This window comes from Accipiter gentilis, chromosome 32 (genome assembly GCF_929443795.1).
Source record: "Accipiter gentilis chromosome 32, bAccGen1.1, whole genome shotgun sequence".
Classification (NCBI taxonomy): domain Eukaryota; kingdom Metazoa; phylum Chordata; class Aves; order Accipitriformes; family Accipitridae; genus Astur; species Astur gentilis.
The window spans coordinates 18,422,288-18,494,181 of NC_064911.1; the positions used below are offsets into that span (position 1 = coordinate 18,422,288).

Below are 71,894 nucleotides of genomic sequence, written 5' to 3' on the forward strand. Positions count from 1 at the left end.
TCACAAATCCTGGGAGATTTGTCGCTGTCGGGGCCAGGAGAGGCTGCCTGCACCGAAACCTCGCGTTCCCAGCCAGGGGAGGTGGGACACCCTCCTGCGGCCACGGGTCCATCTTGGGCTTTTCTAGTGCCATTGCGGAAAAAAATCCTCCTCCCCGCCATCCTCGGATACATGGACCAGCTGCCCCGGTGACATGCAGGGAGTTGGAAATGTCTCCTTAAATACCGTGCCTGTAGTGCTGGGGCACTAACCAGTAAGTAATCGGTATAACAATCTTTCTTCATTTGATGGATTTGACAGATTTGACAAAACTCCGTCTAAAAATACGTGGAGAACGCCCACACGAACCTCCTCCCCTCCTCAAGGCTCTCCGTGATCTCTGTAGCACCCGTGGTATTGGTAACTATCACAGATGGTACCAGGTAGCCTATAGTTGCCCCATACTTCTATATACACCTACATCTGTAGCTGGGCTAACAAGTTATAAGTTGATTATATAAAGAAATAAATAAAATCACTATAGAATTTATTATTATATCATATTACTCTAATGTATTATTTATTAATTGTAAATAGATAAATAAATGCATACATACAAAACATTAGATAAGTAAATAGTATACAGTTGGGCTAACATTATAAAAATAATGCCTGTCAGTCAGCCGTAACCACTTTTAGGTGTGGAAAGCAGGTATGATGTCTGCAGAACAGATGCTGTTTATGTTGACTGAAGCTGTCTGTTAAGTCCTCCCACAGTACAGACGGGCACAACCATCTGATTCAGTTGGGATTAGGTCCGTGTAATTTAGTATTATAGAGGCAGATGAAAAGATTTTGGAGAGGGTCCTGCCTGTTAGTGGAAAGGATAAATTGGAAGTGCTGCTAAAAAGCTTTGGGTTTTGCTTTCAGATACAGAGGAAGGACTCTATAGAGAGAATTTATCTTGCAATCTGGCTAGCAGAGGATTGGCCACCTGAAAGAGAAAATGACACTAAATATTCCGGTCATTTAGTTACTGTTTTGTCAGCTGAGGCTATCTGGTTATCCAGAGCCCACAGGCTTACTTTTTCTGTTTGTAAAAGCTTTCCTTAAATAATGTAGCCAGGTAATCAAGCCCCACTGTAGGATAGATCAATATCCATATAATTGTTCTTCTATGTTTTATAACTTTGCCAAAACTTAAGAGTTTATATTTAAAACTTTCACTGTCAAAATGTGCGTGCGATTTCTATTCTCTGGAACAATTTGGCTGTTTGCAAGAAAGAGATGACTGCCTTGCTCAAGTGAAAAAGCTCTGAACGTTCTAGTACAGGTAGAGCTCTAGAGCAGGGCTGGAGAGCTGGGTGAGGAACTGGGCTGGTGTCAGGATTTGTCCCTTACCTTCCCTGCGAAAATACCCCTGAAAGACTGCAGTTTCTGCCGGTTTATTTCATTCTGCGTGCACGGGGCCGTGCATGCCCACTGTGTTTGTGTCTCTGTGGTGGAGAGGGACGTGGGAGTGGGTAAGGGATGGGTCATGGTAAGGAATGCAAGGGTAAAAATTCACTTTCTGCCATTGCAGAGTGTAGCTGCTTTTACTAAGACACTGGAGCAGCCATTTCCCATTGGCATGCAACCTGGGAACTTCCTAGCCCTTTCCTCACTTGTGGTAAGGGGTTGCTTACAGCACCAGAGGGAGACATGGCACAAGAAAAAAAAATTAAAAAATCAGTTTTCAAGTTGCCTGTGCAAACCTGACTTTACTCTTGTGAATGGTGACAAGTGCTGTCTTGGGTTACCTGCTCACACACAGCATTTTCCACAGGCTTGCAAATAGATGAGGGTTGCCTGGGCCGGGGGATGTATCGCAGCTGTGGGGAGAAAGCGGCTGTCGCCTCCAGGACGTCTGCATTATTTACTGCAAGAACTGGGAAGTGTGCGGTGAATAAGATGGAGCAAGGGGAAGTCTCCCGGGATGGGCTGTTAAACACTGCCTGGGAGAACTTGATTTTCTTCCTGATGCTGCCTGAATTCCACAGGGCTTTAAATCACATCACTTCACTGACATTTTTCACAGGTGATGCCTGTGTGCTCTTCAGTCTCTGGATTTCTTATCTGAGCCCTTCAGTCTGACTTGTTGAAATGAAATGAAGAACATTTGGAGTTTCCAACGGAGACCAAGAGAGCTCTGCTTTGCTCTGGAGAAATGTAGTGCAATAAAGCGCCAGGTTCCCTAAAAAAGTCAAACTGTAAACGTTTCAAATGAGTTAGCCCTGTTGACATTAATATCTCTGTGCCTCAAGCCTCTATTTGTAAAATGGACATAAGGAAGTCTCCTCATCTCCCAGGGCATTTGGGAGAACAAAGTCATTGTTTTTGGGAAAATGGTTATATGCTGAGGAGTAAGTAGGGAGGTGGATAATTCTGTCTGCAACGGAATCTGAGTAACTTGTAATAATGGACGCATCGGTGGAGCACCGAGCAAAGACGGCAGCAATGTAGGGAATTAACTCTAAAGGCGCTGGACGCTTTTTCGCCATTGCCCAGTGAGGAATATCAGGTGAGCAGGTCTGCCCTGTCTATTCTGTGTAAAAAGAGGAAGGAGAGGAGAGTTAGGCAGAGGGTAGCGTATGACCAGGCGGCCAAAGGGTACCGCAACACCCACGGGATGGAGCTAAGCTAGGTTTGGCAAAGGCAGCCTTGCCTCAGGATCCCTGTGCTCGGCACTACCAGCTGCTCCGTGGGTTTTCGGCAGCACTGGGGTAAAGGCACCGCAAGAAAGAGCAAGGAGGGCGACCGGTGAAACGCCGTGCCGCGGTGCTCGCTCGCTTCTGCCAAGCGGTCTCGTCCGTGGGTGCTCTCCGAGCTGCGACGCGTTTGCCCAAAGGTGCTCGTGCACCTTAGAGGGAGAAGCCAGGGAGAGCTCCGGGTACCGGTAGGTAACGCGCGTATGCGGCAGGGCTGAGTTGGAGAATTAATTTGCAATTCAAATGTAGTTACTGAGGTAGATAAATTTAATTATTTAGAGACATTCAAGCCAGATTTCTGAGTGCCACACTCATGTGTATTTGTCAAAAACGATCATTTGCTTCATTTACTCTGCAATGATTTTCATATTTTGAATTGTCACCTCGGCTCTTAAAGTTGTGATGTATGGCTGGCACCAAAATATCTGAGGGACTCCAGACAAAGAGTAAACGCTTGGGAACGTGGCCGAGGCTGTTCCTGCTCCAGTATGACAACAAGCAGACTTTATTGCTTAGTGCTTGCCGTCAGAGCTAATACACACCACCATCTGGCAGGGGTACATGAAGAGAAAGTCGCGCATCAAAAAGTCAGATTATCGTTGTGCCTAGGTGCTTAACCTCACGGAGGAGGCCAGGAACAGAAGCCGTACGTTTCAGGGAACGAAGCCTCAGCAGATGAATTCCCCGCGAGGTGATGGGAAAATCTTGCTCGCCTTATTCACCTGGGTAATTTCATTGAGGTGAATTTGCATGAGAAAGGCAGGTGGGACCCGTGTAGGTCTGGTGGAAGATACTTAAGACAGAGATCACAATCACAACGTTTTGGTAGGGCAGAAATGGAAAGAAATTGGGAGTAGCCGTGCAGCAAATTTCCTGAGAGCATATCACTGATTTTACTCTTTTCACATACATTACGAACAGCACGTAATTTTCAGCCCTAGCAGATCTGGGACTAGCATATTTTAGAGGTTTTTCATGTGGAGTGGCACACTGCAGCTCCAGGCGCTCTGTTCCTCATGATTAATGTATCCTGCTTTCTGTGTACACGAAACCTCGTGCTGCGCAGGTACATGACGGGCACATAAACGGGAAGAATTTAGAAAGGGTTTTTCTCACAACCCCGGTGACCGAAAAATCCAGAGAATTTTGCTTATTCATTTCACCTGACCTCATAGCTTTGGTGAGCGCTATCCCTCTCTAAATAAGAAACCTGCTTGTTCTGCTTTTTGATGGATGGTTCTGCTTTACTACCCGTTATTTTACAACTAATGCAGTATTTCTGGAAAGGCTCATATCGTGCAAATCAAAGATACGCTTTTGCATCATAACCAAAAATATTATGGGACAGTGTCCTTAAAAATAACCTTTATTCAGTATTTTTATTCTATCAGATTTGTTTTCTTGCCCTACCTGCTGTACATCATTGTGACACATTCTTTTGCTAAAAGACTTCTAAAGGGAAATATTGAGTTTTCTTTCCTTCAGTATTATGTGCTTGGGGACCTTGACTTTTAAAAGGGAGACAAATCCGTCTCCTGTTTTATGGCCTAGATATAGATATGTTTGATTGTATAGGCCGCTCAGGAACATATCTGAATTTGTTCCCTTGCTTCGCTGTGGTCAGAATTGAAAACACACAGCACACAAGACTGTCAGTCGCTCCTTCTGGCTAATTAACATGATTGTATATTTTCTGTCTTCCCACCCTAAATGAGACATATAGAGAAGCCTACAAGCCTGACGGCTCCCTGCGGATTGTCGTGCCTCTGGTATCTAGACTAATGTTAAAATGAAGAGTCATTAAGCTTTTGCACTGACGAGATGTCCTCGAAGACGCCAGCCTGTTACATTTTAGGGTGCGCTTTCAAACGTCAGCGTTTCTCACTCGCGCTGATGCCCGGGGTGGGATGTGCTGATCTCCTCGTGTTGCCGGCGGGCAGGCAGGGCGATCGGGCACGTCCCTGAGGGGGCAGGGCTGGGGGGGGCTGGTGCTGTGCTCTGCCCCTATGTCATTGAACCGATGCCACCAGTGAAGCATTTCTCTAACTCTTCTGTGCCGTGACTGCTACCTCGCCTCGCCCGTGTGTGCAGGTTGTCTTATCAGACCCATCGGGTAGATGGATGGAAACACCAACGGTCCAAGAAACGTGGTCTCCATGTGACGATTCAAGCGTTTGAATACTCACTTCGTGTGGCATGTTGCAAGTCTGAAGAAGATGAAACGATTGAGTAAGTTTTGGCCACTCATAAGTTTTTCGGCGCCCTTTGCAAAGCGGGTAGGGGAGGCTAGGCAGGCCTGGGGAGCAGTTAAAAGAAACCGCAAAAGAAGAACTATTGATGGGTATTGGCGAGGTGTCGGCTCATTCGTTTGATTTTACTGTACCACTTCCTGGCTAGTTTGCATTAGGCCCAGTGTGGATTCATGAAATTTGAATGAGTTTACAAAATTTTGCAGATAAGAGCAGTCCTTGTGCAGAAAAAAAAAAAAAAAAAAAGGTAAGATGTAGTATTCAATTATGCAAGAATAGGGAGAAAGTACAGAGCAGCTGACTCAAGGCAAATAGACTAAGTGTTGGAGAATGCTGCGGTGCTGCCAATCTGTCTTTTAATGATTATTTGTTAAGAACAGACAATATGTGAGCTCTCCCTTTCTGGCTTCTCTTCGGGTGGATGCCATCAATAGAGGAAGGCTAACAACAGTGGTTTTGGAATAGATATATATTAGGAGTGCGTTAGAAGCTACAAAGAGATGGAAAAATGGTGCAGGTATGGAAAAAGTACTGTGTTTACATTTTCTGCGATGAATTAACATAGATTTGAATGCTGCTGTTACTATAGATTCCCGTTGACTTCATTGAGAAATACATGCAGTTAGAGATGTGGAGTTTGATTTTATGTGGCTAAACATTTAAGCAAAGCTGTCACTGTCTTTTCAAGGCAAAAATTCAATTACTGGGATTTTGACATCACTTTCTATTTTCTCAGACTTATTTTAAGATCTGGTATCATCCCTGCATTTTCCCAATATCTTTTTTTTTATTCATTGTTTTTTCCTTTCTACTGAGGGTGTCACTAAGGTATATTTTGCCTCCTTTTCCGCTTTTCTTCCCATTCCATTTATTTCTTTGCCTCTCTTTTTCCCTCTTCTGTTAATCTTTCTTTCCTTGCATGCTTTCTGTTCTTTCATTTGCCCCATTTTATCTCCAGCATGCAAGTTCTCCCACTTTTACATTTAATAGGTCAGCCACAAACAGTGAGCAGTTTTAGATGGCCTATCTTTTGCAGTAAAGAAAATGAGCCTTTCCATTTGTGAATAAAAATGTTCTTGATAACTTTGAATGACTTTTTTCTAGCAGTTTGAAATGGTGAAAGAGGAAGTCCGAGGTGGGCTTGTGAGGAAGACAATTCTGCAAAGGCAAATGCTGTGGTGTATATGACATTCTCCATTCTGAAAATGTTAAAGATGACGTGCTTAAAGAAGGCATCTGATGGAGCTGGACGCATTCAACATCTAATACAGTGGGTCTTGCTATCAAGTGCTGTTTGCAACACAAATATTTCATAGTGTTCAGTTACCGATCCCCTTAACTGTCTCCACTGAAGTCACAGGGAAATTTACAGAACTACCTCCGTGTAATGTGATCATCAAAAGATCTGAGTACATCTGGAAAAACAACTGTAGTCCTGTCTAAGCTTCCCTTCCTCTTCAAAATTTGCTTGCTGAAGAATCTCTGCCATCGTTTGGCATCCCCAGTGTGTTACACAACAGAAACAATGCCTGCTGTGTTACCTGGTCTGTCTGGTATCCCTAAATTTCATGACAGAGGTGAATTCAAATCTCTCCACTCAAGGATTTAATTCTTTGCTCCAGGAGCAGAAGGATAGTTCCTCCTGTTGGTCTGTGTACTGTATCCTACCGTCCTCTTTGACCTGAAATGGGGGAGACTTCCAGTACAGTGGTAGTGTCCTTCGGGTAGGGACTATTAAAATGAGATTTGAGACTAAGGTCGTAATCCTTTTTCTACCACTTGTGTGCAAACCAAGTAGCAGCATATAAATAATACACGGTTGGACTCACTGATCTTAAAGGTCTTTTCCAACCTAAATGATTCTATGATAAAGGTGAATGAGAACAGCTCAGCCAAGACTACGGAAGATATGGGGGACATAAGCGGCAGAAATGGGATGCCTGGAGGAGCGTTTCTTCTCTTTCCCTGGTTAATCTTGCTTCTCTTCAGCCAGCTAGTTTGGGAAGTGGGAGCCCAAGAGGGTCCCTAGTTTGGCACTGGCAGTAATTCCCACCGGCCAACATAATCCAGACAGCCGCATCTAATTCAGATGCTCAGGTTAGGAGGTTACCTTCTTCCACTGCATCGGTGGAGAGAGAGATCCTGCAGAGCCTGTGGAAAACAGGACCTTAATTCAGCCTGAAGGAATCTCTGTGTGGAGGATAAAAGGAATCCGGTGGGATACTTGCCTCAGGTAGGTGGTATGAATACTCAACTGTGGAGCAAAGCAACTGCAGCAAAAACGCGCTCACCTAAAGCTGTGCTAACATAATTTTGAATAATGAATGTGTGAGAGGAAACCAATTTGCTTTTAGATATCCCACAAACAGAAAAAAAATCATCAGATAAATTATTCATTGTGAATTATTTGCATAGGCTGATAGGAACTCATTAAATACCGAAAGACTGATTTGCGAGAAAGAAATGGAGAAAGTCTTTAGTCTGGTATTTCTCTCCTCCTAAACTCCCAATAATTGTCTATCCAGCAAATGAACTTGTCTCTTTCTTCTGCTGTTATTCCTGGACCATCCTTACTGAATGTTTTACGGCCGAGTTTTTCTGTGAGCCAAAGAGCTTGAATTTCACAGCTACATATTAAAGTGCATCAGGAAACAGTAGAAGACATCACATTTTCTCCACTTACTTGTGGCTGAATTGCTACAAATTTTTAAATTGCCATACTTAAAAGTATTAGCTACAGATACATAAATCTCCCATTTTTTTAAACACATCCCAGCCTCTACAGTCCAAGAATCCAGCTTTTACATTAAGTAATATGACAAGCAGTTCTAGGTGCCTCTGTTTCTGAATACCCAATCTGAGCCAATTTAAAGGGACATAGCTTGGGGCAACCTAAATCGCTATACCATACTCGAGTTGGAAAATACTGGAGTCTTGTAGAAAAAGGGCTGAATCAGTATCTAGGTTGTTTCAAGCAGGTTTTTTGTGTAACCTGTTCTTTAAAGAGTGCTAAAGATGGTTCCACAGCCAGCCTAGGCAGCATATTCCCAGTGCATGCCTATTCTTGGAATTAGGATACGAAAATTGAATTATATTTGCTGCAAATTAAGCCGATTTTGTCTTGTCCCACCTTCAGGGGACACGAGAAATGTTTGATACCTGTCCTTCTTGCATATCCTTTTCCTACAGAAAAGCGTTACTGTGGTTCTCCTCCAATTCATCTCTCCTAGACTAAGTGGGCTTTCCTGCAGAAGGTGTATTTTCCTGACTCCTTGTTCTCATTCAGTTCTGTGCTCTTTCCAAGTGTCATGCCCACGGTGTTCAGCTGAAGACTCATCAGCTCCAAGGTGAACAGAAAAAAAAATGTCTTCCACGTCTTCCGTGTGTTATTCTTTTAATAAATTGGGTAAGGATTAGTGTGGCGGCTTTGTAGCATTGCCATAGTTTGTACTCATGGTGAAACAGTGACCAAGTGCAACCTCGGATACTCTTCTGCAGAACTGCTGTTTAATCAGCTTTTCCACATCTTTTGTTTGCACCACTGATTTCTCTTCCCCCTGTGGATTTGCCTTTCTGAATTTCTTACTGCTGATTTCACATCATTCTTCCAATGGGTCAAGTGCATTTTGAATTCTGTCCTCAGCCTTTGAAATTCTGCAGTCCTTCCTGACTTAGACAATATTTTATTAATATACTTTCCTTTCCACTGTCCATGCTGGTAGTAGTGAAAATGTTGAATAGAGCTGGCCCTGGACAGCCTGTGTGGGATCTCCCTTTCACATGTCTGCTAAGGGTAACACTGAGTGTGCAAAATGTACGCATACCCACACATACAGTGCAAATGTGTAGCGACAGAGTACAGAGATGGAATTGAAATTTGACATAATAATGCCTATTGTGCCACAATATCTCTGGGATTTGAACACAATCAAATTTTATATTATCTTTTTTTTTTTCCCCAAATAGTGCCTTTGACACTGTAATTGCTTTATATTCAAAGCACATATCAAAACTGCTAGCACAAAAAATACCATGATTTGTAACCATTGAAAAAAAAAGATATGGCCTCTCCACATATGATTTAATCCTGGCACTCCTTGTACTTACACTAGACTCACAGTACATTTTTTTGTAAAAATTAGTAGCACGCTTGCTCTTTGCTCCCTCAGCAGTATTTTGGATATCAGTTGTTAGATCATCTTTCTCTTTTGCTGTGGTTTAGTGAGGAGAGCAGAAAGTTGTTCGTTTTGCCAGAATTACAGATTCCCTTCCTCCGCCAATGGAAGTTGTGTTGGCTTAGGCTGGAAGGACATGGGCTGAGATCACCCTTTCACATCGGAATATCTTATGTGCATGTGTGTGAGATAAATGGAGATGAGAATAAACGAGGAGAGAGGAGGATGGCAAGGCGCCAGGAAGATCTTCCCCTAAAGAAAGACAGACCAGTCTGGAAATATGCATTGTCACTCCAGTCCTGGAGACTTGGTGGGACCATCCGTGGATCCTTGGGCAAACTGGCAGGAGCCTGGCTTTCTGCAGAGCGGCGCGTCACCTCCCGGGCACGCCGGAAAATTCCCTGTTCTCCAACCACCCGTAGGAAACATTTTTCCCCTCTCCTTTTCCCACAGGCTTTGTGGTCGAGGAGAGAGCCCAGACATTAGAAACCCTTCGGTGTTTCACTACTGGCACGATGGGCCATAAACACATTGCTGGAAAAATGCAGTCCTTCAAGCAGTGACCCTAGTTAAGGCTCCTACATCTGCAGGAATTTGGTTTTCCCACCTAGGCAGCTCTTAGGTAACCCCTGGTAAGCTGTCCCTTTCCTCTCCCACTCTGTCTGGAAGGCTGTAGCTCTCTCTTTGCAGGTGTAATTCAATCAAACAGGCATCGCGTATTCCCCGCTAGTCATCGCCTAGTCCCCCAGGCACTGACCGAGTCGTTGCCGACCCATCGCCTCCCTGGGAAATTGCATAATGCTGCAGAGACACAATGGAGAAAGGGATATTTTTAAATGTGTGCTTTATTTTTTTTTTAAACTTGTATAAATAAATACAAAATGACAAAGAGGTTCATGTTTACTAAACATTGCATTTGATTGTATGACATAACACAGTGTGTGTCACAATAGTTCACCTTGTAATTGTGTCCTTTTAGCTGTTGGTGCATAATTCTATAACTCATAGGATACAATTAGTCCTGAAGCTGCATCCAGCCACCCTTTTAGTGGAACCCCTGAGAGCTTACAATTGCAAGAGTGTATTAGGGGAGCGCTTGAGCCAATTGGCCGAAATTGGGGAATTTCCTAAGAGGGGTCTGGCATAGCAAAAGAAGAAGCTAATGGGAGGGGTAGGATAGATTCTCGAGAAAAGAAAAAGTATTAAAGCTTTGGAGTATTTTTATTTCTGATTTTCTTCCCCTTAGCGGTTAACAGAAGTATATCTGAAGTAATCAAAGTCAGCAGAGATCACAGGTTCATTTAGGAATATGATTTTTTTCACGCTCACTGAGAGCAGGCAAAAGGACAAACCTTGCATGATCAGTTTTTACCTGAAGAGCTGGTTCATATTTTGATAAGGGTAAAAATATACTCAACCACTTGATGAAATGCTGATTCTCCAAACCACTTACCATCCTCACCCAGTGAAGGTCAACTGCCAAGGTTTTATAGACATACTCTGGTCATGATTTGCTTGCTTGCTTCTTTAAATTGCACTCCACGTGCTTTTTCCACATTTATCCTCTCTAATTCTCTTCAGAAGGCTTGAATAGAGCTACTTTACCTTCATGTTTAGAGCTTATAGAAGTATTTGCTGGAAACAATTTTTGCATCGTTTGGCCTGTTTAAAGCAAATTGTTGTTTTCAGGTGGATTGGAATTTTGTCTGGATTTTTCCCATTATTCTGTGAAATACATACATTTCATATGTATTTTAGGAATGAGGGTAGCTGTAAAAGATGATCCTTGACTACTTGAGATCTATGATTAGTCACCTAAGTATGGTTTATATTTGCTCACTGGCTGGCTTAATGTATATTAATGGGAACTATGTCTAAAGAAACAATTACGGATTTGAATGGTGTGAGAGCACCAGGGAACTGGTGACATTACACATAAGCCATAACAAGAAGTTACAAACTGTAGAGAGGTTTGGGACTTTGACAATCTTTCCCTGACTTTATTTTTCCTGGACGAGAGGATTTTGGGTAACATTTAGCCGGTTCTGCATTAAAATCTGTGTTTCCATGTGAGTACCATGTTTGCTATCGTTTACATTTGCTGTTGCCTTCCTGTGAAGTGCTGCTCGCTTGCTGTTCATCTGCTCCATCATCCCCGGCCGGTGGAGTTAGACCTCAAATCCTTCCTTCCTTTCGGCAGCATTTTGAAATAAGCTTGGTGGGTATCTGCCTTACCGGGGGAACTATTTCCCACTTTACTGTTCCATAAAACGATTGTATCCAAAGACAGGTACCCCACTGCTTTGATACTGGACATACTGCTGTTACCTGGGTCTGTGACAAGGCTGAGACATTCTAGCAGTAAGTCAGAAAAAATATCTTTTCTCAGCTCACTTTCTGCCTTTTCCCTCCTGCACAGAATTTTTTGTAAATGATATTATATGCTTCGAATTTGTCAGACTCAGTAAGACTTTCCTAGCAGAACAAAGCTAAAAATGTGAACTCTTTTTAAAAAAAAGAAGCCCCAGTATTTTCTGCTGAAAATCTCAAATCCAGCAACTCTATCCTCCTCTCCTCCCCCTTCCAATGTTTTATTTCCACTGGGCAACATGTTTTGAAGCCAGCTTGGAGTATACTGAAATCCCATAGCTCTTCCTGGCTTAGGAGTGGAATATTGAGCACCTTTTGAAAATACAGTAGTGGGAAATGAGGCTCACAAAATCACTGGTAATTGAGCCTCATAAAATCAGCTGCCACTTAGCAAAAATAATGGGACTTTTACTTGCGTTCCAATTCTCTCCTTCCCGCTGTGGCCACCTTCATTTCCAAATGTACCAACAGAGGCTAGAGATGGCAGGTGCAGAAAGCCTTCTGGCATGAATAAACCAGTTCGCATCTAAAAAGATTTGTTTGATCTAAATAAAGTCTCTTTCACCAAACAGTTATCTCAGTAAAACCCGCAATATGAATCTCAGATGGGCTGCGTGGCATGAAGCCAAAGGCTGAGGGCTACCAAGCACTGGAAAAGCGTATGTACGCCTGGATGGCATCCATAGCACATCTATATCTTAGTGCGTCTTCAGAGGCCAATTTTTCTTATAAGCTTTTGAAGAACATTAAAAAAAGGAGTGCCCTCTTTTGCACGGCTCTCCGATGAAGGAGGAATAAAGCTTTGCCCCACGGGGGCTCGGGTATGGGTTGTCTCCCATTCCACCCGTGCTGGTCCGTGCTGGGCTCTGTGTCCCGGGTCCTCGGTCACTCGGGCAGTGTCAGAGGGACCGTCTGCCTTAGAAAAAGGACTGACAAAACTCAGCTCAGCCTTCGGCTTCAAGGGGAAGAGGAAAACAGTCATCTGGAATGTGATGGGCCATGCTTTAAACAAGTGTTATTAGCTACAACTCCTGTGAAGTCTGCAGAGAGGTGCTGATGTACGCAAAGAGTACATCATTAAAGTATTTTTCCCATCATTTTTTCCACTTCTCCTTACCCAGGCTCCACAGTTTAAAGCTCTGTTGGTTGCAGTTGTCAATAATTTAAAACTCTTACCTTATTTTCAGCCTGGTGCTGGAACAGACCACCTGAAGAGCTCTCCAGGGCTGTGAGTACATTTGGGAGTTTTTCTCTGCAGGTTTTTATGGAGTTCTCTACAACAAATTTAGGCATTTCTCATCTGAGTCGACTTTTTGTCTCCCTTGACTTTCCAGTTTCCAATATGTATTTGTCATTTCTACTTGTGAAATGTTCTCCATAAGTTTATTATTTGCTTCTCACTTCAAACATTTTGTATTCCGAGTTCTTGGCTTCTGAAGCACACACTGGGCAAAAAAAGGAACGCACCGATGTTAGCAATCCCTTCCATAATCCTGAAGTCACATATCTCAGATCCAGATTTCCCCTTTCTAAGCCCAATTCTTTTAACCTTTTCCTGTAAATTAGATTCTTCGGGCTTGGTGTCACCACTGACTGTGAGGCAGTAACTCTTCCTTTGATGGAGAGATTTGGAGGGTGCCAAATGAGTCGTTTAAATGGTATTCTCTCTCTCTCTTGGTTTCTGTTTACTCTCCCAATTTCTGCAACTTATATATTATAGATCTGCCACGTCACATCCACAGAGATGCTGATATTAAATATGATATGATGTTCTGACACTGAGCTTTGAATGCTTCTCCTTTCCAGATCTAGTAATATATGTGATGTCGCTCGTATACTTCAGAGGGGTGTCAGAGCAGCAAAATGTTGTCGGCTTTGCAGTGATGGCTGCTGTAGCCACCCTTCCAGGAAGATCCAAGCTCTTGACAGAAATGGCTCCCATCAGAGGGGCTAAAGAGCTGGAATAATACTGAAATTATGATGTGGCCATTGCCTCTGAAGCCAACACCAGGGGAAGCTCGGCAGAATCCCACCTCTGCTGCAGCCAGGGGTATGGTATACTGATTGGTAAAACTGTCAATAGGCAAATCTGGAACAGCTTGCAATAGCATGCTGAGAGGAAAGGAAAGAGAGAAATTCAATTGCAGCTGCTCTTGACTCAGGAATCACCTTAAGAGAGCCGGCATTTCCCACTTCTCGCTGTAGGTAATGTGCCTGAGGGCTCACTTTGTCCAGAAAGAAAATTGATCGCATCTTCAAAAGAAAAGGAAAAAAAAATCCCTCCAACACATGAGTATTTTAGCAGGAAGGTATGGCTATTTCAGAAACATTAAAAGTCAGCTGCCCCTTTCTAATTAAGAGTTGTAGTAAAAAAGAGTGAGGGTCCAGTTGTTATTTTTCAGTAAGGTATGAGCCAGAATCCATCTGACTGATCCCTTTTTCTGTATGATATTGTATATATATATCATGCTAAAGTCTCCAGCTCTGGCCTCCAGCTTAGATTATGAATGATATCCACCTTTTATTCCAAAGCAATGAGGTGCTGAATCTGTATTTGAATTCATATAATTAGGCAACTGTGAATTTTTATTTTCCATACATGGATAGACCCTGTCTTTTATTAGACAGCCTTAATATACATTACAGCTGCAAATCTTACATAAGCTCATATAGCTTTGCTCACTCCTCATTCTACCTTAGACCTTCCTTCCCTTTGCAACTGAGAAGTTTTTATATCATTTCTCTCCCATCTGCCTGACACAATAAAACCCGAGTATTTTCCTTTCTCAACAGCTCTGCATTTCTGCAGTTAGCTTCTTTGTTCCTAAACTTCTTACCAACTTCTCTGGTGCTCCTCCCCTGCTGATTCATTACTAATTTCAGGACAGCTGAACAATTCTTCCTACCAGCTTTCAACTACATTTCTGGGTTGGCTTTTCCTCCTCCTTATATGGAGCCAACTTGAGTTAGGCGTATAAAAAAACAGATAATTGGTATGGGGGTGTATGCACTATATATATATTAGCGGGGCATCTCATTTTTCTGGAAATAGCTGACAAATATAAAATCATTTTTACTTGTAGCATCAGTGAACAGATTGCTTATTATGAAATATAATCAGTATGTGAAGGCATATTTTTTGCAAATTGTGTTTTCTGGCATCAGTTTGTTTGTATACATTTAAAATTTTGTTTCCAGCAAACTTCACCTGCGCAACACAGTGATTTCTAGGAAGATAAGTGTCAGTCTTGCTCAAAAGTATGCCTGCTCACAGAATAGAGCACATTTAAGGGGATTGAATGTGGCTAGAGAGAATCAGAATAGAATATTCTGCATTCATTTATAACATACTCCATTGTATATAGTCTGGATACCCAGCTACTAAGGTCTTTAACGTGCTTCTTGTATTTCCCATATCTATAAATTTTCAGTGGACTTTTTTATTTCTGCTGATGGACTGTTAGATGTCTGATTCCTCAGTCTTTCTAGCTAGGTGCTTGGCATATATTTCAGTTATTCTCTGCCAGTAAACTGAAATCAGCAAAACAAATCCGGTTGTCCTCAGTAAGTTCTATATTGCCATTAACCTTTACATGTTTAAGTGATATTTACAGGATGAATGTAAACATGAGCACACTTCACTGTTTTGAGTCCGTAATCCTGTCTAGTTTCTGTGTGCAAATAAGGAAATGTGGTATTTTGGAATGACAACATTCTGATTTGTATGCAGCAGCGCAAGAATTGCACGTGGAATTCAGACTAGTTGTTCGCGAACGTTTGTTGGGCTCAACTGTATTCCTTGATAACCTAAAAATCAGACTTGACATGCCTCTATTTTGAAGGTATACATACAGATGAATTTTCAGAATAAAACGTACTGATTACACACTTGGAAAGCCTGATTTTTGCAAATTAGATCTATGGAGAATTGCATGAAGGAGCTCTTGCTAACATAGACAAATGAGGCACACCAGCCTCCTACGGGAGTTTTGCTCTTCGAGTTCCTGTGCGATCCTTAGATGTAGCCTCTCTCACATTAGATTAGCAATTAGAAAATGGTTGTAATTTAATTTTCTGTTTCAGCCAGAATTTTTGCCAACAGTGCTTGTGGATCCTGAATTTAAGGCAACATGAGAAAGAACAACTGGAAGGGACAAGACCAGGAGCTGTAACAGGTGACAGGAGTCACCTTTAATTGCAGACCCAAACTCTCCATTAAATTGAAAAGTGGCTGACAGCCCTCGGCAGCCAAAAACCCACCAGCTCTCAGGCCTGCTACCGTTTGCCGTGACTCGGGCTTGGGTCTGGCTCTGCTTTTTATAGTAAACTGATTCTTATCTCATTGACCAGGTGTGACGGAGCAGCCGTAACTATCGCCCTCATCCCTTGGCGCGGTGGTTTACTTCCCCATCGAAGCAGTTGGTCCAGCTGGGCCTACGGGGGTGCTGCTCCTCTTCCCCAAAATATTGGGAGAAGGTGTAAACAGGTGGTCGACCTGGGTGTGGGAAGAGGGTAATGGACCAGAGTCATCGGGTCCTGGGGCAGTGGCCGCGGTTCTACTGGGGAGTGGGAGAGGTGGGTCTCTCAGTGATGATGGGGCTTCCTAAGGTGTTGGTAAGAAAATTTATAATAGTAATAATTCTGTTCAACAGTAATACTTCAGGTCTACCTACCAGATCTTGGTAGGTCTCGTTCTTGTCTGAGCAGATAACCCTAGATTTTTGATCAAATCAGTTTGAGATTTTTACTTTAGCTGTTGGTTTGCCTGCTCAGGCTGGGGTTCTGCTGCTGGATTAGCTAGGAACCCCCCAAAAAAGGACTTGGATCCCAGTAACATGGAAATGAATAGATGTGAAGCGAATGCATTTCCCCTGTGCTTGCTGCTGCGGCAGCCTGGGACAAGATGGGCTTCTGGAGAAGCATCGTGCCCTTCATCTCGGGGACGTCGCTGGCTCCGTGCTGCAGCAGGTGCCCCCGAACTGCTCCACCACCCCTCTCTGATGGGAGTTGGAGAGGACACACGGCCTTGTTACTTGGGTTAGGCCAGGTAAATCGGTTTGCTAGGTTGGTGAGGGCATGGGACTTCTGTAGCAGTTTGGGAGCACAGGAAGCAAAGAGAGAGACAGCCATTTTATTTTAGGCTTATGCTATACATTGAGATTCATTATACAATTTTTTTCCCTAAATTAATACAAAAATAGTAAAAATAGGTTAAAAAAAGCCCAAACGAAAACCCCTGACATCTTGCAAGCCATTTATTTGACGCACAGATTAAGACTTCTTGTAGCTTAAATAACCTAGAATTATTTATGCTGATTTTTTTTTTTTTCCCTTTTCCCAAATTAAAAAAAGGTGATGACTTGCAGAACGCCAACGACATCGGACCAATTCGTGCCTGAGAAGGTGATGCTGAGGTGCCCTCTCTCCAGGTAGGAAGCTGTGCCAGGACCACGATGGGGCAAGTGGTGGCATGTTGAGGCACGCCGCTCTGCCCCAACCTATGCATCACGGGCAGGAATATGTCTTTGAATCCCCTCCTGGGATGCCTTTGCCATGTCTTTCTCAAAAAAAAAAACCCAACCGAAAGTTCTCCCCTGCGCTTTCCTGGCCACAGATGGGTTTCACAAGGGCTTCCTGGGGGCCCAACCCTACCACAATTTAGAGCTAAAGTTCCTCCCTGTTCTCTAATGCAATTGGGAAGGGAGTTGCGGAGGGGAAAAGGTTTCCCCTGCACTGGGCTGGGGTCCCTGGGGGTGTCCTGCGGCGATGGTGCGGTACCTGGCCATGGGTGGAAGACGCTGCCCACTTTTGGGGAAGGGAAGGGGCTCTCTCCCTTCTATGCCCCCCTTCTCATCAGACCTGCGTGCACCCCAGGAAGGCTTGCTTACTTCAAAATATTAATAAGAATATAAATGACAAGTTGTGTTAGTGATAAATGTAGGGGTAAAGCCATGGAAGAAATACTTTGCCCCCATGTAGCTAATTGTAGAATCTGATTTGTAGGGATTGGGGCTTTAACACGCGTGAAGGCAGGGGAGGAAAAGGCTCTGGGTAATCCTTTCTGACCAGGGTCTTCCAAAATGCAGCTTCCCTCAGGGCTCGTGCCTTACCATGAAAGCTCTGGTTCAGAAAAACCTATCAGCGCTGTCATAACCCAAGGCTAACTCCTGTTAACTCTGCTGCCCTTCCCTGCATCTCCTTGAGCACGCTGTCAGCTTCCAAAGTTAACAAATAAGAGAAACACCGGTTTGCTAAGCTTCAAAGCAACAGGTTCTCCTCCCACAAAACCCGCGTGCTAAAGAGCTGTTTCTGGCTTTCTCGCTGTTTTTAAGAGAAGTCATGGTTTTCCTTCTGACTCTCCTGAATTCTGCCCAGTCCTGCCACCACTCTGTTTTGTTTTCTCTTTGAATGCAAATAAAAAAAAGGTGTCGGCTGAGGTGGGATTTGGTGTCTCACGGGACGGGGGGACGGGACAGGGGATGACAGTCAGCCTAGAGAAAAGCATTCGAAAGTACACCTTTCAATTTACAGCACGTTTTACCTGAATTCAGCGCTGGCTCAGAAAGCCTCTGAGAGCAGATGTGAATCCTCACGTGGCTCCGCGTAACCTCAGGCCACTTTGGTACTGTTTTCCCTCCAGGTTCATTCAGTTGACCATGATAAGCGTGTTTGCTTGTTTTTGGAAAAGAAGCTCTTTTTCTTTGCCGGACAGGTTTTTCTCAACCTTCACAGCTCTAATTCTAATCTAACAACTTGAACATTTTCACTTAAAGCTTTGGGCAGAACATTCTGGCTTCATCAATTAATTTTTACAGCGTAGTTATCCCAGCTATACCAACTTTTCTCTCTTCATTTTTTTTCCCTCCAATTAGAATACTTGTAAATTGAAAATGAATTTGTGCTGACAGCATTAGAAATTATGTTACAAGAAAATTGGAGTGATCTTGATGGTCGTATGCACTTAGGTTGGTTCTTTTTCCCCCATGCTTACCCTGTAGTAAAAATATACTGTACACCATACCTTACCGTATGGAAATTTTAATGTTTGTAGAAGATATATGTGCTCAGTGAGCCACAGTCCTATATAGTCTTGTTAGCCTTAGCTAAAATTTTTGCTGTTAGATTTTAGTCAGTGCCTGACAGTGTATAATACTCTGTTCTACTCACTGAATTTGTACAAAAATTGGGTCATCTATATTGCAAACAAAACCACAGTGATACCTGGGCTAAAAAGCCACTTAAGAGTATGACAAAAAACTGCTTAAGCCTAGGTAGTCTTCCAAAACGGAGGTTCACCAGTAAGGGTAAACTCTTACGCACAGTTAGCCACTGGGAGTGCTTTGGACTGAGAACAGAGCACAGCATCTGCACCTATTAACCAATCGGCGCAGTGAGGACCAATTGACTTTGGTGAAGATAATTGCTCCAGAGGAAAAAGTCAAAGAGGAGGAAGGCCAAAGTGGCTTAGCATAGTCTGAAACCTTGAGAACATGCCGTTTCTGGTTCATGTTGAGGTATTCAAGCTACCTGTAGAGAAGGAGTATTTGGTGCATCTCAGACACATCAGGATTCAGGCAGAAATCTCACGGACCTGGGCTGAGTATGCCTTGGACATTTTCATGGCTTTCCCTCGCCAAGCCTGGAGGTGGGGAGCGGAGCGGCGGCTTGAGGTGAAACACGGTGAAAAATGTACGTAAGTTGTTTTTGGCTCTGGTTTGGGTTTCCTCTGTTTTGGGGATGCTTCAGAGACTGTCTCCTACCTGTCCTGTCCCTCCCTGTGTGGAGAGGGGCACGGTTCCTCTTCCCTCTCCCAGTCCTGGTCGGCCATCAGGAGTTACTTGTTACTGGTGGGGTAACACGGCACTGGGGGGAACTGCTAGGGGAGGAATCTGCCCTGAAAAAGATTTTTAGGAACGGGCTGGACAAACACCCTTCAGAAACAATTTAAATGTTGTTGGCTCTGACTTGGGGCAAGGGAGTGGGCTGCATGACTTCTCACCCTGTCTTCTGCGGACACCCGGGCATGTCCTGCGGCACTTTGCCACCGGAGTGCCTCCATGTCCTTTTTTGGACAGGTCTGGAGATGGAGGAGTAATTTTATCACTGGTTTTATTACTTTCCTTGAAGATCTCTGAAGGCCTCATGCTGAGATTTAATGAGAGACCTGTGAAACTACAAGCTTGGCTTTGGACATCTCTTTAAAGACGCTCCTATCTATGCATTTCAATTAGATGTGAAGAGGTTTACGGTAGCCGTCTTCGCGTCTGGTGTTTGCAAGCGATAGCATCAGGGGTAGCAGAGGTGTAAAATCGGTGTTTGCCAGGTATTCCTCTCTGCAGTGTACAAACAACCTCTTTCACACATCTCCCGTTTCCAGGTGCTCCACAAGCCAGTAGACTGCTGCTGCCAAAAGTGGTTTGCAATTCCTCTGTAACTCTGAACTAATTTGCTAATGCCCTCAGAAGTTTAAAAGCCACTGCAGCCGCCTGTTGAACAGCCAGGAGAGAGGGTGACTGTTATTTAAATGACGACCGGCACAGAAAAAATATACAGTGAAGTATATTTAAGGAATGATTTTTGGCTGGAAACATAGCCCCAAGCCTGAGTCTAAAGAAAAGAGGGGGAAAAAAAATCTTTCGCTTAGCCTCACATTCATTTGGCCGTCTTCAAGGTGTCCGCCTGGTTTCTGCCAAGGCTGAAGTTGTTGTTACAGCTTCCCAGCTGCTACCGCAGCAAATGTGGTTTGTTCAAGCAAAGAGCCCGTGCATTCCTGGACACTGCTTCCTTTCCTTCTGGTCGGAGAAGGGACTTATCCAGGGGAAAGCAAACGTTGCCAGCTGCGCTGCCGACTTGTTTTGCTCGTCAGCGCGTAACATTTTGCTTCAGGGCAAAATATCTGGTTATATTATTTTCTGCTAGGGAGGAAGCTTCAGAAGTACCTCTTTGCTTGAAAATTAATATCCACTCGGCAGCATTTGTGGATTTTGCACAGGGCATTGGGGGGGGGTCACTGGGGTTGGATGCTGAAGAGAAGTGTCATGCAAGGAAGCATACCCTGGGTTTGTGACCACAGCTGTGCTGATCGCCGCTCCCAGCGGTCCAAACCCCGTGGCTCCTGCAATCTCCCTTTGCCCTCCAGATACTGTCATTGAGACAAACACCGTGCCAACTGCTGAAAACTTTTCAAGTACTCTTACTTTCCGGACGAGCTGTAAAAAGGAGTCCGGTTGCAATACATTCACTTTGCACCACAAAGCAACAGTCCGTATATTCACGAGACCACCCGACACACCAGCCAGCTTCCCGCAACTGGGTTTTCGCAGGCAACGTATAGTCGGAATACTCTCAGCAAAACCTACAGAATTGGCTTACGTATCCCCACTGGGGTTCAACTGCATGATAAAACCTTACAGTAATGAGCCTGTCGCTCTTAAGGGTGGAGGGGGTGGAGGAGGAAAGAGATGCTGCTTTATCTGTATTACTCCACATCACAGATGCTGACAGAATTATTGATTTAGAACTCACAGCTCCAAAAAGACTCAGTAATGTAATCTTTTTAAGTTGTTTTTTTTTTTTTTTCCTTCCCTCAGATGTGATGTTTTCAATAGACCCCTTAGATACGGGCTCTTTGGGGACATTGTTTAACTTGCCGCTGCTAAACTGCAGCCCCAGCCTTTGGTCTGCTCCATACAACTCTCCCGGTCTACTGTCTCTTGGAAAAGCCCGTAGCTGCAAGGTCTATTGCTTTACAGGTACTCTAGGAAGGTTGAGGGATTAAGTTATACATTATGTAAAACTACCCACTAATCCTCTTAGTGTGCATTACCAGTGAATGGCCTGAAATAGGCTCTCACTAAAAGAGCCCTAACATTCACTTTCTTGATGACATTTTACTATTTGAGGTTTGTGTCATGGATTTTGGTGCTGAAATATTCAGTACACCATCTTCTGTCTGCTGCTAGATCCACTCACACGTGTTAGTAGAGTGCTAACAAAATTACAGTTGGTAAAGCAGATTACATGTTTAACTAGTAGCGAGACATGTATAAAATAGAATTATATATTTTCTAGAGTGACAAGAGTCACTGGGATTTTTCTGTTCTTTTTTTTTTTCTTTTTTTTGTTTTTATAAGAAAAAGAAACAGCTATAAAACCATGATTAAAAATGTTACAAGGGATGATTTACATTTTAAAATAATGATATTTTTAGGAAAAAAAAGTGATTTATAATGTAAAAGCGTTTGGAAAGCATTTGGTTGCTGTGTACTGCCTTCTTTCCCAGTACAGTTTGCTATCTGTTATACAGTCTTGCATAAATGTTTAGATTAGGGGAGAAAAGAAAAATTAAATGTGATGGCTAAGACCTATAAGAGCTGACTCACTGACTTGAGTTATTGCTGTGCAGAAAGTTTGTAAAGCCTTTACATCCAGCGAACATTTAGTGCTACTTCAGCCTTGACAGTTGACCTTTCAATCTGATTGGGTTTAGCCACAATAATTGCAGCATCTGCAGTACAGACGATGCAGACGGCTGCTTAGGAACCCAATTTCTCTCATTAGATCTTACTCCATGCGTCTAAAATTCAACCCCTCTTTGCATGTGTGTGCAAATTCTCTCGTAATACCTGTTACAGGAGCTGAGCACGGTACAATCCCCCGGCTCTTTTTTAAAATTTATTTTTAATTTCTCCCATCATTTTGAATATTCCTGGATTTAGCTTAGAGGGGGGAGGGAAAACCTCCAAACCTCTTCCTCTCCCCAGATATTTAGTCAGTACTGGTTTCTTTTTTTTTTTTTTTTTCCTCAGTAAGACCTAGTGTAAAAAAGCAACAAACAAACAAGTTAGACTGTTGTAATTTGGTCAACCACTCGGGTGCTATCCATATCCACCATTTCAACACATTCTATTTCCTCACGGTTTTCAGGATTCTTCTTCTCTTTCCTCTTCTTCTTGGACGGTGGCAGGAAAGTCAGTATCACAGGTAAAATGGCAAAGCAGTGAAAGAAGGTGACTAATGCTATTAAAAACAAGCACCTGAACAGTGTACGGGTCAGATTTGAAGGCACAGCTGCAAGAGGAATCAGACCAACAATATAGCAGAGGTAGCTCTGCAAAATAGCTACCCCATGCACTTCCAGGGCATTTTTCACCCATTTAGTTCTTGTGAACTCTTTGCCCAGGACAAAGGTTGATAACAGTGGAGCACAGTTATCAATTGTATAATTAATTCCGTAAATTAAGCACAACACAGAAATACAATCTAGTTCCACTTTCCACAAGGTCATAAAACCTATAACTCCGAACTCAACCGAGGCAACAGTTAGAGTGAGCCAGACATTGATCAGAGAGTCTGCCACCAGGAATGCAGAGAAGAAGAGCAGAAATAAAGCACTAATGCAGGAGTTTTGTAAGGGCGCTCCCACTGAAGAGGCATAACGATCCATGTACACAAACGATGGATTGAAAACGATGAATTTCACCTTGGAGGTGAGAGAGAGCTTCCTCAGGGTCTCCAGGAGGTCATAAAGTTCTTCCCTCTTGGTTTCCATTGTCTTGGCCACCAAGAACATCCTGGAGGCCACGACATCGACTTCGTTGTTGTATTTCTTGGAAAAGATGATATCCTCTGAAAAATGGGCAAACTGAGGGGTCTTCAGGAAGGAGTTCCTCAACATATCAGTGAAGTTCTTCTTGGGCAATCCGGTAGATATGTTGAGTTTCCTAAGGTAATTTAAGTAGCTTTCAAACCAAGATATCCTCACAAAGCCCTTGGTATACTCTAGCACGTCCTCCTGGACACTGGTGTTCCAGTACTCGATTGACTCGTAGATGTAGAACCCAATCACCGGGCTGTAGTTACTGAAATACTTCTGCTGGGCAGTCGTATACTCAATGGTCCGTGTCGCGGTCGCTACGATGTTGCTCAGGTCTGACCCTTCACTGACCTGCAGGTAGCCCATTAAGGCAAAGGAAATATAAACAAGGTAAAAGAGAACTACAAAAGGCTTGACGTAAGTGTTTGTTATCCAGTCACAATAATAGCGTTTCAGGAACCACACCAAAAGATGACTCTCGTAAGTGTTCGCCTCCTCCGAATCCGCTGTGTCCTCGCTGAATTTGGCTGTCAGAAGAAACCTATACCATGCAGGCTTCTCTTGCAATACCTCTGGCTTTGGTACCTTTCTGCAGAAGATACTATGCTGGTAGTTGTTTTCTATGTAGCCAGTAAACACCAGGCTGGAACCATAAAAGGAGAGTACATAGAGGTAGTTGAAGAAAATTGCAATACAGGAATTGCAGCAGAAAATCCTGGCTGCTTCAATGTTAGTGAAGGGACTGGCACCTATTCCAAAAGTGACCAGGTACATGGCAGTGGTGAGAGAAAACGAGAGCATGGAGTCTGCAAATACGGCTGCAGTCCTCTCTTTAACGTGTTGGTCTTCTCTAGTTTTTCTCCAGGAGGACAACATTTCAAAAGTCCCATATAACCCATGACCTACAATAGAGAACAAAGCGAGTGTTTAAAGTACTCGAATCAACACCTGGAAAAACGTAACGTGGGCATGCTAAAAGCCTCAAAGGAGACACAGCTGGCCGTTACCAATGCTTGACATAAACGTCCTGCAGAAGAGAGAAATGATTATGGACGTCTAAGTCACAGGAGCGCGTTCGCTACCTGACTAGCAAATCTTACTGCCAGAGCTTGAGGAGAGTTCTGCATCGCTGGCGCAGGGTTGATGGGTTAAAGAAAAAGGATTTTTTTTTTTCCTGGTTGGCTGTTTCGTTTCATTATTTCGGAGTGCCTGTGATGGAAGATGCTTTGAAATTAGTTTTTCCTCGTGATGGGATCTGACCTGTGGTGAAAACAAAGAAATACGACCTTGAAGTGCCTATGTTGGAAGCAGAGCATTAGTTGGCTGCTTTGTAGAAAATCTGTAAAAAATGAAACTTTCATATAAGCTGAAAATTGTCAGTCACTGATTTCTCCACTTCCCGTACAAATTTTCCGTCAGGAAAAAGAAATCCTAGAAGCGGAACAAACAAAAAAAGCACAAATAAATTTTAGAGATGCAGAATGTGAGAACAGATATGGAACTGCTTAAGGCATTAGTCTTCTTACTTTAATATATCTAAGGGCTTGTAAAACCAAATACAGCTCTATTTTTCTTGGCAGTTCCCATGTTTTGTATTTAATTAACTCTTAAAATGGATATAGCATTCATGAAAGGAGATGAAGACCTGAGGACCTAAAATCCTGTGTTTAAACCCCAAGTGCAGGTAAAGCAGGAAAAGTACACGGTTTTATCTTAATCTCCTGCTTGGTCATCTTCCTCTTACGGTTTCTATTTTGTGCTTGATAACCAAGGCACATTTGGAGGACACAGACCTCTGCTCTCTCATAGTGGACCTGAACCGGCACCAGCTATCAGGTGAGAGTGGTTGAGATAAAAGTAGGCTGATGTTTTACACAGAGATGAACGGAAAAACAGTCTTTGCACACACCTAGAACATAAGACTGTAATATTTTCTCACAATAATTCAAATCATGTTCATCTTTACTTAACAGACCCCTTCCATCTAATCCCACCCTCTTTGCTGCCTTTTAATTACTCCTCCTCCTTATTCTTTTGCCGTTATTGCTGTCCCCGGTCTACCTCTCTGGTCTGCCCTTGCATTATCTCCAGAAATTCCCAAAAGCCAGTCCATGGTGTTTTGCTGTTACCCATTCCCTGATAACATTAGATAAAACGATCAGTGCTGAATTAGTTGCTGACGACACTGAAGTGCAATCACTCGACTTTTGAAGCTGATGCTCCAGTCAGGCAGGTCAAGGTAATTCACAGATCTCTGTTAGAATTTCGGGCTGTCTGCAGAGTACCAAAATTGCTGCATCGGCTCTGACCTCTCCGCCCATAGATGATTATCGCTTTTGCCACAAGGGCTATGAATATCAGCCAAGAAACCCCCAAACAAATGAGGTATTCTGAACGACCAGAAAAATATATTGGGGGGCTGGAACTAGGTGATCTCTAAGGTCCCTTCCAACCCAAACCATTCTATGATTCTATGATCCTGTTTATTCTTAAATGCTGCCTGTGGGCTAAAAATTCATTAACTTGACAAAATAACCCTGTTGTGGTCAGTGCCTTTTACCGTAGGGGCAGCCGTAGCTGATTCACTCCACCCTTCCTGCAAGGAATAGCCTGTCTGTTTTAACAGATGTCACAGCTGGTCACTCTTAATGCTGAAAAGAATAAGTATGGGGTATTTTATAAAGAATTCAAAATACAGAGCTCATAAGATGAGATAATAGGACAGCTGGTGTATCTCCTGGTGTATTTAGAGTAACCAAGACCACGCTCTCACGTATATCAGGCATCTTACCTATGTTGTTATTTGGAGTCACAGCATGGACCACGAATGTCCAATTTGTAGCAATATTACAGTCCTGGTTTTGGTATGGCATTTGGCATTCATCTTAATTTTCCCAAACAATGTTTTACAGCTGCTTTCAGAGGCCAGGTCAAGACTGTCAATTTGATAACTAGCACCATGCCCCCTCTTAAAGCTAATGGGGAATACTGGAACTCCCCAGACGTAAAATCAAGCAAAAAGCACAATCAGTGACTGGCACCCCGTTGCTAATTATCCTTCAAATAGTTATGTTCTAGGCTCAGTAGGGAAAGCTATTAAGCTTGCTTTCAGTGTGTTCTTTGTAAAGACAGACTGACCTTTATTTAAATGTAACTGATCACTTGCCAAAGCAGGGAGTGAGAGGTTTAATCCATTTATGGCTCCCATAAGTCCTGCGGACAGGCTCGTCTGAGAATTTCACATGGCATCATATGCATTAGCTTCGAGTGAGCAAAACAGAATAAAATGAGGTCATTGAATATTACAAATTACTTCCATCGTGAGCTTTAGCTATAGCATGTTTTTGTAAAAAAACATTTCAGCGGTAATAGGCTCTTGCCTAAAAATACTCAAATAGCTGCATTAATTTGGAAAGCCTTTGACTTTGCAATGAAGAAAAAAGAACTTAGAGCTAATTAAATATGATGCTGAGCATGACTTTTTAACAGGTATAAGATTTTGGATAACGTCTGATAACATGACTCCTGGTACCACATATTTTCTTTAAGTAGGAAACGTAAAACCACAATTTGCTCTTACATAGTCTTTGAGACTACCCTAAAATGGAATCTGATTTAGACAACTGCTCAAGTAAATGCACAAAGAGGCGTCACTGCATGTGCTCCACAAAGCCAACAGAAAAACATTTAGATACTCTTCTATTTTAGGATAGGTTCTTTTTGTTGTTTGCTACACAATCTGCATGCTAGGAATTGGTGTTTTCCTTCAATTGTACAGTTCGTGATTCCTCTGTCCATTTGTATAATAGCTACAAAATTCTCATTTACCTTTAGGAAGACAAGCCTAAATGACAAACTTGCACACTTTTTGCATCAGTGGCACTATTGACCTGATCCAGTATCTTCTGAGAAAAAGATTAAGCCCAAACTCGTGCACAAATTAGGCATGGCAGTCCAAAGATTAGACTTATTTAGCTACAATGGGATTTAGCTAACCTAATTGACACCTCTCAATACTGACTACAAGCACAACTTGGGGTGACAATCATCTCCAACGTTGTCTAACTCACTGATGCTCACATAAGTCTAACCCACAGAGATTAGGGCAGATAGCTCCATGGAAGCATTTTGCGATAATTTCTTTCACTTTTCTGTCATTTCAGAGTTTCCGCTTTTTGCATCCCTAACTGATTTGCACTGATTACCTCTCTTCCCCTCACTGGTGCTACGTCTACCCTACATAATATTAACGAGAAGGTAAATTTTTCCTTGCAAATAAATTCCGTAATTGCTTTAACCGATTCTCCCTTTGTAATAGAGATTTAGCCACAAATCTGTAATGATTTAGAGCAATTTGTTCATTATTCACAGTCATTCAGTAAATAATAAATATGAACTCAAACAGCTAATGGGCTACTGGAGATCTTTTCCTGTTGACATTTGCTATTATGATTCACTGGTCATGCCCTACAGTCTGGCTGTATAACCATGAGCTAAGAAGAGGGAGTACAATGAAAGATGGGATTTTTTTAAGGAAAAGAGGTTCTGCAAGGGCAAAGGAAAATGTTAGGGGAACAGAAGAAAGGCACCGGACAAAATGGGGACAAAACACTTTTTTTCCTTATTCTCTTTTTCTACTACTTTGCATTGTAGGAGATACTCCTACCACATGTCTTGGATGACTGAGGACAGAAATGCAGGCTTTTGTAGCCAAAAAAAAATGAAGACGACAGTTATTTCTGAGGACCTTAATTTTTTTACCGGCTGAGGTGGGCTATCTTTAATTTTAGAAGCTAATAACAATACCAGCAATAAAACCAGTAAATTATGCCTAGCTTAAATACAGCGCTTTTATGAGTAGCCTGAAAAATGCTATAAAAAGTTTCATTTGCCTCCGTCAGGATCAAGTCTTGCAATTACACATGCTCTGCAAAACCAATGCAGAGCATGCATGAGAGGAAAAAAAAACCCCACTTGCAGGAAGTTGTGAAAACTAAGGCAAAATTTTCTGTTGCTTACAAATATCAAATTATTTACCTCATTTTAAACACTACTTATGTGCGGGCACTTCAGCTGTTCTTTTTAGTACCATTTTAAAATCTCAAAAAAGAAATGCATCTTTTCCCCTGCTCCGTGGTTGTTCAAGCAAGAGGCCTTTACTGACGGGCATCGGCAGCCTAGGCTTAAAGTTGGCTCCACTCCTGTTTGGGAAACGGAAGAAAATGCTCCTGCCTGGCAAAAAGCAGAGGGGGATGAAGGGATTTAAAGCAGCCCCGGAGCCTGTGGGAGGGCAGCGAAGTGACCTCCCGGTCACCGGGGTCGCGGACCAGCTCTCTATTCACTTGGCTTAATTGCGTCCCTAAACCAAAGGCTGCTGCCTGCTTTTATTGTTTAAAGATTAAGGGATATGTTCAATTTTACACTAAAATCACGTGACCACATCTTACTGCACTGAGGTTTGGGAGAAAGTAAGGGGAATGACAGCAGACAAGGTTTTGGTTCCTCTCCTTGCAGTTTTACGCATCTATGAAAGTAGAGAATAACAGTACACTGTGGGTCTTGGTTTTTTTGTTCTTACTGTTTTGACGGTTGTATGTCTCTGTGTGTGTTTGATGCTTGAGTAAAATCTCTCTGAATAAACTGCCACTTACAGGTTGTGAAGTTCCAGCCTTCTGTTTGGAAGGTCGCATTTTAGGGGTAATTAGTTTTATTCATCCCATTTTAACGCAGTGGCGCACAAAACTCTAATAATGATTGATCTCCACCTCAGCGAGGCTGAATGCTGCACCAGTACGTATGTTGCCCATTAACTGCCAGAATTAAGACTAATAAAGCACCAAACTGACTTCCTAAAAGGGCAGACGTCTCTAGCAGCAAAGCTGGGTTAAGGGGAGTTTCTCCCCTCTAAGGCACTGGTTCCCCTCCCCTACCAAAGTTTGCTGCTCCCTCATTGCTACAAATTCACCTGTTTCTCATCTAAATTGGGCTAAAGGAATAGGCAGGATTAGAAACATCAGCAACAGTTGGTTTTTTTGGGTTTTTTTTTTGAGGGTTACTTTTTAATCTGAAATCTTTTCCTGACACTGATGGCACAAAAGACTGGCTGAAATTGGGAATGAGTCATGGTAGGATGTATGGGAGCCTTGTAAACTGGGTGGGCAAAAACTTGAAGTGGAAGCATGTTCTGATGGAGTTATGGAGGTTGAGTCTGCATTTTGATTTACGGTTTTTGCTTGTATTGTAATGGCTGCATCCTTGTAACACTATCGGTTCAGCTGGACGAATGCTGTCTCTCTTAGGTTGATTTAAGCCTGAAATCATCCCACTGAATAGAAGCACTTGTCTGCAAAAGGAATTTAGTGTGCTGTAAAAAAGTGTGTGAATTTACAGAGGGCTAGCTATGTTGCACCAGCTTGCTTTGTGGAAATCTGTGAAGGACAGCTTGTTTCACATTCAAAGTGCAGTGAAATACCATCCGCACAAACAAACACTGGACAAATTAACATGAAATAGCTAGGATGCTATAAACCCATATCCCACCTTTCTGCCAATGCAGGCAGGGTCTCAAGAACTGCACTTGGGCAAAATTAGTACATGGGAGATCAGAATCACACTGCAGGAATTGCTCTTTCCAAAATGATACCTGTAATAACATATGATATAATGAAGGTACAATGAATTTTCCTAGCTGACAGTATTAAAAATAACAACGTACACTGCTCAGCTCTGGGATTGCTTTCCACAGTAATGTCAACAAAGAGGCTGAGATAATTTCCCCCTGCTGACTTATTTTTTCCAGCTAGATCAGTGAGCTCATCAGCTCCCATCTTCTGAAAAGCCAAGTGAAACTGCTAATCCGGACTCCCTTTGCCACAGGAGTTGCAGTCAACCAGTTGTTGACTAAATACGCGACCTGTCTCACGCGGCCTCCCCCAGCAGGCACGATTTTAACCCGCAACATATAGTAGGTTCAAAGCATTACTGAATAGGCAGGCAGAGGAAGGGAATTTGCAGCCAGCTGAAGCAAACATCTGGCTTCATACCTTGTTCTCACTAAAATAAGAAAATACTACAGCTAACCGAGATCCTTCAGCATGCAGACAGAATTAGCACGAAGCCTAATTTATACGACAGTTTTCACTGAGTTTATAGCAATTTAGTGGCATGGGTTGAGCCGACCAGTTAAGTAAGTCATCATTAGCACGCTGTTGCAACAAACCGTAGGTTACTTTCACCACCGTCCACCTTTGTGGTCCATCAACGGTGCTGCAACTCTACAGTTTGGCTGCACGCGTCAGACCTCAAAGAGGGTGGGTAGCGTTGGACGTCCCACCCTGCGCAGACTTGCCCGTCCCAAACATTTCTGCCGAGCAAAGAAAATGCACTGCAAATCGTACTCGCTTTTCCTGCACTTGCCTGAATATTTCTGGGAGCCCAGTTCATAGCGTAGAGCAAAATCCTATAGGATGCTAACATCCTATAAGGTACTCATCTGATCAACTGTGTGTCCAGGCAGCAGTGTTCGTCTCAGGAGAATTGTGGCAAGGGGACCGAGGGCTGTGGACAGTTGCGTAGTCTTAAACACATCCTCATTTGCAAAGTGAGCCAAGTCCCAGCCACCCAAGCACAGCCTGACTTCGTTTCATAGCTCCAAGCCCAGGTTCGAAGGCCAAGTAAGCCTGAGTGCTGCATGCAGGTGTGATACATGGATTAAGGACACACAAAGAGCAATACGGGGTGGGGTGCCCTGGTATAAGCATAGGCTGTACATATTGCATTGGTTGCTTTACCTCCTGTTACACAGACCCTAAATATCTGTAGTGTAACTGAATTACAGGTATGACAACATACCTCAAAAATATGATGACAGTGCTGCTGGGTAGGTTCAAGTATTTGCACTTGTTTTAAAGACTACTAAATTTTACACCTATTATTACTAAGATATACTATGCCTGCAGATGTTAACGTCCAACTTGGGGTCTTCCCAAAAGAGAAGCATACTGAAATTAGATATGTCAGTCTGTTAGGCATCTAGGCATGATACCAGCAGCTCAATCTCTGGGATTGCTTTACATTTGAGTATTAGCCATTCACCCTCAACTGTCAGGCTGATCTCTCCAACAGCACCGGTCATCCCAGTCTGAAAGCCCCAGGCACGGCCGTGTATTCCTCGACTTACTGCCGGGATCAAAACCACGAGCGTCTTGGCACATTCCCACCAGATAAAAATCTGCCTCAGTCTCCGGAGAGAGTGAGCTGTGTTTTGGGCGGTATCTACTTGGCAACAAAACAAGAGAAACCCAAATGTTTAATAATACGCTCCCAGGATCTGCTGCGTTTCACAGCTGTGGGCGGCTGTGCCCACCGCTGAAGAGAAAGCGTCCCCACACAACACGCCGTATTGGTTGGTGCCTGCAGAGGAGAAACCTTCAACTGGGGCTCAGAGCTTCATGCTATGAGACCACGACGTTATTTTTAGCCGTAGATCCTGTGGAAAGGCTCTCTGCGCTCAAACTGCCTAATGCGCAGGCAGGAAAACAGGGTGCGCATCTGGAAATCCAGCACGAGGTTTATGCCTCATTTAGGTCTCGCGTAGCGCGGCCAAGCACAGCTTAAAAAAGGGGCTACGTTCCTCCTAAGACTCATACGGATCTGCTCTACCGGAGTCGTTTTGATCCCAGTCTTCTGGCAATTAATGTCTGCCATAATATCCTGCATTTTCTACGTTTCTAAACTTAACTTTTGGAAGCGCGGCATAGGATTAGCTCTCTGTTCCCCTGTGCAACGCTCTGTTTTGGTCAGGTGTGGCCCTTTCTGAGTTATACTAAAAAGTACACATTTGCACAAAGAATGCACTGACAAAAAGAAATCACCCTCACGCTCTCGCTCTCACCCTAAATGGTCGGGACACAGTCAGCAATGCTTGGGATACGTGATGCACCCCAATTATAAACTCCCCAGTAATATCTTCTATCGTGGCAAACAAGCAACAACGCGCTGATGTTTTAGAAAACAGTACACATCACAAGCTGATTTTAAGAGCGTGATCTACATACTATTACTGAAACGAAAATCATTCTACATATAAATCCCTAGCTCTGACGAAATACATACACATGCACAAGACACATGTAGACATTCCTGTCATTTTTCTACCTATGTAAGGGGAAAAGAAAGAAAGAGAAGGAGAAGTATTTTAAATAAGTAGAATTAAACAATGCCTCAGTATTCATAGTCCTAGTCTTCACTACTGTCCTTAATCAGCAATGGCAGAAACATGGTTTGCCACTTTTTATTTTTGGAGTATGTGTATTTTAAAGCTATTCATTATAAAAAACCATCTTCTCACTTAATATTGCATTTTTAAATTATTTTTTTTTAAACCATACCAAATTCAATACAAACTAATAACCTGTTATTATAATGATTATATGCGTAATTTAGCACGTGTGTGATTAATCTTGAATAGTCCCATTGATTTCAATAGAGTGAAAATTACTGATTTAGGCTTTGGGAAAATGTTGGGTTCTGCTTGGATCACCCTTTTGTAGCACTGAACCAATGTAATATTTGAGATTTTGTTGTTACAGCGATAGCAAGAATGTCAAATAAGCACATTTTAAAAACAGAAGTACATTTGAGAGAAAACTTGAGTGGCTCTTTTATTTTGAGAAAGACAGATAAGCAAAGCAAGTTATAGTTCAAAATCTACTTTTATATATAAAGTGAATATTTAATCCCACTTAAGGATCGTTAAAGGCTTGTTTTGGCGTTTAAATAGCAGGCTGTCAACTCTGTTCAAACGTGTGACTTGCTTTCCTCTGTTCTCATGAAAGACCTGGCAAAAGTTAAAAGTCATATTTCGTTCAGCGCAACAGAAGGAGCTTAGCGTTAGTGAAATCTGGGTTTAGCTGCTGGAATATTTATGATTGCGTGGCGCGCTCATCTACCAACTACCCTGACCTCGTGCAGACCTGAACTGAAAGCATTTGAGCCAAACCTGCGCCATACGTGCAAGCCTGTGGTTTTGGGGCAAATGGGAGGGGAGCACCTAATTCCCACTGGCCTTCAAAGGGTCTCCCTGCCCGGGAGACCCCCAATAACGCCTCTTTGCCATATATTAACTCGGAAACAGCAGAAAAAAATCCCCCGGCTGGTATTTGAAGAGACGGGGAGAAAGGCTTAGTTTTGTGGTGTGGAGGATGAGGAGGGCTGCTCGCCACCGCTGGGTATGGACCCCGGGGATGCGCGGGGGGACCCAGGACCACCCTCTGCACCAGGGAGCCACGCAGGATGGGATGCCGGGATAGTAAAGGAATGACAGATGTGGCCGGCAAGACGAATTTCCCCCATGATGTACGTACCTCAAGCCTCACTAGCCACGGAGGTGGTTAGAGGTAGAGTTATATGTTAAGTACTACCGGGCTCGTCTCACGCATGGCACACTTAGATTCGTATCAGCAGGCAAGATTGCAAACTGACTTTCCCCACGAAGGGAGTTTTTGACAGTTTTTATGCATGCTGTGTAAAAAAAATTACTTAAAGGCAAATGAAAGCCACCTGCAACCATCTGTGCAAGGTTAATGTTTACCATGTTACAGAATAGCCAAGTGACATATAGTACATGATAGTTCCTGAAGACAGAATAAGGCACAGTCAGTACATCTGGGGCAAAGTCATGTTTTAAATCTGTTTTAAATTTCTAAGCTCACAAGCTAAATTATCAATTGCTTCTAGGAGTGTTTTCCTACTGGAATATGGATTAGTTTACCACACTTCACGTTCCCCTTTTCTAGTGAGAAAGCTGCAACCAAAACAACTGACATACCCTTAAATTCTCCTTTTTAAGAGATGTTTGTCATTACTCTTACTCATAATATATAGATGAACCATATGTGAAACACAACGTTCAAAAAGTTGCAAACTTCCGTTAAAGCATAAAAGACCTATTATTTTTACTGAAAAAAAATATTAAAAAAAAAGAAATCATTGCAAGTTTGGCAGCAGTCAGCTTGGGCTTTCCACCAAGCAACCAGACTTAACTTATTCCAATTTAACTTAATGCATCTCTGCCAGTGTCCTCTGCCAGGACGCAGAGGTCTCACGACCCGAAAATGGCAGGCCCCCTCCCTGGCACATGGGCTTCTCAGCTATTGCCTGTTTGGGGGGATGCCACCATTTATTAGATGCACAAAACGTGCACCATCTCTCTCACAGAATGACCTAAAATGGAAAGTCACATCAGTGTCTGCTGACGTTCCCCAGGTCTTCATTGACCATCTGAGTGCCGTACGCAAAGTATACCACAAACATATATATATATTTCCTACATGTGTATATAGAGATAGTAAAAGGTTTCTTTTCTCTAACCTGTGAACTTCCAATATATTTTCATACATATGGAAGGTTTCTCTTGAGGGACTTCACTACTTGAAGAAAATCAGGATGTCAGAGCCAAACTCTCAGTAACTTTGTTTGGGACTTCTCTTGACAAGCCCTTGCATTAAACCATCACACGCACTGACTCCTCTGCAGTTAAAAGAATGCAGGCAGTAAAAGTATAACACCTTTCTGCTAGTGTTTGCATAAATAAATGCTCCTTAAATGCACTGCATCACCTGTAACACACTTTTCGTACGAAGTAAGTGCATATTGGAGGACCACCGGTCAAGAGACAATGCCTGATCTCACTCAATGATTGTACAGTACTTGCTTACAATATTAAACTGTTCCCTGGACTGACTTCCTACAGCTACAGCTCCTCTTTTCCAAAGAGCATTATATTTACTGAGTCATCGACACTCTTCGGAAGCCAAGAAGCACGTATGCATGCAAGGATTTCACCGGGGGGGTGGCGGCGGTGAGGGGGGAACATGGACGCATGTTGGCCGTGTTGCCATCGCACATGGCCGGCTGGATGCTCTACTTGCTGCTTTTGCGCTGCAGGGTAAGGGGCTGGTACAAGAATCTAAAATACTCTGCCACCATTTGTATTTTAAGCCTATTTCCTTCCCATGCATTAGTGGCTTCTTGGTGTTTGGGTTCCTCAAGGGGCTTGGGACATCCTCCTTCAGGAGGAGAACTGGAGAGAGAGGGAGAAATGGTTAATCACCTCGCCTTTGGGTGGAAACCCACTGATTTTGGTGAGCTGACTTGTTGGTACATTGAGTGAGGAAGGGTGGCCTGGGGGCCTACTTCTGCTCTTCCCCACGAGGAACAGAAATGCTGAGTGATGCCTGAGGGACTGCAGAAGATGCAGGGCTGCTTAGGGAGCTCAGGAGGAGACTGAGGGACTGGGGAGAGAAAAAGGAGAGGAAATAGGAATGACTAGGAAAATGACATGCCTGGGATTCTGCTCAGGGTAAATAAAACCAGATTAATTTTATTTATTTCTTAGAAGGGGGAACAAATGGAACAGAACACAAAATGTTTGAGGAGTATAACTGAGCTGTGCGGGGTTGAACTGGGAAAGACGAGCAGATGGAGTGACAAAAAACCAAGTGTACTTCCAGGGCACTCTTGGAGTCCTCTGGCAGCGTGAAAAAAGCAAAAGATGAATGGTGGAAATCACTGGGAAATTTGAAGCAGCCGAGCTATGACGGCAGGGTATGGCAGAGACCTGTTTGGGAGCCAAGGAAGTTATTCAAGAATATGGGGAAAAGGGTAGGAGCAATGGGCCCAGCTGTGGCCGAGGAGAGGGGAAGATGGGAAAGAAGAGAAATTAAAAAAACACCAACAACAAAATGGCAGAGGGGACACACTGGTGGGAGTGGGGAAAACAGGAGAAAAGATGATGGAAGCTTAGGGAGACCTAAAGATGCAGAGAGCTATGCAGGCATCGGGAAGGAGATGCCGTGTCCTGGAGCAGGGAGGCAGGTGAGACCTGGTGGAAGAGGCTGCCAGGGATTGAAAATGGGATGGATGAGATGGGAGAAAGGGGCAGGGAGAGAAGCCAGCGGAGGGAGGACACGCTTCTTCCCAGCACAAAGAGAAGGCAGAGGGGAAGCCAGGCAGGGAGAGCGAGAAAACTCAGCTCGGGGAATAAAAACAAGAGGGACTCAGTAAGCTTCACATTTTTATTAACTGACAACAGGAAAATTGGTGGAAAAGTACTATACGAAGTTAAACATTGGTGTGTGTGTGTTACCTTTGTGTGTGGACTGAAGGGCACCGGGGAGACCTGCGCGGGGGCTGGTTCTCTCTCTTTGAAACTCTCTATATGTAACCAATGTTGACACTTCAGTTTTATTGAATATAGCAAACACTTGGGTGCTTGATAGGGAGGATAATGAATGCTTTTAGGGCGTACAAATTTGGCATATGTTGCAATTCCCTGCCAGCATGTTCTTCCAGAAAACTGAAGAAGAAGATGGGCCAGGCACCTTATGGGCACCAAGGTGCAGCTCCAGCGAGCCACTTGTGCTGGTATGTGCTGGGCCCAGCACCCTCTCAGGGTTTTTGCGCTGGTTTTTACCTGCCCTGCTTGGTTTAGCTACCTGCTGCCTTTGTGGTCCCTAACCTTCAGCAATCCTCTCGCTTGCCCTCCTCTGCTTTTTCACTCCCATCACCAAATGCGCTGACCTCCCCTCTTCTGCTGTCTCCTAGTGTTTTCCTTCTGACTTTCTTTCCCAGCTGACTCCGACCTCTGATCCCATCTTTGCTGCTCCCAGTTGTTGCACCCCCCATACAGATACCTCAGCCCACTCCTCCAACTAGCACGGCTCTCCCCGTGGCGAGCCACGTGCCAGATGCGCATCCAAAAAATTTGTGTTTCCGAATTGTGAGGTGCTCCTACGAGCCCTGGTACCTCCGCATACCTCCCAAAGCGTTCCACACCTCTCTCCCGCTCCTGTGCCCCCTCCTGCAGCCCCGTGCTGTCTCCTTCTCCCCCCAACTTTCCCCCCACCCACGACCGAAGCTCAGGAGGACCCTGCCTGGGTCGTCCCAGACACTTCCACCCGCTCCATCCCAGTCCTCCCTCCCTGGACCTGCTCTGTTGACCGTTTTCCCCTCCTCTCCTCCCAAAAAGGGCGTACGGACAGGGCGGGACGTGATGGGAGGACCGAGGGAAGCGGTAAGAAGAGGATTTTGCATTCGTCCCTGTTTTGCTGAGTTTCACCCCCGTTTTGCTGAGTTTCACCCAAGGCTGGCTATCGTTTCCATTTACAGCACGCTGCAAGCTCAAGCCGCTCTCGTAACCGCTAACTGGTTTTCCCCTGCCAGCATCAGCGGCTAAATATAAGCCGGTGGAGCCAGCCCTGCATCCCTGCCCGTATCTGGCAGCGCCTGGCATTCCACCGCGATTTCACAGAGCCGATGCTTTTCACGAACTTGGCAGCTGAAGAGAGCTGCCTCTCCCCGAATAAGCTGTAGGAGTTTCTGAAGGAACAGGAAACAGATTGCTAGTTTTCTCTTCAGTGCAAAGGGCAACGCTGCAATTTTCTTTTGAGTCCCCAAGTTAAATGCTGCGCTCCACCTCTGGGAAGTAAAAAAAGTCACGCCAAAAACCTGTCTGACAGTTTGTTTGGTAACACTGTGGGGTGTTTTTGAGGAAACTGGTTATTTTTTAAGGATTGGCAGTTATTAAACACCATTTAATGTGTAAGGGAAACTTATGATGAATACGTTAGCATCTGTGCCAGACCAAACATCTGTAGTTTTTAACGGGGCAGGCAAAAGGAAATCAGAATTTTCATTCTGCTTTTCAGCTGACACTATAAATCAGCTATTTTAAATTCAACCAAAGTGAAGAACTTAATTTTTTGGTTCTTAGGGTCAAAAATGGATAGCAAAGTATTCCACATGAACTAGACATGAGTAATCTTGTCCTTAAATTACTTGTTTACACACTGATAAATGCGGATGACAGTTTTAAAAAAAAACGCAGAGGCATATGCTAAGTCAAAATATACCCAGACAAATGGTGGGAGCCTGCCAAGTGTCACAAGTTTTAGGCTTCACTTTCACGTTAGAAGTACCCGTATAAATCCAGAGCTGAAGAAGACAAGTTCCCTGCTTGACTTGACAAGATACCCGTAGAGAAGAGCTGCTGCAGCCAGCCTGCCCTCCTCTGCTTGCTCGCCCCGGCTTCAGTTTTGGCCATTCAATTAGCAACCAGCAAGGGCTAAAAGGAAACGTGCCACTACATAAAAATTGTCATGGTAGTGACATAGGCTACATACAGTCATCAATGCCTGAGTTACTCTGACTTAATGAGTTACCTTTCGTGAACCGAGTTACAGTAACCTGCCATAATTAAAGTAAAATAAATCAGAATAAGCTACCATGAAGGTGATTAAACCCAACGCACAAAGTGTTTCAATCAGTATGTCATATTTAACAGGTGGGGTAGGCAAAAGATGTTCCTGTCTACACTTACACAGTTCGAGCTTAGGAGTGCAACTTGGTAAGCCATGGTAATTCAGTAACTTCAAATTGTCCTACTGATGCAAAAGCTAAGGATTCAACACTTGCAGAGGCTGGTACCCTTCACGATGGCTTGTTTGCTCTTGGAAACGGCTGACGCAGAAGGGATGCCACAGAAAACAGGATGAATGAAATTGAGCATTACAGAGCACATTGAATGGAGTATTTTGCAGACATACTGCCTAAATTATTAGAATGGCCTTGTGGCTGGACAAACTACTTGAACTATTCAGAGAGTAATTCTTGAAAATATGAAAAAGTCGGTAATTGCAAAATGTTGCCGACCAACTCTAGTCAATGCATCTTGGAAAGGCAGTGATGGTCTCAAGATGAACTTAATGAAGAGGAGAAATGGTATCAGATAAACAAGCTACAATTCAGCAAGGATAAGGGCAAACTTCTGCACGCTGGTTGGAATAACTGATTGTGCAAACAGGGTAGAAAGTGGCATGAAGGATCCGTGAATTACCACGTGCCACCAACCAAATGCCAACCATTTTGTACTGCTGAGAAAAAAACGAATGTCATATGGGGATGTATGAACAGGATTGCCATATGCAAGATGTGTGAAATCATCCTCCTACTCGACTTGCTGCTGAAAGCCTCAGCCTGAATCCTGCGCCCAGATTTAGGCACCGCACTCCACAAAGATGTGGAGTGGCCAAAAGCAAGAAGATTGCTGGAACTCTGGTAGGCAGAGTCTGAGGAAACCTGGGATGAAAGGGAAGAGGACCGGGCAAGTAAAAGTGGTCCCAAGTATGCAAAGAAAAAGAAAATAAACAGTTTTCCAGATGCAGTAGATAAAAAAGGACAGCTGAGTTGCAAAAGGGGAATTGAGGTTAGACATGATGCAACTGCCGTAGCGGTAGTGCAGTGAGACAGAGGGGGAAACGGCCCAAGGAGGAGACAAAGTGCAGGGCGAGAAGTATCTGTCAGGAAAGACGTCATTTTGTCCTGTGGCAGAGGGCAAATGATGTCTGGAGAGTGTGTCTCCCCCCGCCCCAGCCGGCTCCATGATGCTGATGAAAAATTAAAAATCCTCACCTCCTATAAACTGGGGAAACTTCATTAATGATTTATAGCAATAAAGGGGCCTTGCCTGAAATGCGTCCAGTGTAATCATTTTTTCTATCTAATTTTTGCTTTTAGCCATGAGATTATGAGTAATAGCTACGGGGCTACAACGTTAGCCAGAAATCCTTTAGCTTTCTAAAGGTCAGTTAATCTGTGATCTAATCTGATGGTCACTGAAATTAAGTGGAAGCAGTTCAGCGGGCTATAACAGAGGGTAGTTTGTGTCTCTAGCCTTCAGTTACTTGGGTTAAGCCATCCTTTATAAGCAAAACAACATATAGGCATGAAATAAATTTTGAAACGCATGCTGAATCCTGTTGTACTGCAGAGAAAAAAAGGACACCCTGCCTTTCTAGCTATCTGCTGGTTTAAAACAGTTCTCATTAAAAACTCCAGAATGTCTTTAGTGCCTTCTGTTCACCTGTTGATATTCCTGTCCCTCAGGAGATTTTATGCGGGTGGGGAAGCAAGCAAGATTCACACAAACTTGGCTGCTCTGTCTTGACTTGTTCACAGTGAGAGCTGAGCTGCATATTTGAAACTTACTCCTTTTAAGAGTGGAATACTTCAGCTAAGCAAGACCAAAAAAAAAACCCCACTAAAAAAAAAAAAAGGAAGAGAAAAGCAGAGTTGGCTATACAGCTCAGCAGTTAAAGGAGCACTAAAATAGAAGTGTGAAACTTTTCATAGTTATCTGTAAGTCTTAGAGGATTTCAAGTCTCAGCATAGTCACTATTAGCGAATTAAAGATCTGAAAGGTTGTCTCAGCGAGCAGATGCTTTGATCCCTAAACAGAGCTAGTATTTCCTATTTTTGAGTCGCTTTCCCCAGGTACTTTCATTTCATACGGCTGCACTTCAGACTGCTTTTCTACTACTCTTGCAACACATCTGGAAATCCCCTCCTATGTAATATTATATGCAATGTACACTACTTAATTTGAGGAACTGAATTTTATAATACATGCACAGGCATAAAAACCCACAAAAGAAAGCAAAGAGTCGGGTCAGAAAGCTAGCTGCCTTTTGACTCTGACGTTCTCACGCTGCATTTCCTCTAGATTATGATATAGTTTAATTTTCATGGATGTCATCTGAAAATGAGAGCCGATATAATGTAGCTGAATCTTCTTTGTCACTGAATATATTCTGAACATTAACTGGTTGTGCGATGCACTGAAGCATAGTCTTTAATTAAAGTGCAACAATACCACAGCTACAGTACGGGCACAGCATAGGAACCTGGCGCTGGATATAAAGATAGCTGTGCCGAAACGTTTCCTGTCACTACACGATGTGAGTAAGTCAGCGGAGACACTCTTACACTTGAAACCTGAAGTATTACTGAGCACTGATTTTCAGCTGGGGAAGCTGCGATCCAATCAATGCATGTATTATTCTCCACAAATGAATAATGGTGTGAATGAGGACATATTAAACACCTACAGCGCACAAAGCTTTTCACACCGGTTAGGAACCAAACACAAACAAAGAGGCTGCGAACTCTTCAGAGCTCTCGTTTTGTCTCCTGTGAAGTCCTCCTGCCTGTTTGGATAACAGTGCGCGGCATCCCCACAAACACCCTGATGCCAACAGGAGAGGGCACCGATTTCGGGTCGGGAGCAAGCTAACCGCCCTTCTCTCCTCCTTTTTTCCTACCCTCGAGGAAAACCAAACCAAACCAAACCAAACCACCCCGTACCCCACAGCGAGCGTAGGTGGTGCGAAATCCGGGGAGATGAAGACGCCTCTGCCCGCACCAGAGCCAGGGATGCGCTGGCACACACCGGACGGGTCCGTCCCTGACCGGGGGAGGCAAAACCCTCCACCCCAGGGCTGCACAACCCTCCCTACGCTCGCTCAGCCGACAGAGGGAGCTTCAGGAGAAACAAAACCCAAAACCGACCACGGCCCTTATCCCACGGACAGGCGCCTGCCAAGCCGGGACAGCGTGGCTCCGCTCTCCAAAGGAGCCAGCGCTCTCTAAGCACCCAACGCGTGCGGTCTCTTTTGTTTGCCGGCACAGCTGACGCTGCTGTTGCAGCACGGGGAACCTCTGCGAAGGTTTCCCTCCAACACCAGCCACCAAAACCAGAACCAAACATCCAGAAAAGCAGCAGCTGGGCTCCCCCTCTGCTCGAGGCATGGCATTCACGCATCCTTGTTCCTCGGTACCGCACAGGCATCGCATCCTACGGCAGGGTGCTACGCCAGACCGGAGCCCCAGGCGTGATTTTAATGTCCCGGCGCGGTACAAACAGTTTAGGAAAAGATTGGGCAGCATTGCAGAGGAGGAGGCACCAGGAGCCATGCAGCGCGGCTTCTCTGCTTGCTGGGAAATGCGTCAGGGAGGCACAAACACACAAAAGAGAGAGGAGACAGGAGATAGTTACCTAACATGACGAAGGGGATTCCCAGGAAGGTGGAATTGTATTTCCCACCAGTGAGATTGATGATCCCAGCTGCAGTCAGGGTGGCAAGGGTCACGGTCAGCAATCCCAGCAGGCCAAGCCAGGGTTTGCTGCGGACACAATCCTGCATGGAGCAGCAAAGAATGGCCAAGGTGACCACAAGGACCAAGCTTGTGATCAGGTAGCGTTCTGACACCCTGCTCGTCTTCTGGAAATCCTCCTTCAGCGAAGAAGAAGTGAAAGGATACATTTTGACTTTCCTGTTGGATTTCTGGAAAAGTTCAACAGTGTCACAAAAAATGGATTCCCACTTCTCTGCCACCATGTCATTCAACGAGTTGATTGCCTGCAAGTAGTAGGTGAGCTGAATGGCTTCTGCAGACTTCACCCGGTCTTTGCTGTGCACAGTAACCCCACCAAGCTGATGCCCGTTATATACTTCCCTGCCATCCTTTAAGTGAGTAATCGGATAAGTGATTGCAAAATTAGTTCGATTAGAAGAACGAGCAGCCTTTAATTCCTCCAGTACATGCACTATGTCGTCCACTATGCATGTCTTGTCATTGTTCAGGATACATATATGGGCAAACGTGTAATTGAAACCAGGTCTTTGAACTTGGATCCTGGTCACAGCAGAGTGCAACTACAAGGGAAAGAGAAATCACACACGTTACTCATCAATTCATCTCGCACAGTAGCAGCCAGAACAACAGTGTCTCCTCACCTCTGTCCCTTTCCTATTCGATCTAAGCAACAACAACAAAAGTTCTGGTGACTGCAGTATTAATAGCACGCTCATTGCAAAAAAAAAAAAAAGGAAACATGCATTAAAATAGCAGTATTATTCCCCTACGTCCTTTGCTGGTCACTCGGGTGTGCTGTGACTTGCATCTGTGCCATGGGAATCTGCCACTTGGCGTCTCTAAATAAGCAAACTCAAAAGTTCCGCGCCTCCACTTTCACGCGATCTGGGTGAACGTAAAAGCGAGAGCTACAGCCCGACCGTGTCCGGGGACGCCGTCGTGCTCGGGATTGCCAAATTCCTCTCTCAACAGATAAACTTCAGGTGCAGAAGGCAGAAGAGGACCGTGACCAGGGGTGCTGCCTGCACGGGATGTGCCGCCCGCCCAGCAGCTGGCAGTGGCAGGGGACTGGGACTCACTGGGAGTAACGGGCAGGTCACAGCTGCATGTCCTAAGTGTGGAGATTGTCCATGTAGCAGGAATAAAATGGCTGGCATCAATGAATTTGCCCTCTTTTCCCCTCCATCTTTCCCCCATCAAATCCTCAGCAAATGCGAGAGCGGGAAGCAATGGCAGAGACTGACACTGGTTTTCTCTTCCTCTCTCTGAGAGGTTCTGTTAATTGGGGTAGGCCCCCTAATTTTAGGGCCTGCAGGTTATTACCGCTTATTTTTTTGTCTAGCAGCTCTTAGTGCAGCCTCCTTTGTAAGTTGTTTTGCATCCTTCTGAAATTTGCCATGTCAGAGCTCTAACCCAAAGTGCATTCCCTCATTTTTGAGCATCAGAAGGGCAGAAAAATTACCCTCGTCTTGAAAAGATATAGAAAACCCTTGCAACTTTTTCTGAATTCCGCACAGTCCGGTCGCTTGGGCAGCCACGTCTGCTGTCATGAGGGGAGCAAATTACTGGGTCGGCTCCGAGGAACTGCATGGATTTATCCTTCAGTCCCTTTTACACCAAGGGAAACGGTCGTAGGAGCATTGCAAAGGTGTAGTAACAAAAGCAGGGCTGATAAAAGAGAAGGAGAAGCCGTCCTTCACCTGCAAAGCAGGGACACCACAGCTCTTCCAGGGAGCTGAAGAGCCAAATTAAGAACGACTCTAATTTCTTTTCCTTAAACAGGGAAAAGTTATTTTCTGCCTTCAGATTTTGAGCAAGACACCGAGAACTGGCTACAGGGACATGATTCCTTTTATTTCTACTTGCACATGCTGTTTTTTGCTGTAATCCAAAGAGGGAAGGAGGCTCTTATGCCCAGTAAAGAGGCTGGGATTAGGTGATATTTAATGGAACTGGGTCCTTGCTGAAGACAAACACTGATTAAAAAAAATAGAAGATAGGGTACACGGGAGCAGTACAGCTTATATACTCATCTGGTGAGAGTGGACAAAATGTCTAGTAATCATGGCTAAAATCCTGCGTCTGTTGAAATTAAATAGTCCTAGTGATTTTTGTGTGGTATTTCAGACCTATTTGCAGAAAAAAACCCATTAATATGATACTATGAATCTGATTGTTTTGTGATTACATTGCATAATCTGTGATGGGTATAAATTTAGTTATGCTGCATCCATTCCTCAGGATGATGACATCATACAGGCAAAGATTACAAAATTCCTATATTCTCATCTTGTTTCTCTAGAAGCTTGGGGGTGTATTTTTCCACATTTGAGTAGTTTTTATTTTTGACAGAACAACAGTTCAATATTGACATTAGAAAGATAGGTTTGAGAAATGAACTGAACCAACAAATGTTTTCACAGTACTGCGAGAACACAATACCTGGCCATGGTGAGAAGCAAAATTCCCCATCGTGGTGGGAGAACAAATAACTGTCTGTGCAACAGATTAGGGGCTTTTGCACAACTTTCTGCTGAAATGAAACAAAAGATTTGCAGGCACGTGCCAAAGAAATGAGCCTGTATGAGTAATTCTTCCCGTCTTTCCAGTTTGCATCTGCAAAGCTCCACTTTGCAAGAGCTTTTTTGGGGTACAAATTCAAATGTATGTCATTACAGTTCGGGGAAAATGCCCTGATTTACTGAATCAAAGACAGATACCTGATTTTAAATTTTTTACAGTGGCAGCTATGTATGGTTTTCATTGACAATGGTGGTAAAATCAGATGTCATGTAACGCAGAACAGCTGAGGACAACTGGGAGGACTAGAAGGAATTTCCTGCCTATATTAGACTCATAATACAACTCCTTCAGAGAGGATCCATCGAGTGACACGATGCAGAAGAAACTAAACTGTCATGCAACTTTTATCACACAATGTGCGTTGCTATTTACCTACCCTGCCTCACTGCTGCATTTGCTTCCTTCTCCCTCTGAACCACTTTCTTTTAATATTTAGGTTATAAAATAACCTCATCTGTTGCAGCCATTACTTCATCTCTAGCAAAAAGGCTAGAAGCTAAATGTCATACCTAAAATACTCATTTCTTCTTGGAAACGATCATTTCAGGCTCAGGAGCCTGTTCTGCGGCGGTGGCCCCGGTGCTTCTTGCGAGGTCGTGCCAGGCTGGACTGGGTACGGCGTGGGGGGAACCTGTCCATTGCACCTCCTGGCGATGGGGCTTTGGGGACCGGAGGGGAGCGGGCAGCCAGCTCCATGTCCTGGCACATGCCGGCAGCCGAGCAGCCCCCCTGGAGCCTGCTGGAAACTCGTGCGGTTTAGAGGAGCTACAAGATATACACCAAGCTTTGCCAGCGGCTGCAACGTTCGGTCTCAAATTGGAGGCAAACAGCCAAAGAGGAGGAAAAACCTGCCATCCCCTCTATCCCACCAAAGTACGCCCGGCACCGCCCCAGCGCACCCAAGGATTCAGCTCCGGGAAGCCTGACTCAGACTTTTCATCCTCAAGACAAACGCATCGCTTTTTACCTGCTTTTTCAGACCAGATCCTAGGAACCTCGCATCCAGAGCCCCGGGTGACTGGTTTCCACAGAAAACAGAAGGTCCGACAGGTTACAAGGGCACATCCTACGAGTTCGAGGGATTGCACGCGCCGCAATTTGGCTTGCCTGCAGTACGCCAGGAGGTCCCGCAGAAAACTGCAGTTTGTTAACAGGAGATGGGAAAGGCTGTTGCGCGATGGGGACAACATTAGCGAGACGCTAATGCTCATTGCACTCCGCAGCGCAGCGGATTTTAATAGCAAGTAACCGTATTCTGAATAAACCTGGCACCTAGTACTGGGACAAATGACTGACCACCAGTTTCTCATTTATCCAGCTGTTTTCTTATCCCTACCTAGCCTATTAGGAGAAAGGGAGATTTAAAGGAATAACAAAGGCTGAATGCATGTTTTTTCTTGAAGGAAGACATGCACTGTCTGCTCACTGCTCACAGCTTTTCCAGCTAGCTAACGGTGCAAGGAACCAAAAAAGCGGTTTACTGCTGCGATGCCAGAGCACTGCAGTGTGAGAGCTGCACGGCATCACCTAAGCTCCCTTGGCACGGTGGCACACTGTCCCTGAAAGCGCTCAGGCACAAAACAGTAACTTCCACCTCCCCCTTTCAGCGTCGTTTAAACAGGGACCATCACTTGCAATTCCCCTCTCCTTTCTGAAAATGGTGGTTATGTGTGTCCCGTGCCATGCCAGAGATTTCTAGAACAGCGTTTTCTCTTCCTTCAGCCTTTAGCCATTTGTACTTGGTAACATCTCGGTCTCGGTCTGAGTCCCATGCTCACTCAGCTATTTATTTTAGACAGAGAGGAAAGACGGCTTCGACGGACAGACAAATCCCTTTCTGCAAATACCTCCCGTTGAGAGCTGCATTGCTTTTGCCTCCACATCAAATGAGAGGTGGTGAAATCGCCCTGCCCCGGCGGCTGGTTTTGCCCGTGGGCCCAGGAGGGGATGCCAGCAAGCAAAAGCTAAAATCCTTCCACTTATCCTGGGCTAAACTGTTTGCTCCAGGGCCTCAGAGAGCCGCGGCTGCAAAGATTTCTTCAAGCTGTTTTTGGCTGCCGGTCCTCCTACCTCTGCCATCAGCACAGGAAGGCAGGCACTGGGAACCAGAGCTGCCCCAGTAAGCTCAGTTTGGCTGGCCTGGGATGGCCAAGCCCCGCACTGGGCTCTGCGAGACAGCTCTACCCCGTACGGAGCTTGGCACAACTTTCGGCACTGGCAGCAAAGCTCAACCTGAAGGCAAAGGGGTTGTACTTGGAGACGTCTGTTTAGGACCGAAAGGAAAGCTTGATTTTATTCTTAAGTCCGTGCAAAAGATGCAAGGAGCTACGAAAAAGGGGAGAGGAAAACCTCTAGCCCCTTTGCTTTGTCAAGAAGTCCGTTCTTTAATTCAGAAGTGAGCAGGTATTACCAGAATTTTGTCAATTTAGGCAGGTAACACAGAAGTCTGCAGCCTCCCTGTGAAGCAAACAGATCCCATCGCAGCAGGGAGGGGTTAGAATCTGCTGATTCATTTGCAAAATGGCCCAATCCCCGAAATCCTTTAAGCCCACGTTACGCAACCTGCTACCCCGATCAAAGCTACGGTCAAAGGGGATGAGGCACGAGGACCCGGCGATGGCCACCAGTGTCCCAGACAAGTGTTGCCTTGCTGGCAGCACGGCTTTGCTCCCAGCAAAACTCCATGGCGAGAGCGACATGTGAACGGGACGCTTCACTCTTGCCAAGCTCCTACTCCCAGCTCGCGGAAAGGCATCCCGACTCCCGTGGGAGCCGGATCGGAGTCGCAGCCACTGTTTTTAATGTTAAGGATGTGTACAGCTACCTCCTGCTTATTACCGCAAAAATGTGTTTGTTTTGCTGCTGAGTGCTGACGTGTGGTGTTTTATAAGGGACATCGCTCATCGTAAGGACTTGATTATGCTTTGTTACTTGACACACAGTCAATGAATGGCCAGCTAGACAAAACTAACCAGATATACGGATGTCCTCCCAAACTGTGAATGATCTGGCACAGAGAGAGACATGTTTTACTCACAGGAGTAAGATCTTTGCAATGCCATATTACTTGTTATTGTTGTTGCTATTATTTGACTCTATTCAGTCTTCCAGTCTACGGCTGATGGTTCAAATTAAAAATGAGCTTCACTCTAGTCAGTGTTGCCAACTCTTACAATTCTTTTTACTGTCATTTTCACCAAGTCTGTTTTTTCCCTGAGCCTTGGAGCCTGAAGTATTGTGATTTTTTTTTTTTGTTTTTAAATCTCAGCTTTCATTAAAGAAAAAAAATATGTCTGATCTCACGGTTAATGGAGGAAAGCCTGAGAAGGCCCAAAAATAAAGTGAAGAATTAACTCACTAGCTATTACTGCTTAAAATCTCATCACTGTTTTGGGTTCAAGACTGAAAAACTAGAAAGCAGGAGGAAGAAAATGATTTTAAATATAGGCTTCATTTTCATGTGAAGCTGGTTTACTCTTTTGGTAATTTTTACAGGTAACTTGTGCCAAGGAAAATGAAGAGGAGAAAAAGCCCTTAATGGATAGCTATAAATTTCTCCACTTTTTGTATGATCTCAGTAATCTCTGGCATTTCATATCTTTGCAGAGAGCTTTTTTATTCACTTCAAGAGATGGCCTCAGCCAAAACGTAAAAGGGTTATGAGGGAGAAAAGACTTCCACAGGTCCCAGCTTAACTCACGAAAGAAAACGCTGGAAAGAAAACAGATCCTAACGGCTCAGGATAAACTTCAGAAGTTGCGGCTGGAGAGCGTGTGGCAAGGATCGCTATGGGTAGCTGGGCTCTTTTTCTAGCAGTCCTACAATCGGGTTTCCTGAAGAGACCCTAAGATACTAATTATGCAAACTATGTCTTTTTGCAACTGATTTTTTCAGCTGTCCAAAACACGGTGAATTATGTTTTCCCAAACAATTTTCATGTAAATAAAATCTAAAAAGTGTTCGAACTACAAGCCATCAACTGTGGGACAACTATTCGTGCTCCAAGTGGCAGATGTGACTGCATTTACATTTCCATCTGCCTTCTTGGTAGCTACAGAAAATTGCTAGATATGATTTTTCTTTTCTGATCTGAAGTGGAGAAGATTTCCTAATCAATACCATCTTAATTCTGACAATCACCCAGGTAATTCTACTTCAATTTGTCCCACCGAGAGAATCCCACTCCGCTTTTCGGGCCGACGGCTGCCAGAGGACAGGATGCCCGGGCAGCAGAAACCGCTCTCCACAGCCCGGTGTGTGGCTCCGAGATGGATTTTGCACGATGGGGGATAAAAGAGATGAAAACTTCGCTCCCGCTCTTGCTAAGGGCTCCTCCAGCAGAAGGGTGACCGACGGTCCCTTCCTCGCTGCAGGGAAACCTCAAAAGCTGCCAAGTCCACAGCCCATCCGCAGCATTAACGACTCGGCCCCTCCTTCTCCCTTCCAACAGGAGAGAGGGGGTTCTCTGGCTGTAAACCCCAACTCGAAGGGCAGGACCCAGTCACAGCTTTTGGGAATCCCACCCGAGAGCCCCGTCCGCTCTCCTCCAGCCTTGCGGCACTGCCGCAGGGCGGTAGGGAAGCATCGCAACCACGGAGGGAGCCCCGTCCCAACCGGCTCTGCCGGAGCAAGGGCAGGGAGGTGGCAGGGACCGGCAGGATGCGGTCGTCATCCCAGATGCCAGCAACTTCGGGACTTCTGCTCTGGCCACTGGCCGGTGCCGGCAGGAGAGATCAAACCCTCTCGCTTGCAGGCACCACACCGAGGAGCTGCTGCTGACACCGGGAGCTCGGGGGGGGTTGGTTTCTCGTCCACGCTTCCACGTTGTCCTTGCAGCGTGCTATTTATCTTCCTTCTTCCCCGGCTGTGCCCAGATCTTACCTGCGTATCTTAATTCTCATCTGTTTTCGCATAAGATACATTTTAGCCCTGCAGCATTGTGCTGCTATGACAACAGGCTTGCACTTCTGCTGCTTTCACACCCTTGTTTTTCTTGTGTTAGGACTCTTCCCCTCATCTTACAGCCTTGCTCTAAAGACATGACTTCATCCTTTTTTTTTCTTTTTTAAGCAGAACTCACTATTTGCTCTGTTGACTGTTTCCCTAGAAGTGTTTTTAGTGCCGGAGCTACCTCGAGAAGGTGGAGACCTACTATATCCATCACTAGATCCACAGTTGACTGCCTGTGTCCAGGCATTCGGAAGTAGTCAAAGTTTTAAAATAAAGGGTACCTTGCATTAGCCAGGCTTGCGACAGACTGAGCTTTCAGCTCTGCTGAGCAACCAGAACCCACTTCCACCCACTTTGAAAATAATGGCTTAAGCATGCCATGTTTGTGCAGCAAAGCAATTGGAAATACCACAGACATGGGAACATAAATACTGTTATTTCCTCCACGAGCTTCCTCACATGTAGAGAGTAAGTGAGGAAATCCGGGAAGACCGTAGACAGAGCATGGAGGCACACACATGAACAGGGACTTAACAATTAAGGAGCGGAAAGAGGAAATAAACCCCCAAGTATGAGGTCTACAAAATTTTGAAGTTAAACTGTTTTGTTCTGCAGTAATCAGAAGTTACACAGTTCTTAAATAAATATGTCCTTAAACACAAATACCTAATTTTACTATTTGCTTTCATGTTCAAATAGATTTTGAATCAGTTATCTAGATCTATTGATGGCCAGTTTATATGAGAGCGGTGACATATAACCGCTGCCTGAAAATACACAGTTAGGAGAGGTTTCTTTAAAAAAAAATAACCCCTCATCTACAGATTTTCATAGAGGCAAACCGCAAATACAATCCCCTTCAGTAAGGAGCCATGTTACATTTCAATCCCTTTTCATCTTTACGTCTTGTCATCTTAAGTGGAGTTTTTGCCAAAAAAATATTAGTACTGTGTTATTGTTATAAACACAATAACGTAAGTGGAAAAGAGGATATTCTTCTGCAAAAAAAGGAAACCTTTCATTTAAAAAAAAGTCTTTTGTAGTATAACGCAGTTAACTCACTGTAAGTATAGAGGAATGAACAAGCTCAAAAGGATGGGTGTCTCAAATTCTGGCTAAATCAGAATGTATTTTCTAGGGTTCAAAAACCTGGCTAGGTCTGTATTTCCAGTGAGTCTGTATGCCTTCAACCTACCAAGTTTCTAGCTGCAAGTGGAAATACCACCACAAAATGGTAGGGGGCTGCTCTAACACTATTTTTAGGTGGGATTCTAGGCTTAAACGATTTCTACAGACTTTACATAGTCATCTGAACTTCTGCATGACAGTCCACACCAACTACCCCAAACATTTTTTGTTTCTCCATGCACTTCTTGGAAATACAGGGGTAAAAGCACACTTTCTTCAGTTAGGTGTTTTTACTTCCTACCTCTGCCTCTCTTGAAAGAGTGAAATCTTGAGGAAGAAGGGTCCTGCACGCTGACAGCACAGGATGCCCATGCCCTGTGCTCAGCTACAGAGCAGGCACAGCAGCGAGTAAAATTTCATTATTGCCCTCCCACAGTATCTCGGTCTCAGAATGCATCTCTCGCGTATCCGAGACTCTACCGAGGCTTTTTGTTGGATCATCTATTCAAGGCCAGAGATTCAGGATATGCTTAGGTTTCTCCCATTCTTCTGCAAATGACTACGCCAGCTGGAAACGCAGCATTGGGATGGCAGGCCTAGAATGGTTTAAGCATTTATGGGGAGTTATGAGAACTATGGATGGAGATTTCTTTAAAAAAAAAAAAAAAAAAAAAGGAAAAAGGGTACTCGGCATCATCTCCAAGTCAAAACTATTATATAAGGCAGCCACAGACCTCCCTGCTAATGATCAGGAGAGACTTTGTGTGGAGCAGCTCGTACATTCAGCAAGACCTGCTGCTGTCGCGTGAGCAGCCAGCGTTGCGCTGGCAGGTTCCTGCTGTCACCAGGGAGTCCTACGGCAGCTCCTGCTCCGGGAGCTGCCGCTTGAGATCCAGGCCGGAGACAGCCGAGAGGCTGAGCCCTCCCCTAAATCTCTTCACAGTCAGCCAACAGGGTATGGTGCAGCAGTGAGTTCCTCTGGCTGGTAACTTGCCCACGAGGAATTGCACTAAGCTAACCAGAGTGTTTTAGAGATGCCACCAGAGAAGTTATTTCATTAACTAACTAATTGATTAGGATGTTAGAGTGATTAACTTTTGACAGTACCAGCTGTGTTTCAACTGCAACTGCTCAGACCCCAAAACTTCGTATCCCTTTACTACGGGGACAAGAATGGAAGCTGACTTGTTCCTCTGCTGAAACCAGAGGAAATCTCCTTCCCTTGCCATGCGACTAGGGTAGCTGTGGCTCTTCAGGGCTCATTCCCTCCCCTCCCTGGCGGATGAGGTGGGATACGGCAGGTAAGGGAAACGAGAAGAGGTGCTGCGAGAGGAGCCAGCGCCTGCCTGGGGCGACCGTCCTCCTGGGTCTCCCGTCCTCCTGCTCGTGGGTGCAGATGCAGCAACACCCACGCGGGAGGAGCCAGCATCCACCCTGACGCCTCTTCTAAAGCAAAACCTCTCCCTCGGGGAGGTCATCCTCCTCCAGAACGGGAAAGATAAGCAAATGCCGCCGTGTAGGTTCTCTGCCCTGACTGTGCCTACACGGCAGCGTCTTTGGGAACGTAGGTGGGATTACTCCATGTTTTCACCCAGGACGCTTATTTACAAGCGCAGTACTTTGAGTTGGTTGGCTCTGGACTGGGGCTGGGGCTGCCTCGGCTCCCTTCTCCCCTTCATGCAACTCCATATATATATATATATACACACACATTATAGGATTTCATATATAAATATATATATATATGAAAACCTTGATGGCCACCTTTCCCTTTCTCCTTTCCCCGGTGAGCCCTGTTGACACAGAACGATGTAGCCCTGCATCACCACGGATATAACAATATTGGGAGCTAGGAGCCCTCCCTCCTGTTTTGCTGTGCTTTGACCCACGGGGCCGTCCACAAGGTTGGATAGGCAGCTGCCTGAGCCTGGCTCTGCCCACAAACAGAAGAATAACTGGGACAAAGGACGTAATCTATTCTGCACAAGACATACTGGAATGAATTAGATAAGTAAAGAGTTGGAAATAATGCATCAAATATGCCTGACAATGTCAGATTAACAGCAAGAGTAAACAGTCAAATGGCAATGGTGCTCATTATCTCGCTAAATGAAAAATAATCATTTTGTTGGCAAATTCTGTCTATTAAAAATGAGGCAGTGTTAAATACTGACAGAACTTTCTAAGTTATAGCTCTTCCGCTGATGTGATAAATCGTATGCAGAAGTTTGCTTGTGGAAAGATTCTGAGTACCATTTATTTGTGTGTCACTATGCTATTGATAAAACTACAGATCTCTAGAGAAAGCAGTAGAGAGAAAAAAATCCATTACCATTATTATCCTATGACTGAGTAAATGTGCACATACTGGATGCAAATGCAATTCATGGTACAAGAAAATGAAGGAATGAAAATTGTCTCTCTGGAGTTTTCTCGTTCGCCAGTAACATTCCTGTTACTGTACTTAGTGAGTCGATGCTCATTAAATCTGTTTGCTGATTACCGTTGGGTAATATGTCAACAGCAAAAAAGGGAAAACATGAAATACTGAGTGGGTCTGTATGACAGTTCTGTATGTGGCTGCAGTGGAAATAAAATATAAATGAATCCACTGTAACAGTTATTTCCTTGTTTAGTAAAGAGTGAGGTCTCCCAAATACAATAGGTATTTGCATCTATCTTCTCATTTTAGAAGAGACACTCCCTTAAGCTATTAAAAAGAATTAACATTGGCTTTTGTATGGGCTGACAGTCTGACATTCAAGGGGAGGAAAAAAAAAAAAAAAAAAAAAAAAAAAAAGCAACGCTGAGTCTCCAGGGTTTCCATAAGGCAACAGTGAAAACGTGCAGGACTGAGCTTGCCACACCTCTGGTTATTTGTAAATGCTCCTTTCCTTTTCCTTGGGTGAACTTGACCCCCTTAACACACAGTTTTTGCATCTGTCCTCCCTGTTTTTCCTTCCACGATTTTTCAAAACTACCGGGGTGTAAACTAGAGCACCAGCTTCAACAAACGCAGATTTCCGACATGTTATGACATATAGTACGGCGAGATGTCCTGTTAGATTGCGACTCGCACGCTCTGTGCTGCTCAAGTGACAGGGAAAGATGCTGTCCGCTCTAACTTGAACCGGCAGCACAGGCTGCACCATGCCTGCAACCTACAGCTGAGCTGGGTTTTTCTTCATCTACGAAACCAGCATTTTCTGTGATGGTGGGTTGGGAGCGGAGGGGAAAAAAAAAATACTACCCGCTAAAAATAATCAGCTGAGTTATGTCATTTGCCTTCATGAGCCTCAAGAAGGAGGTTTTTTGCTCCCTCTCTCCGGGCAGAAGTGCAGTCCAGACGCAGCAGCAGCCCCCAAAAGCATTCTCGGCAGCTTGGTGGCTTGGTACCTAACTGTTTTTGAAGTTTGAGTTTATCAAAGCCCGAGTCGCCTTAACTCGGGAGCACGACTGCAAGGCGAGTACGGAGGCACGGGAAAAAAAAAAAAATCACCGAAGCAAGCAGCCTGCCCCTCTCGCTCACCCGAAGCAAATAAAACCAAACCAGGGAAAAAAGAAAAACACTGAAATAAAATAAAATAATTAGAAAAAAAAAGGCGAGGAGGGAGCGGGGGGGCGGGGGGGGGGGCAGGAATCCCAACTGTTGCAGGGAGGTGACCCGGCGGCTGCGGTGGTGGAGGCTGGCACGCCACGGGTGGGTCGGTGCGGGGGGAACAGGCTCGGGGGCCCGGTGTGTGTGTGGGGGTGGTCGCCGGGGCTCGGCCGCGGTTACCTTGAGGATGAGATCGGTGTGGTGCTGGTCCAGCATGTTGGCCTTGCGGAAGGAGGTTATGATCACCCTGCCGTACCTCCCCGGCGTCTGCAGGTCGGAGTAGAGCCGGTGCTTGGAGCGGTTCACCGGGAAAAGGCTGTCCACCAGGTTCCTCTCGATCTTGGCCAGGCTGTGCGTGGGGGCCAGGAGGTGCTCCACGCTCTCCTCCACCTGGTAGCGGCTGAAGCTGGCCCCCAGCAGGATGGAGATGAGCACGGGAGCCGAGGCGAAGAACACCGGGTGGCTGGCGACGAAGTGGCCGAGCCGGGAGAAGGACGTCCCCAGCCCCCTGTGCAAGACCTGCCGCAACATCCTAGTGCGGAGGGCGCGCAGGGAGGGCGAGCGCCGCGCCGGGGCCCCCGCACTTTCCCCACGGCCCCCGCAAGACCATGGGGCAGCCCCGCCGGGGGGGGCCGCCGCCGCCGCTCGTGTGCGTGTGCGGTGGGTGGGTGTGTGCGTGCTGGGGGGGGGGTGCGGCTCGGGCGTTCGTCCTCCTGCGACGCCGCCGGTACCCGAGAGGAGTTAGCCCGGCGCCTCGTTGCCTGACTTGCCAACCCGCCGCCGCCGGGGAGCGGGCAAGCGGAGGGCGGGCGGGGGGGGGGGGGGGGGGGGCAGCCCCGCCGCCGCCGCCACCGCCACCGCGGCCCCTTCGCCGCGGGAAGGGGAAGGGGCAGGGGCAGGCGCCGCTCGCCGCTCCCCGCCCCCGCCCGCGGAGTTTGCGCGGGAGCGGGGCTGCCCGCAGACTGCTGACTAATCCCCCGGCCGCGGCGGCGGCGGGCGCGGAAAGCCCTCCGCGGCGTGGCGTGGCGTGGAGCGGCGCGGCTTTCCCCCCCCCCCCCCCGCGGCCGCCGCCGCCGCCGCCACGGCCGCCGCCGCCGCCCTCCGCCCAGGGCCGCGGGGCCGCGCCGGGCGGTGCCTCCCGCCGGGGCCGCCCCCGGGACACGCCCCGCCCCGCCCCGCCGCCACATCCCCGCCCCGCCCGCGCCGCCGCGTCCCGCGTGTGTGTGTGTGTGTGTGTGTGTGTGCGCGGCGTCCCCACTCCCACCGTGGAGGGGGTGCTGGTGTGTTTTCGGGGGGGGGGGGGGGATTCGGCTCGGTGACCCGCCGGGCAAGAACCGTCCGGGCGCTTCCCCCGGTGGCGGGGGGCGAGTCGCCACCCGGGGTTGCCCGACGGCGCGCCCCACGGTCCCGCCGCGCAGCCTAACCGCGGCGGACGCCGGTAACGCGATCCGAGTGGGCATGTGCGGTTGCCGCACATGCCCATTAGGGGAAGCCCGGCGCCCGCGGCGGGGCTGCCCCTCGTCCGTTTCGCCGTTCCACGTCGGGGCGGTAGCGTCCACGGAGCCGCCCCGGGCTGCCCCGGCAGCGCCCCGGGCCGGGACCGGCACCGGGACCGTAGGTACACCGCGTCCCCGCGGGGACACTCACGCACACACACGACGGCCTCGTCTTTAAGCAGGAATTGCCAGTAAATAACAGAAACGAGCAGAAATGGTGGTGCCGACTCTGGCCGTTGGCACATCGGGACGCGCTGATCGCCACCGCTGGCAGCTGGCCCTGGCTGTTATTTCTCGAAGCAGAGGTGTGGGTGTTCGGAGCGCCGTGGTTTTACAAATCGGCCAAAAGGAAGTTTCTCTTTGACGGCCGTTACACTTGTTGCTGCGTGAAACGGCAGCAGCTCCCCGTTTTGGTTATCGATAGGCTGACAGTCATCCTTCCTTTTACATTTCAGTAGTGTCTGACCTGAGCTAATGTTTTGTCACGGGCGCTTCACGCACAAAACCTCCTTGACATCATTCCCGTCTCCTCGCTCGCAGCTAGGTCACGCAGCTTAAATGCTAAACCCTGTGTTTCACGGCTTCTAACGTGGCCAGCAAGAGAATGGCTTGATGGAGCAGACCCGAGTGATGGCCAACGAGGTCCCCCACGTCCCCTGGTTCTTCTGGGTTTTGTGCCCAAGACCGGGAAATGCTGCAGGCAGCACTCTGCCTTGCAGGGCCAGCGTGGCTTCATCTAGAGTGCCGGATCCGGGGTTGCCGCTGTTTGTAACACGATGGTCCCCCCTGCTCGGTTCCACTCCCACGGAGGTGCCTCCCCGCTGCTTGCATCAGTCCTGCATCAGTTTAAAAAAAAAATAAAATATTTTGAATATAATTTGAAGAAAAACCTCCAAGATGGAAATAGAAGCAGAAGCGCAGACACGGGAGAGGATGGGGCCCAAGTTTGGGTGAAGTTTGGTCTCAGGTCCGGACTCAGAGCCCAGGTCTCTTGTTTCCCAGCCCGGTGCTCTCCCCGCGCTGCCCGTTTCCAGCTGTGCACAGGTCACAGCGTGGGCTTAGTCACACTGTTGTACCTGAGGGGGAAACATCAGGACGCGCCTAGCGCTTTATGTCATTAGCGACGAGTAAAGAGCTTTTGTCATTGCTGCTGACAGTATCATCTGTGCTGATTTTTTTTTTTGGTCTCCATTAAACATATTTTATCATTATTAAAAATGAAGGAGATTATTAATTATTTCAGTAACCATCCAGTGGCTGATTTGCACTTCTCCAGGGTACCTCAGGAAAACGAGTTTGAGGACCTGACATCCAGCCCAGTTCTCAGCTCATTAACGCTGGGTAAGCTATAGGTGACCCCAGGAAGAATATATCCATTTCGCGGGGGCAGAGCGGAAAACTGATGTATCAGCAGTTCTGCTGGGTGTTCCTCTGCCTTCCCAGACCTGTGCCTGTTTTATTGCCTATTGTAACCAGCGTCAGACTGCAGTTAGCTGCGGTGGAAATTATGTCTTTCCAGAGGTAGTCACGGGTTTTCACCCCGCAAAATTCAGCTTCCCCTTGGCCCAGGGAATTGCCCTGCCTTTGACTGCGGGGTTGCCCATAGGGGAGGGACATAAGGGGGTGGGATGTGAGGCAGCTCAGCTGTGTGTGCTGTAACCGCACCGAGTGAGAATGTTACAACGCTGCGAGCGTCCTGCGGATGTTACCAAACCAGAGGGGAAAACTTCTGCGTCCTCCTGACTCTGCAGGTAGTGAAGTCACCTCATTACTGACCAGCACTGCTCTGGTACTCCAAAAATTGCCATCAAAACAGGTTTTGTGGAAATACAGTCGTCAGGAGCGGAGCAGCCAGAGGCCTCCCACGGTACTGCGAGGAGCAAAAGCATGGCTGAGCTCTCGCCTCTGGTGTAGGGGAAAGCTCCAGGAACTGGAGCTCTTGCCCGTAGCATGTGCCGGGCAGTCCGCGTTAACCTGCTGAGTGTTAACGTGCTCTGCCTATCTTTTGGAGGAAATGGAAGGGCAGGATTTCTATCACATATACGTGCTACTCTGCTACAGCTCTGAATGGCACTTTACAAAATAGATAATGATGTCTCATTGCTCTAGAGAGTTTCCAAACTAAATTAAGAAGAGAAAGATGGGAATAGATGACCATACAATGAGGTGCAGATGCTGGGAAGAGGGATAATGAGGGGGAGGACAATATGATTATGTCCTTTCAAAGCAAACGCCTCAGGGCAGCTACTTGTGGGGACAGAGTGTAAAAGGGAGATGGGGAAGACGTGACTCATAGAGACGGCATCTGCACAGGGTTCAGGTCTGCTCTCAAGAGCAGACCTGTCCGCTGTGAAACATTTGTTGACTCTCAGACCTGTGCAAAGAGACCGTGCTCAGGAGCTCTCAAGGCCAAACAGGTCCGGTGGCTTAGGAGGAGGCCATGCTGTCGTTCCCAGGGTCTGCAAGGCCAGGGTGGGTCAAGCACCCCACAGCCCTGGGCCACAGGGCTTTAGCTCTTTGCAAGCACAAGCAGGATGCTTTGGACACCCAGAAGCAAGCATCTTTCTATGCCTCTGCTCAAATCTTGTTACGATGGCAAGTTTTAAAACTAATGCGAGAGGAAGAAGTGGACAAGGTTTTATCTAAAATAACCTCTTTCTCCTACCTCCCCCAAAGGGGTCCAATGAAAGGCAAAGCTGAGAGAAGTGATGGAGGAGGGGATTCCTGATGAGTAACTTCAGATGAGTGAAGAGGGCCTAGGGGAAAGGAAAGGTGGTAGGAGCAGCTGGGATGGCTGTGGGAGGTATGCAGAGAATCAGGATTTTGCGTTGTTTAGTTAGGCATGAGGAACCAGAGAAGATATTTTAGGAGTGTGTGCAGGGGATTTAGTGCTGCGAATGGGGAATGATTTTTGCAACAGAGCACTGAGCAATGTGTGATGCAGGTTCCAGCTGGAGCTTGGAGAGAATGAGGTTACCCACAGTGAGGAGATGGGTAACAAAGACCTTTTTTTTTTTTTTTTTTAAAGGGAACTAAAAAGAAAATTTTCAAGGAGAGTTTAATAATTATGGCTGGATTCTTAAGGGATGCAAAACCTTTTTCACTGAAGTTCTCTGTGTTATGCTTATTTATACCTGCTGAAAGTCTGGCTGGTGATGTGCAAAGACACTGTGCTTTGTGCCAAGGGATCAAAACAACATGTAGCCAGCCCAGGATGGTGGGGGAGACCAGTAGCTCTCATTGCATCACCGACCGAGCCCTGTTCTGTATTCCTTGGCCTTAGGTCTGGGACCTGGGCCAATGCCAGTTAAATTGGCGAGGGCACAGACAAGGTTAACGATAAAGTTAATCTCCCATTGCTGATTGGTGAGGGAACCTCACAACTTGTAGCTTTTGTCCATTGGCAGTTAACAGAAAAGTGAAGCAGAAGGAGGCCTCCTCCTTATTTCCAGCCTGGGTCCCATCACAGTAGGAAGATTACCCAAAAGTATCACTCTTTTCACTGATACATGCAGCGCTTCTGCCACAAGGATGGCAATTTGCTTATATTGAAAAGGGCTTTCTAGAAGCAACCGTGGGAAATCGTAAGCCCGTCTCAGTGCAGTTAATAGTTTATATTTAATCAATGGAACTGTTCTACTTTTTTCGTCTCATCACTCCCACTTTCTCTTGGCTGGCACAAAAGAGTAGAGCACCATGGCACGAACAGCATGATCAGAGTTTGAGAATCCTAAAACTAAGGTGATTTTTTCTTTTAACTCTGCAACCAGAGAAAGCAGAAATGAAATAGAGGATCAAAGCAGAATTTTTAGCATGTGTGATCGCTCTCAGAACAAGTCCTTCGACGCATGAAGGATAGGGCTATCTGAGCAACAGCTGCCGCCTTAACCCAATGTACAAACCATGAAGCAATACCCTGCCAAGGGATGGCCACACATTTTGCAATCTGCATCCGCAGATTTCATTGCCGGAATTCAAGATGGCTGACTTCTCACCTCCTGAAACACACTACTGACAAAATCAATGGTGTTGAAATTTTTCCTTCAGCGTGTGTAAGCCCCTAGTGTTCACCAAACAGAATGGAAGAGAGAGGTAAAGATGAAGAAAAGCTATGGCGGTGCACACACTTTGGCGTTGCACTCCCCAGTGCCCTGACGTTCTGCCACCCGTGACAGGACATACATAGTCTAATTGGACTTGCTAATGCAGATCTTGGGAGAAGTCACAGGGGCTGGGATATCTCTTTGCATCAGCTAAAAGGAAAGAAATCCTCCCTCCTGCTCCTGCATGACAACATCTCTTTTTTGCAGCTTGTCCTGTAAAATGCAAATACGTAAATGCTCCTTGCTGGCCTGTTCCTCCTACTGGATACAGAGATATACAAAAAGAATGTAAATCACCAAGAAATGCTTTGACAGCTGGCACCTGATTCTTTCCCGAGTGCCCTGATGGTCACTCTTCGGCAGCTCTTTGCTGATTCATGAGGACTGCGAAGAGAAAGCATGTGTGACATCTTTTATAGAGTGTAATAAAAGGAGGGAAGTGCCCTGTGTGGCTGGAACTGCAATTCTGTGGTCTGTCTCTGAGATGGTCCATTAGCCTGCTGCTGGCAGTGATGACACAAAAATTGGAGATCCCCGACTGTACCGTTAACATGAACAGATTGAAAAAACAAACTGGAATGTAACAGGGAGCTTGTGCTTTTTTTTTTCTCTGCTTGTATGAAAACTCAGTAGAGGGGAAGGATGGTTCTGTTCCCTCACAGATTGGCATAGGCTGCACAGAAACACAGCTCTGCTTTTATTTAGGGTTCTCCCATACTATGTTAGGTCTAGATTTACTTCTTAGGCTGAAACCTTTGGATCATCGCTCTCTGGCTATATTTTTGGCTAGGCCATCTGATATTTGTGATTGACCGGATTATTAATCATGGCCTCTCACCTGTTTATTTTAAAACAGTGATTGCTGACACTTCTGTCAGCCTTTGGAATGGGTCTTTCCTTCACCATAAACAATAATGGCCTGAAAAAAAAGTCCTTCCTTGCAGAAAGATGGATTAAGTTCTTATTTTGAAATGCAGTCTAAATGGTCCTGATGTACTGAATTGTTACAGCTAATACAAGCAGACGAGTCAATTTACAGCATTCATACTATATTTTAAGAAACAAAACAAGCAGACAAGACAGCACAATAAATCTGCCTGGTGTCCCAGTCTGGTTGATGTTAATTGAATGCAGTTGTAACAGATAACTGGATGATGCAGCTTCCTAAAATAATAGGAAGTGCACAAATTTTGTCAAGATCATGAATTTGTCCAAAGAAGGAGAGGACAGATTTAAACAATATATTCTTTGGGGAAAAAGTTTGTGAGCCAATGAAGAAGCATAGCTGTGTATGTGCTATCCTGTGTACACAATACAAAGTTCTTATTAGAATAACCCCGATGATACTAGAAAAACAATTATATTATTCAGGATTCAAGGGACCAAAAGAAAAAAGAGGTATCATTTGTGGATAAATTATTTTAGGAAAATGGGAATTTATATTGTAACTATCACAGTTAAGTGTATAAAATGTATGGCTTCTTTGCTTTAAGAGCACTGCTTTAAGAGACAAGTTTTAGTATAAAACAAAACATTAACTGGGAGTTTAGTAAATATGCCTGGAGCCACTGGGATTTTGTCAGAGCGTAACTCCTAGAATAGTGTGAATGTTTCTTTTCTGTTTATGTGCCTTCATACAAAGCTGGGCAAAACAAGTAGGTTGCAAGTGAAAGCAGAAGAAAACACATGGAGCTATTGAAAGAGGTTAGCATCTGATTTCAGATTCAGGAATAAATACATACATATGCACACATGTATACACATGTACATGTGAATGCACACACACAGGTACACCATATATATCGCATATATGTAAACGCTTATTTATATATATATTTACATAGACAGGCTTAAATGAAAACGGGGGACATTTAAGTCAGATACTACAAAAACTTGCCAACAGTAACATCATTCTAATAGTAATGTGGAGCACTAGGGTCACCTGGGAAGGGTGTAGGCTTTCCAGTATTGGAGAATTTTAAAAGCAAGCTGGATAAATGTGTAAGATGTGACAGAGGTATTGTTAATCCCACCTTGGGGTAGAAGAATGGACTAGGGGGCTTTGAGGACTCTGTCAGCCAGCACTATTTCCTATGACTCTAGGATATAGCCAAAGGATAGTTTAGGTGTTACACACCTGCATCTGATGAAGTATAAGAAAAATAGCCTGCGCTTTGCAGATACAGAGACACTTACTAGCAAGCACAGAGGACAGCTCCTCACTAGCTCACCTACAAGAAGAGAAAGCATGGGTTTTGTGGTAGTCCCTGGCAGAGCAGCCAAGCTGTGTAGACAGGGTGGATCAGCCTACTTCTCTCCCGCTTTACTGCTTCACATTCTGACTTATGTCCCTTTTATAGCCTTTGGCTAGGCTTTGTGTCTCTAAAGCTGTTAGTAAAGACAATTATCTAAATATAAATTACAGATGTACAGCTTTGGGACAGCACACTCTGACTCAGAATCGTCTTCATACTGCTCTGTCACGTTCTTCCACCTGCATCTAGATTGCACGTTGAGTCATATTGACAGTGTAGTTGGCTATAAAGTAAAAGACCTTCAGTAAAGGACATTTAAAGAAAAAAAAAAATCTTAATTTTTCTCCAGTCTTTCAAAATGTGTGTATGAACTGGTATCAGATTGACTAGGTTTTAGACACTATCACAGAGGTTTTGTGTCATTTACAGGATGCAGCACAGACGATGGGCTGAGGACTGAAAGCTGCAGGAATCAGGTTCTACCACTGCTGTATGGTCACAGGCAATTCACTGTTAATCTCTCCTTGCCTCAGTTTCCCCATCTTTAAAACTGGGATGATAAAGGTTGTCTGCCTCTCACAGGGAGTGGAATGAGCATAATCAGCAATTTAACAGCACTTTGGAAATGCAGTGTGATATACCAATGTGGAGTTGTAGAGTATTGAGACCAGAGAACCCATATTTGTAAGACCATTCTTAATGTTATGCTTTGTTATGCTTTATCAACCATTATTAAATGTCAAAATGAGCCAAGTAATACAATGAAAAGTAAAGGGGAAGTGAGTTTTAATCGCTCTTTAACCAGCCCATTTTCAGCTTCCCACAAAAATACAGATCCCATATGGTCATTGTCACAGTGCTGCCCCAGTGCCTTCTCAACATACACCAGGCAGTTGCACCAGGTACGTGCTTGATAAGAGTTTGGATGTACCTCTGTGCCGTTTCTCTGCTGCTGTGCCTTGAGCTGCTGCTGTCCTTTCTGTCTGTCACAAACATGTCTTTCCCCTGCATGGCTGTAAGTAGCCATGAATGAAGTCATGGACAGGCTACAATCAGGAGAAAACAGTAGAAGAAGACCAATTAGGATCTTAAGTAGCAAAACAAACAAAACAGCCACATTATTTTAAAGCAGGCGTTTTGCCATTCATACATCCCTTATGTTACATGTGGTCACTAAAAATGTACCACAGCCATATTTGAACAGCCCTTAAAAATGTCCCGTTACTTGCTTACCCCATGTTGCCATGTAAAGAATATGCAGGACAGTAGCTGAAGATTTCTTTGAGGACTGTGTTTATGGTGAGACAACAGTCTGCCTGGTTTTATTTTTAAGCACTAAAAATCTCTCATGACAAAGCACGGAATGTACAGTGCTGGGAGAAACCCACTGCAGTAAGTCACAGGTGTACGTTTTACGAGCAGGCGAAATGCATACAGCATTTGATAGAGAGCACTTATTCTTAAGGTGCACATTTTCACTTCAGAAGCATTAGATATTTAAGCAGGTGTGTATTCAAAGTAAGAAAACATCAGATTCCTTTTTCTGTTACATGCTTTTCATAGGAGTGGCTTGATCTTCCGATTGTTCCTGATGTTCCTCAGATAAAACCAGAAGCAGGGAATTATCCTACTGTACGATGTACATTTGATCTTTATAGGGTTTTGGGGGTTTGCTTTCTATGAAAGCTGCATTCCAAACAGCGCTTTCTGCTCATGGACATAGAATTATATTATTACTGTAAATGTAACATGTTATTTTACATTTTAATCGAGGAGCTGGTGCTCTATCCGGGTAAGTGCCCATCAGCATTAGATGACACACAATTAAAGCAGAGTGTCAAAACCTAATTTTCTAAGGCAAATGTTTAAAATCGCATATGTGCCTATTTTTGGATCAAAACCCCTTATCAGGCCGTACACTGGCTTTCCTAGCAAATACAAACGTGAAGACCATGGCAGTATGAATCATCAGCTTGCCTCTGATCAGAATTCAGGGTATATTCTGGTTTGTGTATAATACTAATTGAGTTTGGCTTTGCACCTGAAAGCACACACTTTATTTTGACTGCATGGGAATATCGTATGAGGAAAGACTGTTTTATATTTCAATGAAATTTGAGGAGAATTTTCAATGAAATTTGGTGAAATCATTAAGAGTATTTTTTTTTTTCCTCAAGGCTGCTCCAAGCTTACATGTTGGTTCATGGGAAATGACTGTTGTTCCTAAGACTAAAAACAGTGTTTCATTATTCCGTAATATTTAAGTCACAGGAGTACTTACAGCCTCCTCTTGCTGTTCCTGTAAAATTCTTCCCAAATTCACTAAATCATAATAATCTCAAAAGTCACTATTTGCACATGCTTAGCAGATGGTTCCTAAGAGATGGCTGCTTAAACCACACTGTATTTAGCATGCTCAGTTTGGGGCTTTGCAATTGCTTTTTTTGGAAGCCAGGGGCTGCTCTGGTCCCTGACAATTCTGCTAAGTTCAGGGAGACTGTTTTCCTGTTTGTTTTTTTTTAATGCATCCTCCTCTGATGTCATGGAAGGTGAATTAGTCTGACTGGAATGGAGAGGAACAGAAGTGCATGGAGATAGAGAAATCTTAGGAAGCTGATGGGGAAGAATGGTGCAGAGGGGAACTGGGACCAGCAGGTGGGGTATAACAGTAAGAGAGCGAATCCCAGGCTTGGGGAAGACATTACTTACAGGAGTGGTAAATGAACATGGAGATGTGTGTGTAACCACCACCATACATCCCCCCCTCTTTGTATTCCTGGGTCTCTTCTGTTGCCAGAGAAAAGTAGTGATGATCACAGTAAAGGGAGTATTTCATCGTCCCTTGGAAAGTTTCTCTCTCAGCTTGTGAGGTCAAAGTCTGTATATTAAGAGTTCAGATCTGCCAATGGGTCCTCTGAGACGATACTGCATGCAGGAACTCATGTCGGGGAGGAGAAGCCATTTTCTTGAAAATCACCCCCTCAAAAACCCCGTTCCAGAATTTATATACAGATATATATTTAAAGAGCATTCATGTTGCAGAGTCGAGCACTGAAATGTTCAGCAACACCTAATTTGAGATGCCAATGTGACCTTAATTTGGCCTCAGCGTGCACACATATTTTACTTACATGGTAACACATAAGCTTTTTTGGGGGATTAAGCCCTTCCTTTTTAGGTGTCCAGGATCAATTAAGGAAGGAGTCAGAGTTGCATATGGAATGAGTCTGTTCCCTGGAGGCCAGACCCTGCGTCATTTGCTGTAGGTGCTGGAAGGAAGCTGTGACTGGAACGAAGAGGAAAGAGGAAAAGAAGAGGAAAAATTCATGAGTTATGTAGCTGTATACCTTCTTGCAAATCACATTTTGTCCTTGCCTCTCCCTGCTATGTCTGCCTGCATGAGGACTCTGAAAATTGAGGGCTGGGAAGCACAATTTTGTCTGGGTAAGAGTATGGGAGGAAAGGGCTTGAGTGGGGAAGAGCTGCAGTAAGGTGGGTGAACTCAGCCTCAGCTTCTGAAATTTGTCTTCTTGTCGGGGCTGGGAGATCCTCTGAGTGAAAATCAAGGTAAGTGACACTAATCCCTGGGTCACTGATCTGCAGTCAGCGGTCTGGGTGGCTCGGAATGGCCTGGACAGAGGTAAAACTGGCTGCAGCTCAAGGGAGGAGGAAAGGGAGCACGATATGAAGAATGGCCAGGCTTTGGCACAGTCAAGCTCACAGATGTGAGAAAAAAAGTAATGAGAAAGGAGAACCTTCAGCAAGGTGGAGCTCGGGGTTGAGAGAGATTGCTAAACTCCACCGTCTCTGGGTAAAGCTTCGTAGTTTTTTCCTATTTGCCACCGCCGAGGCTCTGCTGCTTTCGGCGGTCATTGGGGATGCCGCCAGCCTGCCGACGCATCAGTTGCGCCAGACTGCAAACTCAGAGGATTACCTGGGGGAAAAAAAAAAAGTCGATTAGTTCTTGTAAAGAAAACAGTGCCTTCCCATTTACACTGATGGCGGTGCCGTGGATTCTCCTTGCCTCCAGTTCTTGGCACGAGCCTGTGGAGGAGCTCACCGGTGCCCCGGTGACGCGCTCGCCCAAATCCTGTCCCTGCAGCGAGGCGAGCTCCCCTCTTCAGCCGGGCTGGTGCACAAGTGCCCCATTTCCATGTCAGATCCCGAGTTTTCCGCTCTTCCTTGCTCTCCTTTACTCTGCCCTCGGTTTCCCTCTCCTCCTCACGCCTTCTCCCCTCAGCCCCTCTGGGAGCTCCACACCGCGGGCCGTGCCCGCCTTCCCGCCCCCCTCCCCTCCGCCCCCAGCGGGCAGCCCTCGGTGGGGAGAAGAGATAAAAAAGCAAAAAAAAGAGAAAAAAATAAAATGGGGTGCCGGGGAGGGAAAGCGCCCGCGGTGTCCGCCCCGACGAGGAAGCCGCGGAGGCCACGGGGCGGCGGTGTTGCGCAGCGCTCCCGCGGGCTTTAGCGGGACCGGGCGGGGGCCGGGGTCGCTGCCCGGGTCGGTGTCCGTGTTGTCCGGTGCAGGGACCGGCCCTGAGGGTCTGTCCTGGCCCTGAGGGTCGGTCCTTGGCCCTGAGGGTCGGTCCTCGGCCCGCCCGCCTCGGTGGAGAGCGGCGCGGAGGGGCCGGCGCCTGGAGGGCCCGCACGGGGCTGAGGCGCCATTTCGTGGCGGCGGCGGGTGGCGGGTGGCTTCTCCTGAGGTGGCCCCGGCGTCGCGGCGTGGGCCGAGCTGGGGCAGCCATGAGGAGCCAGCTGGCTCTCTCCTGGCTCCCGCTCTTCACGGCCGTGGAAGTTCTTCGCCATGCAGGCAGCCCAGAGGGGTGAGGCGATGCCTTTCTGCCTGCTAAGGGACGCCGGAGACCGGCGAGGGGACCGAGGGTGGCCTTAGCTGTGGGCTGTAGGGCTTCTTGTGTCGTTTGGGGAAAACGAGTCAAAATCTCTGAATTGGATGGTTCGGCTCCTTAGCTGGAAAAGCAGCTGGTGTGAGGCTGCATTAAGCATACGGGTGTTACCCAGCCAGCATGTCAAATACAAAGCAGTACAGTATTTCTGCCCAAAAGAAATGGTCAGGTTCTGTTCTTAGGTTGTCTGTTTGTTTGTTTGTTTTTTCACCTTCCAGATACAGGTGGATGCTGCCGCAGAAAAGAAAGGCAAATCCAGTGCCATGGAAAAGCAAGACCGAAGGTGTAAGCAGCTAGGGACAGCCCTGGTACGGCACCGAAGTGTAGGAAGTCAAAGCATTTCTGAGCAGCAGCAGCAGCAGACGAGTGTCTCTGAGCAAGTGTCAGAGTGTCTTGGCAACAGTACAAGATGTCTGCAACTTTCCTTCACTTATGCAGAAAACACGTCATGTAGGCAGTGCAGTGGTGCGTGAACACAGCAGTGTAGGCTTGGTTTTGAAGTATTTGCATCGAAAGCAAAGGCTTGTTTGGTCGGTGTAGGGAGACTGAAAATTTTGTGTCAGAGGCTATGGCATTTCTCTCTCTGGCCATTAATTGGTTGTTACAAATCTGCAGTGCAGTCATGTTGTGGGTTCCCCCCCCTCCGGCTCCCCCCCCCCCCCCCGCCTTTCCTCTCCTTCAAATTATTTATTCTAATAGTAATATTAGTTTTAAGCGGTGTAGAACATGAACTAGTTTCTTTGGTAACCAAGTCGGTTACACACCCACACAAAGTTAGAATCTGCTAGGTGCAGACATTTTCCCTTTTAGAAAAGATGTGGGTTTTGAAAACCACAGCAGTAGGGCAGCAGTGTATGTTCTCAGGGAGTCATTCCAGAAAAAGTTCCATATACCATATGCAGATTTATATCTGAGTCCTGATCTTTTGTTTATACACACATATGGAACTTGAATATATTACCTATGTATTGATTTCTCCAGTGACTTCAGGATTATATACTTCTTTTTCGTCCCAGTATTTCATCCTTCCCACTTTCGCCCTCACTCCTCCCCACTTGTAGAGAATAGGTGGCTGTGAAAGAGCACGCAGTAGGAATACAGCACAGGTGAATAAGCTTGCAAATACATGCTGCATTGCTTCTTACTTTATTTGGTGTAAGTAAAAATTTGCACTGTTCCTTCATCAGACCCCTGAAATTACAGAGGTGAACAGCAGTGGCTTTTGTAGATAGCTTCTTTTTAGGGATTTAAATATAAAAGTGGCCTTTCTGTTCTTGGTAGTTTTTTTGAAAGCAAATAGGCACATGCAGGATTAAAATTAATTTGTGAATATGAATTTTAACAATTAATATGACTAATAATCCCTGTCATATTGTCTTGATCATGATCGGTAGTTTAGTCTATAGCAGAAGCTTGGAGACTTTTATTGCACTTTCTCTAGTGACACGTCAAATCCCCAAAAAACTAAAACATGTAAATTTTTAAACATACTTCCCTTATTCCTATATATGGGGGAAGATGGCACTAGTACCTGAGAACTGAAAGGTAGCCATAAACAGAGAGGAGCCTGACAAGGCCATCTCATTGTTCTTGTCTGAATGAAGTGTTAAAAAGGAAACAAACAATAAATAAAGAAGAGTGAATTAGAAGGTTTTGCTTTCTTTCCTTTCCTGTTCTGAATCATCAGTCATAAAACAGAATAGCAGGTATGTTTTTAGTTAAATGTTGTTTTTATGCTAATGTGATGCCTTTTAACTGCAGTTCTTCCAGAGTGGGAAAAGCTTGAGACAAATATAGAGAGCACCTGAAAGTACTCTTATGCAGTACTTGTTATTTCGTAACACCCCTTCCTGCACTACAACAAAGTACATAGGGTGCTGTGCCAGTCTGCACTAGAAAGCTGGAAATGTTGGATTTCCTGGTTTACAGGAGCCTGATGAAGATTGAGCTGGGTGATGTGCAGTAAGCACTTTTTGTAGCACTGCATAGTTAAAATTTAATCCATTATAAATAAAAGGTAATGAAAACATTAGCTGGAAGAAAAGCCTGACTTGAAGAAAACAGGCATGTATTGCTATCCTCTGGGTCGCTTATGTCATCCTACGGCCACATCACTTTCTTAAGCCTGCAGGGAGCATTTCCCTCTGGGCTTCTGCACATTCTGCTGTCTCCTCCTGGCGCCAGACACAGTCCTTTCTGCAGCATCTTTCTCAGGCGATTCCTGCCTCTCATTGCCATAGAGACAGCGTGTGCCTATTAGAGGCACCGCAGAGATCTGCTCACTCCAACCCGGGGATGGCTGGAGAAGGCAGACCACGAGCAGACCTGTAGGCTTAAGGTGCCGTGGAGAGGATTTTGTGGCCGGGTCCTGATCTGCGTAGCTGTTTTTGATACAGAAGGGCAACGGGCTCCAGAAATCCTCGGCAGGTGAAATGAGCTCATGGGGTGCAGCCAAAAGTCTTAAGGAACTCATTCCCAGTGCCCTGGGTTATCTGAACTGTGGCCTAACACTATTTCTGTTAAAGATGAGGCACAGCATTACTTCGTATTCTCAGTAATAACCAAAATGCTGCGTAGAGTAGGAAAGTTGGCCTTGTAACTCAAGAGCTAAGCCAGGACTTGAGTCAGCCTTGATTCCTGCCTCTGGCCCAGTGTTTCTGCGTGGTCCTGACCAAATTGTCTCCCTTAGTTTCTTCACTTCAGAATATGGGGATTATTTTCTTTTTCCCCTTTGTAGGGTAAGTGGGAGCCTGCGGCCATCATCCAACCTAATCCCCATGCACATACACGCTGTCCGGTCTCTTCCATGTTTGCTGTAGAACAGGCCTACTGCATCCCATGAGCAACTCAGCAAGCTTGAGCACCTTTGGTGCCTTGCCGTGGGCATGGAGTCTCCTGCATCCAGTTTGGAGAGGAAGGCTCCAGGCAAGGCACCTCAAAGCGTGGTCCGTTCACCAGGTATCCTAAGTCCTGCTAGTAGTAAGTAACGTTGGCATTTTTTGGTCTAAACTGCAGTTGGAGTAACGGGAGTGTAGGTGCAAAATAGGCGGTGGCAGTGTTTACTGGGTGTAAGCCTCTGCTTAGTCCCAAACTTGAAGTGGCACCATTACTGTGATAGGAGCATATACGCTTACTTTTATGGTGAGCAGCAGCTATAGGGCAGAACGCTGTTTCTGCTGAGCTGGTGCATGCCCTCTCCCACGCTTGCGTGTGAGAGTAGTGGGCAAGAAATGGGGAGCGGACTGAATCGTGCCCCCCTTTCCCCCAGCTGGCCACTGCGCTGGGGAAACTGGGGCAGCACACTGCTTCAGGGACGGACCCAGAACATGTGGCATGTCTATGTGCAGGTGCCTGGAGCAAAGACCCTTGGTCCTGTGCTGGCCAAGCGGTGTCCCCAGATGGTAAGATAAGGTTAACAAACATGCACTCAGGCTAATATAGCTTGACTCTCAATGGGGCTAATTAGCTTCTGTACAGCAACACGGCAAAATGAGTGGCAGCTCTGCAGCTAAATCACCGGGCATAGTCCCATGCAGCTCTGCTTTCCTTGTCTGCTTGGGAGAATCTTCTGTTTGTGCAGCAGCGGTAAAGCCACAAGGACAAGGGATGCAGCTGCCAGTAAGGAGTCGAGGTACAGAGGTGGTATCCATCATTACTGTTGTTTCTATAATGACAGCTAAAAATAGCAAAGGCCATCATTTACAGATACAGTTTCGTATTGATATTCTAACACTTTCAGCCCCAGTTAGCCCCATTTTCTGCTCTTTCTTCTTTTCTCTCTCTCTTCACAAAACACGTCTTAGTCCACAGCAGCCCTTAAAAATGTGTAAGTCTATGTTAGCATGTGGGTTGAAGTAAGCAGTACTGTTATCGACTGTGAAGAGGAACCAGCTTGTAAGAAAACTTGGTGTTAGCTTTACAAAGAAGCTCAAGACAACCTGTGCCTACAAGGTGAATGAGTATGCAAAATGCCGAGGGATGTCTGGGGAGGGAATAAGTTGCCCAGAAAAGGAAGCGATGGGGAACAGTTCCGCAGTTTTTATGCTCCCAGCCTTCCATTGTGAATTAGCAACTGAAACTGGTCATATGGCCCTTATTTAGGAAAGCTCCAGGGTGAGCATTTATTACTTCTGGGTTTGTGTGTATGTGCTTACGTTTGCTTATTTACTCAAGCCACAGCTGTTGTCCCCACCTTGAATGGAAGGGATGGAGGATGTGGCTCACCTACCCGCAGTGTGTGGAAATCCTTCTGCATTTCTGGGTCAGGCCTGGGTTTCCTTTTATTAGGAGTCTCTCAGTGTTTGGGTTCCCAAACACCACCAGCTCTGAGGTAAAAGTGCCTCATGTCACACAGGCCTTATAAGAGCTTTACATTGCTTTCATCGAAACTTGGATTAAGCTCATAATAATGGCCTTCATGTGCTGCAAATACATTAACACACTTCTCTGAGACAGAGCCTGCTTCCATTACGCCGGTTCCTGTGGCACACAGGAATTATTGCCAACCGGAGAAGTGTTAAGTGAAATGTCGCCAGGGGATTATCACCTCCCTTTCCTGCATGGCTTTGCTAAACTGAGCAGGAGAAGAGGAGCTCCCACCGCCCTGCTAGGAGGCCTTGAGGAGGAGCCCTTGTTTTTAAGTTTTTTTTCAATAAGGAGGGAAGAAACATTGTTTTGCTGTATATTTTTCTGCTGTGAAGACCTGGCCTTCCACAGCTCATTTCCAACACTTTGAGCTGCCTTTGCGGAAAACATGGCACGGCCCAGGAAT

The 71,894-nt window shown here is 45.4% G+C and overlaps 1 protein-coding gene across 1 annotated transcript; it reads right to left on the minus strand.

Annotated features, from left to right (window-relative positions):
• Nucleotides 1-21,723: 21,723 nt before the first annotated feature.
• Nucleotides 21,724-54,987, minus strand: PTCHD1 (patched domain containing 1). The gene is made up of 3 exons (XM_049835010.1): nucleotides 54,549-54,987; nucleotides 42,009-42,669; nucleotides 21,724-24,018 (listed from the first exon to the last, which is right to left on the minus strand). The coding sequence occupies exons 1-3, from the start codon at nucleotides 54,897-54,899 to the stop codon at nucleotides 22,364-22,366; spliced, it is 2,667 nt and encodes an 888-aa protein (XP_049690967.1). The 5' UTR covers nucleotides 54,900-54,987; the 3' UTR covers nucleotides 21,724-22,363.
• Between the last annotated feature and the right edge of the window lie 16,907 nt (nucleotides 54,988-71,894).

Excerpts from the sequence above, each read along its gene's own strand:
- PTCHD1 (XM_049835010.1), bottom strand. The coding sequence starts at position 54,899 with ATGTTGCGGCAGGTCTTGCACAGGGGGCTGGGGACGTCCTTCTCCCGG. Across the intron at positions 42,670-54,548 it reads ACACCGATCTCATCCTCAAG|TTGCACTCTGCTGTGACCAG; the intron begins GTAACCGCGGCC and ends TTTCCCTTGTAG. Across the intron at positions 24,019-42,008 it reads AATCCCCTTCGTCATGTTAG|GTCATGGGTTATATGGGACT; the intron begins GTAACTATCTCC and ends TCTCTATTGTAG.